Source organism: Balaenoptera ricei, chromosome X (assembly GCF_028023285.1).
Source record: "Balaenoptera ricei isolate mBalRic1 chromosome X, mBalRic1.hap2, whole genome shotgun sequence".
Classification (NCBI taxonomy): domain Eukaryota; kingdom Metazoa; phylum Chordata; class Mammalia; order Artiodactyla; family Balaenopteridae; genus Balaenoptera; species Balaenoptera ricei.
Genome location: NC_082660.1, coordinates 107,653,304 through 107,725,392, shown reverse-complemented (window position 1 = coordinate 107,725,392; position 72,089 = coordinate 107,653,304). Strand labels below are relative to the sequence as shown.

The following is a 72,089-nucleotide window of genomic DNA, read 5'->3' as shown; positions in this document are numbered from 1 at the left end:
GATCTGCTGCATGCACTGGTGTGTGGGGCCTGCTTCTGGGCCCTCTAGTGGGCAGGGCCTTGTCTAGAGGTGGTTGTGGGCTTAGGGGGTCTTAAGGCAACCTGTCTGCTAGTTGGTAGGGCTATGTCCCCTCCCAGTTAGTTGCTTGGCCTGAGGTGTCCCAGTACTGGGCCTACAGGCTGGTGGGCATGGGTAGGACTGGGTCCTGAGGCTAATAAGCTAGAGGGAGGATTCCAAAATGGTGCTTGCCAGCACCAGTGTCCACATGGTAGAAAGAGCTCTCAGAAATGGCTGCCACCATTGCCTATGTCCCCAGGGTTAGCTGTAGTTGCCTCTTGCCTCTCCAGGAGATTCTTCAGATCAGCAGGTAGGTCTGACCCAGGCTCCTTTCAAATTACTGCTTCTGTCCTGGGTCCTGGAGCATGTGAGATTTTGTGTGCACCCTTTAAGAGTGGAGTCTCTATTTCCCACAGCCCTCTGGCTCTCCTGAAAGTAAGCCCCACTGGGCTTCAAAGCCAAATGTTCTGGGGGCTCATCTTCCTGGTGCAGGACCCCTGGTCTGGGGAGCCCAATTTGGGGCTCAGACCTCTCGCTCCTTGGGGAGAACCTCTGCAGTTGTAATTATTCTCCCTTTTGTGTGTCGCCCACCCGGGGGTATGGGACTTGATTATATTGTGACTCCGCCCCTCCTACCCATCTTGTTGTGGTTTCTTATTTATATCTTTAGTTGTAGAAGATGTTTTCTTTTTATTTATTTATTTATTTATTTATTTATGTTTGGCTGTGTTGGGTCTTCGTTTCTATGCGAGGGCTTTCTCTAGTTGCGGCAAGTGGGGGCCACTCTTCATCACGGTGCGCGGGCCTCTCACTATCGCGGCCTCTCTTGTTGCAGAGCACAGGCTCCAGACGCGCAGGCTCAGTAGTTGTGGCTCACGGGCCCAGTTGCTCTGCGGCATGTGGGATCTTCCCAGACCAGGGCTCGAACCTGTGTCCCCTGAATTGGCAGGCAGATTCTCAACCACTGCGCCACCAGGGAAGCCCAGAAGATGTTTTCTTGTCGGTTGTGGTCTTTTTCACTGATAGGTGTTCTGTAAATCATTGTAATTTTGATGTGCCCGTTAGAGGAGGTGAGTTGGCCTGATCCCACTCCCGTAATTTTATTTTATTTTATTTTATTATTTTTGGCTGCGTTGGGTCTTCATTGCTGCACACGGGCTTTCTCTAGTTGCAGCGAGCGGGGGCTACTCCTCGTTGCAGTGTGCGGGCTTCTCATTGCGGTGGCTTCTTTTGTTGTGGACCACAGGCTCTAGGCGCACAGGCTTCCATGGTTGTGGCACGTGGGCTCAGTAGTTGTGGCTCGCGGGCTTAATTGCTCCATGGCATGTGGGATCTTCCCGGACCAGGGATCGAACCCATGTCCCCTGCATTGGCAGGGGGATTCTTAACCATTGTGCCACCAGGGAAGTCCCCCAATCCTGTAATTTTAAATACTACCTCTATCACAAGTCTAAGTATTTCCAACTTAGACATCTCTCTTAAACATCAGATACATATGTTTTTATTCCTTTCATATGTAGCTATTGAACACAGAGTAGAGCCACTTGACAAAAAGCAGTGAAAAAAAATATTTAAAAGTATCCCGTTGGTGAAATACTAAATGAAAAAAAGTAAATAAATAAGCAAGGTAATTATAAATTGTGATATGTGCGATCAAGTTAATATATAAGTTGATGTGGGAGGTAGGGACTACACAGGGGTTTAAGGTTGTCCCCTATAAATAAGGAATTTAGGGAATGTCTCTATGAGAAAGTGACATTTGAACTGAGACCCAGAACTCCAGAGGCAAAAGGTTTAGTGTAGAAAAGCTTCAAGTCTTCAAGGAATAGAAAAGATTCCAGTGTGGCGAGAGCATGATAAGTTAGGAAGGTAGTGAACGACATGACGTTGGAAACATAGACAAAAGCGTCATCTTGCATGACCTCAGAAGCAATTATTAAGAAGACTGAATTTTATTCTAGGTATGAGGGGGCAACACTGTAGTGTTTCTAGGGGCAGTGTCCTCGGCTCTGAAAAGTTTTACTCCAGATGTTGCATAGAATAGACTATAAGGCATCAAGTGTATAAAGAGGGGTAACAATTTGGAAGCTGTTGTAGTTGACCAAGCAAGAAATGACCATGGGGACTTCCCTGGTGGCGCAGTGGTTAAGACTCTGCCTGCCAATGCAGGGGACACGGGTTCGAGCCCTGGTCCAGGAAGACCCCACATGCTGCAGAGCAACTAAGCCCATGCGCCACAACTACTGAGCCTGCGCTCTAGAGCCCGAGAGCCACAACTAGTGAGCCCATGTGCCACAACTACTGAAGCCGTGTGCCTAGAGCCCAGGCTCACAAGAGAAGCCACCGCAATGAGAAGCCTGTGCACCGCAACGAAGAGTAGCCCCCGCTCGCCACAATTAGAGAAAGCCCGCGCGCAGCAATGAAGACCCAATGCAGCCAAAAATAAATAAATAAAATAAATTTATTTTAAAAAAAGGAATGAATTATGAAGTGATTGGATAAGCCTCACAGAATCCAACTGAAGGAAGTACATCTGGGACTCAAAGGAGTAGAGTTAAGTTATAAAGCTTCAACTGAGAATAAACAGGTAATAACTACCAAGAAAGTTTAGAAAAAAATAAATGAGTGATAACTTGTACTGCATTTATTAAGATGTGCTATAAAGCTAGGATCAAATGTTAGATGGAGGGCTTCCCTGGTGGCGCAGTGGTTGAGAATCTGCCTGCCAGTGCGGGGGACACGGGTTCGGGCCCTGGTCTGGGAGGATCCCGCATGCCGCGGAGCGGCTGGGCCCGTGGGCCACGGTTGCTGAGCCTGCGCGTCTGGAGACTGTGCTCCACAACAAGAGAGGCCGCAATAGTGGGAGGCCCGCGCACCGCGATGAGGAGTGGCCCCCACTTGCCGCAACTAGAGAAAGCCCTCGCACAGAAACGAAGATCCAACACAGCCATAAGTAAATAAATTAAAAAAAAAATGTTAGATGGATATAATAATAGACCAACAATTTAATGGACAACACACACACACACACACTGTGTGTATTTGGTATTTGATAAAGATGTTCTTTATCTCTATAGCCCCCGCTCGCCACAACTAGAGAAAGCCCGGGTGCAGCAACAAAGACCCAACACGGCCAGAAAGAAAGAAAGAAAGAATGAATGAATCATGATTTGGCTTAGCCTAAAGTGGTGTTAGTGGACATGGACACAGGGAGATAGACTGAGAATACATTTTGAAAGTAAAATTGACAGTATTATAGATTGTTTGGATGGGGGTTGTAAAGATTGAGAGAAAGAAAGGAGACAAGGATGACCCCTAGTTTTTAGGCTTGAGCAATTGGGCAGATGGTGGTATCATTTCTGAGACAAAGAAGACGGGGGGAAGAAAGGAAAAGCAAGAGTACTGTTTCAGAGATGTGGTTTGTGATATCTTTTAGTGACCAGAGTAGAGATATCAAGCAGGCCTTCTGGGATATACAGGTCTGGAGCACAGGGGAGAAATCGATGGTGTTTAACAACCATGGACTTGAATGAGATCCCCTAGGGAGAGGGGAGAGTAGAAAACAGAGGACTGAGTCTCAGTGCACTCTAATTTATAGACACATAGTTATAGTATAGTCAGTTATTAAAAGCACAAAAATGATTCTGTGCTAATTCCTATTTAACCTTTAAAACCAGATAATTATGATGTATGCCATTTCAGCCATAGAAAAATATGAAAAGCTCCCCAGATCATTTTTGTATAGCCTTTATAATATCCAATGAGAAAAATATATTACCAAAAAGAATGCTATTGACCCATCTCATTTATAAATATAGCTGCAAAGAGATTGTACCAACATTTATATGTTACTTTTGGTTAATATGTGAGAGCAATTCCTTGTTGTGAGATTCTTGTATTACATATGAAGGAGTATAATAACTCTTTTTTTAAAATTAATTAATTTATTTTTGGCTGCGTTGGTTGGGTCTTTGTTGCTGCGCGCGGGCTTTCTCTAGTTGCAGAGAGCGGGGGCTACTCTTCGTTGTGGTGCACGGGCTTCTCATTGTGGTGGCTTCTCTTGTTGCGGAGCATGGGCTCTAGGCGCGCGGGCTTCAGTAGTTGTGGCTCGCGGGCACTAGAGCGCAGGCTCAGTAGTTGTGGTGCACAGGCTTAGTTGCTCCACGGCATGTGGGATCTTCCTGGACCAGGGCTCGAACCCGTGTCCCCTGCATTGGCAGGCGGATTCTTAACCACTGCGCCACCAGTGAAGTCCTATAATAACTCTTAAAGGTATAAAGTTAAGGATGCATATTGTAAGTTAAAGAGGTATATTCCACACCATAAAAAAGATGGACAGCTCCCCAGTTCATTTTGTGAAGCTGACAAATTTAATAGCCAATCAGAAAAATAGTGTACTAATTAATATTGCATAAATACACTGATCCATCTGCAAAAATTCTGCATAAAATATCTGAAAAGGGACAGTATCACCATTCATATGACAGATGTTGCTGTTAATAACAGCAAATCCTACTTCCTTCCTTGCTAACAGAACCTCTACATTGCTTAGTCAGTGGTATGTGAAGCCCTGGGCAGAGTCTCATGATTGATTTAGGGGTGGGCATGTAACCCTGTGCTGGTCAGTGAGATGTGTCAGGAAATTTGCTGGGGATTTCAGGGAAAGATTTTCCTTTGTGATTAGAGAGAGGACCAATGAAGTGAAAACCTTTCACCACGAGCCCTCCTCCTTGGGCTGCCCATATAAGGATGTGTTGTTTAGAGCTGCAGCAGTTACCTTGAGACCATGAATGACAGACATATGTTGTGACCATCATGTAGGGTGAACCAAATTTGGTTCAGATGTCAAGACTGATGACATCACATACGCAGGAAGAGGGTATGAGAATTTTTATTACTTATATAAGGGAGTTTTCTGAGGAGAACAGCCAGGCCTCCCAAGTTGGTCCAAAGATGGCTTGAGAGAGCAAGGAAAGGAGACTGGCTGGGGATTTTAACTGTAGTTAGGGTTGGGGCTGGGGTGACAGTTCCAGTGTGTGGGTGGGGGCTTGTGGCTTGGAACTCTTGCCAGCACCGAAGGAGGAAGAACTGAGGCTTTCTTACTAGCTTTCCCAGATGAGGGGCACAGGGTGAGAGTGAGGGTTGAGGCCTAAGGGCTGTCAGCAGTAGTCAAACATCAAAAAGTGGAGTCAGACTCTTCATGATAATTCACCCCTGATGTTTGAGTGATGACAAAAGTGTACCATGCTTCATTTAAGTGAATTTGAGCTTGTTTAAATAAGCGATTATGGCACTCTGAAGCCTGAAGCCTGTAGCCTGTAAGGAAGGTGAAAGTTCCATTGAATGTCTTGTTCAAGGGCCCTGTATTGTGTATTCTGAGAAGCGAAATGAGTGTCTTAGTCACTGTCAGTAATGCCTGGATTCCACAGGGGAAAAAGAGTGTCTTGGTAAGGTCTTCTATTGTGGTTTCGGTATATGTACAAGAATGTGTGACCTTGATTTATATTTAGGGTATCTATGAAGCAAGAATTCTTTACCCTAAAAGGGGAAACCTTGGACAAGAAATTATTGTTGCTGCCATAAGCTGGATCAGAGAGCCAGACCATTGGCAGCAGTCTTAAGAGTCTGTAAAATGGTGCAGATGGGGCTGATTTTTAGCCAGGGAAAACAGTGCCTAGATACATGCCTGAAGTTTGGCCAATTGTGTTGACCCCTGGGTCTTATCCTTTATCAGGGGTGTCCTGGTTAAGGGATAAAAAGCAGTAGCTCTCCAATGAACTTCAGTTACATGTGGTGGTGGCAACAGCATGTGAAAAGCGTACAAGCTCCCACTGCTGTTTACTCAGTTGATTCCAGGGGCTCCCCAGGTAGCTAAGGGGTCTAGTAGAGGCGTTGCCTCCTCCAGTGCCATGACATCTGGCAAGGAAATGAGGACAGGGCCGCCAGTCCTCCTGCAGATGGGATATGGAAGAGGGCCGCAGTCTGGTTCTGTCCTGCAGCAAAGGAGGCCTTGGTGGCCTTGGAAATCTTGTCGGTGCTGTTCCCATGACCCAGTGCATAGTGGGCAGCTGGGTATGGAGGGTCATGGGCTCAGGGCCTGTGGGACCTCTGTTTCCAGGAAAGCCCAGGATGTAGTCAGCAATTGCAGCTCTAATGGCATACAGCACAGGGCTGAGGAGGGCAGTTTTTGCATCAGAAAGCCATAAGTGACTTGTGGCCAGTATGGGTGGTCCAGAGACTCCAGGAGGCATGAGAGAAGGTTGCTAAAGCTTCAATTGTGCAAGGAGTCTAGTTGAGGGGCACTAATGAGACTGGCTGTTGTACTGCAATTTTGACAGAATCTAGAGCCTTTGTTGGAAGGGGCTCCATTCAAGGTGGGCTGATTTGCAAATAATTACGTTAATGGGCTAAAGTAAAATTTGTAAATGAGGAATATGTAACCTCCAGAACCCAAAAGGCCTAAAAGGTATTGGGCTTGTTTTCACATTGTGGAGGTTGAGAGGGTTAATAACTGTTTCTTGACAGTGTTAGGTACGGAGGGGCCCTCCGTTTACCAAATAATTTTCAGGAATTTACAGAGGTGGTGGGGTCTTGTACTATGTGTGAGGCAATGGCCCATCCCCTTTTTTGAGCTCCCTTGTGAATATTTGTATGTCCTGAATAAATGTGCCTGGTGAATATCCTCAGAGGAGGATGTCGTGAATATAAAGCCATACCTGTGCCCCTGGAGAAAGCTGGATGCAGTTAAGATCATGTTTGCAAAGACTGTGTGTGATGGCAAGGCTGTTGAGGTGCTCCATAGATAGCCAGGTAAAGGTGTGTCATGTACCTTAGGAAATGAAGGCAAACTGTGGGTGAGAGGCTTTTGAAACAGGGACTGAACCGAACGTATTAGTCAAATCTATTACAGAAAAATATTTACCATTTGCTAATTGGATGGAGTCAGTAATTTCAATAATTTTGAATATGGAGGCCTTAATGAATGGGACCACAGCATTGAGGCTGCTACAATCTACTGTGAGGCACCATTAATTCTTTCCAACTTTAAGAACAGGCCACATTTCATTTAAAGAAAGATGAAATCTTGCCATTTGCAACAACAAGGATGGACCTTGAGGGTACTGTGCTGAGTGAAATAAGTCAGAAGGAGAAAGACAAATACCATATGATTTCACTCATATATGCAATATAACAAACAAGCAAACTAAATGAACAATCCAAAGAAAAACAAACATGTAGATACAGAGAACAGAGTAGTGGTTTCTAGAGGGGAAGGGGCGAAGGTAGAGTGGGGAGGGCGAAATGGGTAAAGGGAATCAACTGTATGGTAACAGATGGAAGCTAAATTTTTGGTGGTAAGCACACTGTAGGGTATATAGAAGTAGAAATATAATGTTGTACACATGAACCTTATACAGTGTTATAAACCAATGTTACCTCAATTTAAAAAAAAAACAGGCCAAATTGGATTTTTAAAGGGAGGAGCAGTGGTAACAATCACTCCTTCTTTAAATAGGTCCTGTATAATGGGTTTCAATTCTTGAAGCCCCTATTTAAATTTACATTGGACCTTATTAGCTGTTTTAACAGGGATGGGGAGGGGAGAAGGTCCATGTGGTCCCATTTTTAAAAGCCAATTTGTAAGTGCCACAGATTTAGGTTTTTTTTACTTGAAGTATAGTTGATTGACAATGCTGTGTTAATTTCTGCTGTACAGCAAAGTGATTCAGTTATACATATACATATATTATTTTTTATATTCTCTTCCATTATGGTTTATCACAGGATATTGAATATAGTTTCCTGAGCTATGTAGTAGGACCTTGTTGTTTATCCATTCTATATATACCAGTTTGCATCCGCTAATCCCAAACTCCCAATCCTTCCCTCCCCCCTCCCTTGGCAACCACAAGTATGTTCTCAATGTCTGCCACGGATTTAGTTTTAATTTATTACCCATTGGGTCAGTGCATCCATGCCCCCACTATGGGATATTTTAGGGCAATGCGTGCTACCATCATGGGGAATTTAGGAAAGGCTATTTTTCTGATAGTTAAGGTGAGGCATAACTCTTTGTCTTCTATTTTATATTACAGTAACTCCCCTAAGATTAGTGGGGTTGTGTTGTTCCAATTTAGAAGGATCCTCAGGTATTACTGTAATTTGAGCCCAACTGTTGATTAAGGCCATCAAGGTTTGCCAATTGGTGCATTTCAGCAGATGTTAAGATTAATTCAGAAACTATGTTGTAGAGGTGCAAAAGCGAATCAGCACACTTTTATCTTCTTTTATAAAAATATTCATTTATTTATGGCTGCGTTGGGTCTTCATTGCTGCACACGGGCTTTCTCTAGTTGCCTTGAGTGGGGCTACTCTTCCTTGCTGTGCGCAGGCTTCTCATTGCGATGGCTTCTCTTGTTGCAGAGCACGGGCTCTAGGCGTGTGGGCTTCACTAGTTGTGGCACGCGGGCTCAGTAGTTGTGGCTCGTGGGCTCTAGAGCGCAGGCTCAGTAGCTGTGGCACATGAGCTTAGTTGCTCCATGGCATGTGGGATCTTCCCAGACCAGGGCTCGAACCCGTGTACCCTGACTTGGCAGGCAGATTCTTAACCACTGCGCCACCAGGGAAGTCCCAATCTTTTTGTTTTATAAATACTTTTAGTAAATTTTGGACTTCCAATTGGCTCAAATTGTGGACCTCTGTTTCATTATTTTATTTCCTCCCCTGTATCCAGATTCCTCCCTCCCTTCCTTCTTTCCTTCCTTCCTTCCTTGCTTGCTTTCTGTCTTTTCTTTCCTTTTTTTCGTGATTACTGGATATACTTTGGCGAAGTTCTCTCTATCCTGCTTGTATTTATACATTTCTTCCTCCAGAGAGCCTCAGACAAGCATCATCAGTGCTAGGGTCTCTCCCATGGCAAGGGTTACTTTATACAGCTTAAAGACCTCAGGCTTAAGTTGAACTTTTTTTTTTTCAAACTGATGAGGATGATTATAATTTTTTTGGCCTGAAACATTACTGATTCTTTAAAATAATTTTTATTGAAGTATAATTGACTTACAATATTTGTTAGTTTCAGGTATACAACATAGTGATTTGATATTTTTATACAAAATGATCACCATTTTAAGTCTAGTTAACATCTGTCACCATACAAAGTTATTACAATATTATTGACTATATTCCCTATGTTGTACATTACATCCCCAAAGTTGACTTTGAATTTACCCCTTTGTTGTGCCATGAGGGTACGATGGGTGATTTTCCCTATAACCCTGAGGATCAGGATCTTTGTTGTGGCATAGGCAGCAGCAGCAACAGCAAGAGCAAAAAAAGCATTTTGCAGGGTCCTAGTGAGCCCTCTGCCTTTAGGTATGTAGATTCAATAATTAAAATATTCGAGTGGGACTTCCCTGGTGGCGCAGTGGTTAAGAATCCACCTGCCAATGCAGGGGACACGGATTCGAGCCTGGCCCGTGAGGATCCCACATGCCGTGGAGCAACTAAGCCCGTGCGCCACAGCTACTGAGCCTGCGCTCTAGAGCCTGCAAGCCACAACTACCGAGCCCGCGTGCCACAACTACTGAAGCCTGCGTGCCTAGAGCCCGTGCTCTGCAACAAGACAAGCCACCGCGATGAGAAGCCTGCGCACCGCAACGAAGAGTAGCCCCCGCTCGCCGCAACTAGAGAAAGCCCGCGCGCAGCAACGAAGACCCAACACAGCCAAACATAAATAGATAAATAAATTTTAAAAATCTTAAAAAAAAATTCAGGTAGTAACTCCTTTTCAAATAGTGAATGATCTTCCTCCACATGAGCAACCACCCAATGGGCCTGTATATTGCACAGGGTGTAGTCTTTCCCATGACTGCTCTATAGAACTGTAGGTACTGCTGTTGAGACACACAACCAAATGATCTCTTTCCCCTGAGCCTAGCATTAGTCAAAGCTTATGCTAGAATCAAGACAGATGATTCATTCTAAGACGCACAGATAGGTCTGGGCCAAGACACAACCCAGGGTCACTTTAAGGAGGGCCCTGATCCTATACTTCTATCCCTAAGTGCCAATTAATTACTGAAACTTCTGACTTAAGCCAGTTAAATCTATGACAGAGGCTCAGTAGGACTCAGCAAATGCAGCACAAAGCAGCACAGCTCAAAGGGCAAGCTAGCCAGCAAGCATCAGAGTCAGTTAGCAAGTCAAAGCAAGAGAAGACAGACCCCTGGTGGTGGTGGTCACTGTCTCAGCATTCTGCTCACAGTACCAATTGTGGACGCCCTACAGAAACAGGATGAACCCCCACCCCAAATTTGGTTTTGATGTCAAGACTGACATATATCTAGAGGATATGAAAGGTTTATTGCTTACATAATGAGGCTTTCTGGGGCAACAAGGGCAGGCATCCCAAACTGATCTGAAATGACTTGAGAGAGCAAGGAAAGAAGACTGGCTTGGGGTTTTTATGGTGGCCAGGGGGTGGGCTGGAGTGAAGGTTCCTGTGCATGGGATGGGGCCTGGGGGTTTGAATCTATGGCTGATGCCAAAGGAAGGAGAACCCAGGCTTTCTTATCAGCTTGCCAAGATATGAGGCACAAAGGGAAGAGGGAGGGTGAAGCTTAAAAGCTGTCAGCAGTCAAACATTGTAAAAGGGATTCGACTCTATTAGAGCATACTTCTGATGGCAGTATGGAAAAGTGAGATAGCTGGGTCCTTGATGAGTTTATTCAGCCTCTCAAAAGACCTTGTAACCACCTGCTCCAGACTTCTAGTGTTGCTGAATAATTCAATGTCTTTATGGTTGAGGCTATTTTTAATTAAGCTGTCTGTTACTTGCAGTCAAAATAATTCTGAACTGATATAATGTCAAAGATATAGTCCATTATTATCATTTTGGATATATTCAGGGAATACAAAGGTGGTTCAATATAAATAAACCTATACTTGTAATTCATAACAAAATGAATTAAAGAAGAACATCATAGGGCATATTAATAATATACTTTAAATGCTTTCATAAAATCCAGTAACTGTCTCTAATAAAAACGCAAAGTAAAAGAGGAATAGAAAGCACCTACCTAAAGGCTCCTTACTAAAAACTAACAACAAATATCATTCTAAAGAATGAAACACTAAAAGCATTTCCCAGATAACCAAGCATTACACAGGAATGCTATTATAATTATTATTCCACATATTCTTAGATATTCTAATAAATGCAATGAAGGAATAAAGTGATTTAGCATATTAAATATTGAAAAAAGAACCGTAACTTGTTCTGGTGTGAGTATATACCCAGAAAATCCAAGAGACACTAATAAATACTAATACAATTAATAACATCATTAAGGTTGCTGGATACAAAGTAAATATTTAAAAGTTAAATTTTCTTTATAGTAGGAATAAATGGGTATAAATAGAAATGGAGGAAGTACTTCATTCACCAAAATGACTTAGATTATAAAATACTTCACGGTAGGTTTATAATGAGTTAATTTCTTTAGGTTCAGCTACATTTCCCAGAATTCCTTTTCCTTTATGTTTCCAGCTAAGGTGGGACACAAGAGAGATTATTGTGGGAGACTCGGAGGACAGAAGTGAAGCAGTAGCCATTTTGTAGCTTGACCACATTGCTGTTTTTCTGCTGACTCACCTCATTGGCACAAGGCAGCAACTGGGTTTGGAACTGCCCCCACCTTCCCCTGGATTCTCCTTTGACTCCTCTGACTCTTGGGTCAGGTGTGTAAGTTTAGTTTTGAGACAGTGTCTTGGCTTCTACTGGATGCCCATTCTATCAGGGTCAGAGGAAACAAGAAACTGACACAGGTTTCAGTTCGTCCTTGGGAGCGCTAGCTCATGCTTGTGGGTTCCAGTTTGTTTCTGTTCTCTCCCACTTTACATCTATGTCCATCTTGCCTTCCTGACTATCTGCACTGTGGACTTCAAGTTCCAGCATCAGATGTGAAGATAACAGCCTTACAGAGATTTCTTAACTAGTTCCCACAATTCTGTAAGGTAAAATCTCCGTAACAAATCCCTTAAAAATTACACACATACACTCACATGCACACTCACATGTGTGCACGTGTGCGCACATACACACACACACACACACACATACACAGTGTAGTCCTGCTACTTTGAATGAAGCCTGATTGGCATGCTTTGAAATCAAATTTAACAAAAAAGGAGGTAGATTTCTGCTACTGGCCAAGGTGGTAATAGCAGGGACTGGATTTACTCTCCTATCAGAAAAAGAAAACTACATTTTTACAAATGGACAACAGACATGAAATAATAGTTTTCAAGTCACTGGACATCAAGTAATGAAAGACAGTGATCCCTAAGAAATGGGAAACAAATGAGGTGAGCCCCATGTTTGCTCAGCATGCTGTCTGGAGAGAGTTTCCAGGACATAGCGTAAGGAGAGGGAACCAGGTGGAACCTGAAAAACTCTATGAGTTGAGGAGATGGAGTGAAGAATCTGTGGAGACTAAGGCAGCTATGGTTTGAAAGACAGAGTAAGATATATATCTATATCTATATATAGATATAGATATAGATACCTATCAATATATATACATATATATAACTCCAGAAACCTGCAGAGGGTTCCCTCAAGTACTGATGTGCTCACACATGTGAAGAAACTGCCCAAAGCTAAGGAATTAATCACACAAAAGGATTGGAACACAAATAGACGTGGAAATAGTGCCTGTTCCCTTTAGCCAGACTGGTAAAACATGGAACATTGGATAGAATACTGAAGTTCTTGCCTAGGTAGTGGAGGGTATTTAGACTCAGACTGAACACTGCTCTCAATCCACCTAAAATATCATAAAAGCAAGATCCTAAAGGATTCAACTGTTTCCATGTAACTTGTGTTTCTGAGGAAAAAAGTTCAATAATATTTGTAGGATTACAGAAACAACTAGCACTCAACAAGTTAAAATTCTCAGTGTTGTGTATCCAATCAAAACTTTCTAGGCATGCAAAGAAGCAGGAAAACATAACTCATAATGAGATGAAAAAAAATTAACCAATCAAAAGCAGCCCCCAAATAACACAGATGTTGGAATTAGCAGACAAAGGCATTAAAACAGTTATTATAACTATTAAAACAGTTATAACACCATATCTTCAAAAGTTAAGACATGTATAATATAAAAAGACAGAAATCAAATATCTGGAGTTGAGAACTATGCAATTTGAAATAAAAATATGCTGGATGGGACTAACAGTAAATTAGACATTGCACAAGAAAAAAATTAGTAAACTTGAAAATATAGCAATGGAAAGTATCCAAAATGACACACTCAGAAGAAAAAACATCCAAAGAAATGAACAAAGCATCACTGAGCTGAGAGAAAACTGTATTTGTGTAATTGGAGTTCCCAAATGAAGGGAGTACAGAAAGTAGTTGAAAATTTCCCCAAATTTCATGAAAACTATAAACCCACAGATCTAAGAAGCTCAAAGAACCTCAAGCACACACAAAAAATTGAAGAACACAACACCAAGGCATGTATGATTTTTTTGTTTTGTTTTTATTTTAATTAATTAATTTATTTATTTTGGCTGCGCTGGGTCTTAGTTGCGGTACATGGGATCTTCGTTGCGGCATGTTTTTTTAGTTGCAGCATGCATGTGGGGTCTAGTTCCCCGACCAGGGATCGAACCAGGCCCCCTGCATTGGGAGCACAGAGTCTTACCCACTGGACCACCAGGAAAGTCCCTGTTTTGTTTTTAGTTCTTTAATATTTTATTGGACAAATATTGTGACTCTTTTGAAATGTATGTTATCAACACGTCCTTTTAAATAAAGTTTTTAGATTTTGCTAACTAGAGACTCCAAGGTCTACCCTCCCTTCCTCTGCTGAGCATCATGAGGTCTCCTCTCCCTACCTGAATGTCAAAAGACTTCCACCTGCTCTACCTCACATATATGATTAAAGGTATATATGATTAAGTTGCTCACAATGAGTGAGGAGAAAAAAAATATATATATATTTTTGGCTGCGCTGCGTGGCTTGTGGGAAGTGAGATCTTAGTTCCCCAACCAGGGTTTGAACCCAGGCCATGGCAGTGAAAGCGCCAAGTCCTAACCACTGGACCACCAGGGAATTCCCCAAGAAAATCTTAAAAGCAACCAGAACAAGACATAGGTTACATAAAAGGATGATAGTAGATCTCATATCAGAAATAATGTAAGATGACAGAGGAGCAAAACCTTTAAAGTCTTGAAATTAAAAAATGATTATCAACCTAGAATTTTATACCGAGTGAAAATATTGTTAAGAAACAAAATTCAACTGAGTAAAATTTAAAGATCTTATTGGCTTTATTCAATGATTCACGAATCGGGCAGCATCCCATCTAGTAGATAGAAAGGAGCTCTGAGGAGCTGTACAAAATGAAAGACTTTTATAGGCAGAAGGGAGCAGGAACAAGGAAATTGGTTGTGGCAAGGTCACTTTCCTTTAGGGGAAGGCAGGGATCTATCAGGAAGATGACCTCACTAGTGCTGATCAGGTAATTCCTGACTGACTGGTTTAAGATTCCATTTCTGGGAAAGCTGAAACTAATTAAGTCTCGGTTTGGTGATGTGGGGCTTAGCATAAGTGACTCCATTTGTGACCTGTTGTCTTGTTTTTAACAATATCAAGAAAGAAGGTGAAATACTTATTCAGCTATACAAAAGCTGAAATAATGCATCATTAGCTGACCCATACTATAAGAAGTGTTAAAGGAATTTCTTCAGGCAGAAGGAAAATGATAGATGGAAATGTAGATTTATACAAAGGAAGGAGCACCGGAAATGGTTACAACAAGGAGATATACATATATATGAGTTTTTCTTATTATTTAAATCTCTAAAATTTAATTGACTGTTAAAATAATATTAACAATCTAGTGTAGGGTTTATAATATATGTAAAATAAAATGCATGACAAAAATAAAGGCTAGGAGAGACGAAATGGAAATGTACTATTGTACTATTGTAAGGTTCTCATATAATATGTGAAATGGTATAATATCACATTAAGGTAGACTGTGATAACATAAAAATGTATACTGTAAACTCTAAAGCAACCTTAAAATAACAAAAGAAAGCTAATGCTAATAAAAGCAACAAAGGTAAAAAAGTGAAATCATAAACAACATGGAATTAATAAAAAAATAAGGCAAAAAAGAAGAAAAAAATAAACGGGGGCAAATACACCATTGAGGTTGCACCCCAATTAAGTCAGAGATTCTCAGAGAATGGATTTAAAGCCAAGGCCCAGCTCTAAGTTGCCTACAAGAAACACACTTTAAATATAAAAACACAAATAGTTTAAAAGTAAAAGAATGGATTTAGCAATGATTTCTAGGATCTGACACCAAAAATGCCAGCAACAAAATTTTTAAAAAATATAAATTGCACTGTATCAAAATTTAAAACTTCTGTGCATGAAAGGACACAAAACAGATTGAAAAGGAATCCCCATGGAAAGGGAGAAATATTTGTAAATCATGTATCTGATAAGGGATTAATATGTAGAGGATATAATGAACTCCTACAACTGAATGATTAAAAAAACCTGATGAAAAAATGGGCAAAAGGAGGGAGCTTCAAGATGGCGGAAGAGTAAGACGTGGAGATCACCTTCCTCCCCACAAATACATCAGAAATACATCTACACGTGGAACAGCTCCTACAGAACACCTACTGAACGCTGGCAGAAGACCTCAGACCTCCCAAAAGGCAAGAAACTCCCCATGTACCTGGGTAGGGCAAAAGAAAAAAGAAAAAACAGAGACAAAAGAATAGGGATGGGACCTGCACCAGTGGGAGGGAGCTGTGAAGGAGGAAAGGTTTCCACACACTAGGAAACCCCTTCGCGGGCGGAGACTGCAGGTTGCAGAGGGGGGAAGCTTCGGAGCCACGGAGGAGAGCACAGCCACAGGGGTGCGGAGGGCAAAGCGGAGAGATTCCCGCACAGAGGAGCAGTGCCGACCAGCACTCACCAGCCCGAGAGGCTTGTCTGCTCACCCGCCGGGGCGGGCGAGGGCTGGGAGCTGAGGCTCAGGCTTCGGAGGTCAGATCCCAGGGAGAGGACTGGGGTTGGCTGTGTGAACACAGCCTGAAAGGGGCTAGTGCGCCACGGCTAGCCGGGAGAGAGTCCGGGAAAAAGTCTGGAGCTGCCGAATGGGCAAGAGACTTTTTCTTGCCTCTTTGTTTCCTGGTGCGTGAGGAGAGGGGATTCAGAGCGCCACTTAAAGGAGCTCCAGAGACGGGCGCGAGCCGGGGTTATCAGTGCGAACCCAGAGACGGGCATGAGACGCTAAGGCTGCTGCAGCCACCAAGAAGCCTGTGTGCAAGCACAGGTCACACTCCACACCTGCCCTCCCGGGAGTCTGTGCAGCCCGCCACTGCCAGGGTCCCGTGATTCAGGGACAACTTTCCCGGGAGAATGCATGGCGCGCCTCAGGCTGGTGCAACGTCACGCCGGCCTCTGCTGAAGCAGGCTCGCCCCGCATCCGTACCCCTCCCTCCCCCCGGCTTGAGTGAGCCAGAGCACCGGAAGCAGCTGCTCCTTTAACCCCATCCTGTGTGAGCAAAGAACAGACACCCTCAGGTGACCTACATGCAGAGGCAGGTCCAAATCCAAAGCTGAACCCCAGGAGATGTGCGAACAACGAAGAGAAAGGGAAATTTCTCCCAGCAGCCTCAGGAGCAGTGGATTAAATCTCCACAGTCAACTTGATGTACCCTGCATCTGTGGAATACCTGAATAGACAACGAATCATCCCAAATTGAGGAGGTGGACTTTGGGAGCAAAGATATATATATATTTTTCCCCTTTTTCTCTTTTTGTGATTGTGTATGTGTATGCTTCTGTGTGTGATTTTCTCTGTATAGCTTTGCTTTTACCATTTGTCCTAGGGTTCTGTCTGTCCGGTTTTTTTTGTTGTTGTTGTTTTTCTTAGTATAGTTTTTAGCATTTGCTGTCATTGGTGGATTTGTTTTTTGGTTTGGTTGCTCTCTTCTTTCTTTCATTTTTTTTATTTTTAAAAAAATTTTTGATTACTTAAAAAAATTTTTTTAATAATTATTTTTTATTTTAATAACTTCATTTTATTTTATTTTACTTTATTTTATTTTATTTTAACTTCTCCTTTCTTTCTTTCTTTCTTTCTTTCTTTTTTTCTCCCTTTTATTCTGAGCCAAGTGGATGACAGGCTCTTGGTGCTCCAACCAGCTGTCAGGGCTGTGCCTCTGAGGTGGGAGAGCCAAGTTCAGGACACTGGTCCACAAGAGACCTCCCAGCTCCACGTAATATCAAACGGCGAAAATCTCCCAGAGATCTCCATCTCAATGCTAAGACCCAGCTCCACTCAACGACCAGCAAGCTACAGTGCTGGACACCCTATGCCAAACAACTAGCAAGACAGGAGCACAACCCCATCCATTAGCAGAGAGGCTTCCTAAAATCATAATAAGGCCACAGACAGCCCAAAACACACCACCAGACGTAGACCTGCCCACCAGAAAGACAAGATCCAGCCTCATCCACCAGAACACAGGCACTAGTCCCCTCCACCAGGAAGCCTACACAACCCACTGAACCAACCTTAGCCACTGGGGACAGACACCAAAAACAATGGGAACTAAGAACCTGCAGCCTGCGAAAAGGAGACCCCAAACACAGTAAGATAAGCAAAATGAGAAGACAGAAAAACACACAGCAGATGAAGGAGCAAGGCAAAAACTCACCAGACCTAACAAAGAAGAGGAAAGAGGCAGTCTACCTGAAAAAGAATTCAGAATAATGATAGTAAAGGTGATCCAAAATCTTGGAAATAGAATGGAGAAAATACAAGAAACATTTAACAAGGACTTAGAAGACCTAAAGAGCAAACAAACAGTGATGAACAACACAATAAATGAAATTAAAAATTCTCTAGAAGGGATCAATAGCAGAATAACTGAGGCAGAAGAATGGATAAGTGACCTGGAAGATAAAAGAGTGGAAATAACTACTGCAGAGCAGAATAAAGAAAAAAAGAATGAAAAGAATTGAAGACAGTCTCAGAGACCTCTGGGACAACATTAAATGCACCAACATTCGAATTATAGAGGTCCCAGAAGAAGAAGAGAAAAAGAAAGGGACTGAAAATATTTGAAAAGATTATAGTTGAAAACTTCCCTAATTTGGGAAAGGAAATAGTTAATCAAGTCCAGGAAGCACAGAGAGTCCCATACAGGATAAATCCAAGGAGAAACACACCAAGACACATATTAATCAAACTATCAAAAATTAAATACAAAGAAAAAATATTAAAAGCAACAAGGGAAAAACAACAAATAACACACAAGGGAATCCCCCTAAGGTTAACAGCTGAGCTTTCAGCAGAAACTCTGCAAGCCAGAAGGGAGTGGCAGGACATATTTAAAATGATGAAGGAGAAAAACCTACAACCAAGATTACTCTACCCAGCAAGGATCTCATTCAGATTTGATGGAGAAATTAAAACCTTTACAGACAAGCAAAAGCTAAGAGAATTCAGCACCACCAGACCAGCTTTACAGCAAATGCTAAAGGAACTTCTCTAGGCAGGAAACACAAGAGAAGGAAAAGACCTACAATAACAAACCCAAAATAATTAAGAAAATGGTAATAGGAAGGTACATATCGACAATTACCTTAAATGTAAATGGATTAAATGCTCCAAACAAAAGACATAGACTGGCTGAATGGATACAAAAACAAGACCCGTATATATGCTGTCTACAAGAGACTCACTTCAGACCTAGGGACACATACAGACTGAAAGTGAGGGGATGGAAAAAGATATTCCATGCAAATGGAAATCAAAAGAAAGCTGGAGTAGCAATTCTCATATCAGACAAAATAGACTTTAAAATAAAGACTATTACAAGAGACACAGAAGGACACCACATAATGATCAAGGGATCAATCCAAGAAGAAGGTATAACAACTGTAAATATTTATGCACCTAACATAGGAGCACCTCAATACATAAGGCAAATACTAACAGCCATAAAAGGGGAAATCGACAGTAACACAATCATAGTAGGTGACTTTAACACCTCACTTTCACCAATGGACGGATCATCCAAAATGAAAATAAATAAGGAAAGACAAGCTTTAAATGATACATTAAACAAGATGGACTTAATTGATATTTATAGGACATTCCATCCAAAAACAACAGAATACACATTATTCTCAAGTGCTCATGGAACATTCTCCAGGATAGATCATATCTTGGGTCACAAATCAAGCCTTGGTAAATTTAAGAAAATTGAAATCATATCAAGTATCTTTTCCGACCACAACACTCTAAGACTAGATATCAATTACAGGAAAAAATCTGTAAAAAATACAAACACATGGAGGCAAAATGATATACTACTTAATAACCAAGAGATCACTGAAGAAATCAAAGAGGAAATCAAAAAATACCTAGAAACAAATGACAGTGAAAACATGACGACCCAAAACCTATGGGATGCAGCAAAAGCAGTTCTAAGAGGGAAGTTTATAGCAATAGAATCCTACCTTAAGAAACAAGAAACATCTCAAATAAACAACCTAACCTTACACCTAAAGCACTTAGAGAAAGAAGAACAAAAAACCCCCGAAGTTAGCAGAAGGAAAGAAATTATAAAGATCAGGTCAGTAGTAAATGAAAAAGAAATGATGGAAACGATAGCAAAGATCAATAAAACTAAAAGCTGGTGCTCTGAGAAGATAAAAAAAATTGATAAACCATTAGCCAGACTCATCAAGAAAAAAAGGGAGAAGACCCAAATCAATAGAATTAGAAATGAAAAAGGAGAAGTAACAACTGACACTGCAGAAATACAAACGATCATGAGAGATTACTACAAGCAACTCTATGCCAATAAAATGGACAACCTGGAAGAAATGGGCACATTCTTAGAAAAGCACAACCTTCTGAGAGTGAACCAGGAAGAAATAGAAAATATGAACAGACCAATCACAAGCACTGAAATTGAAACTGTGATTAAAAATTTTCCAACAAACAAAAGCCCAGGACCAGATGGCTTCACAGGCGAATTCTATCAAACATTTAGGGAAGAGGTAACACCTATCCTTCTCAAACTTCCAAAATATAGCAGAGGGAGGAACACTCCCAAACCCATTCTACAAGTCCACCATCACCCTGATACCAAAACCAGACAAAGATGTCACAAAGAAAGAAAAGTACAGGGCAATATCACTGATGAACATAGATGCAAAAATCCTCAACAAAATACTAGCAAACGGAATCCAACAGCACATTAAAAGGATCATACATCATGATCAAGTGGGATTTATCCCAGGGATGCAAGAATTCTTCAATATACGCAAATCAATCAATGTGATCCACCATATTAACAAATTGAAGGAGAAAAACCATATGATCATTTCAATCGATGCAGAGAAAGCTTTTGACAAAATTGAACACCCATTTATGATAAAAACCCTGCAGAAAGTAGGCATAGAGGGAACTTTCCTCAACATAATAAAGGCCATATATGACAAACCCACAGCCAACATTGTCCTCAATGGTGAAAAACTGAAACCATTTCCACTAAGATCAGGAACAAGACAAGGTTGCCCACTCTCACAACTATTATTCAACATAGTTTTGGAAGTTTTAGCCACAGCAGTCAGAGAAGAAAAAGAAATAAAAGGAATCGAAATCAGAAAAGAAGAAGTAACGCTGTCACTGTTTGCAGGTAACATGATTCTATACATAGAGAATCCTAAAGATGCTACCAGAAAACTACTAGAGCTAATCAATGAATCTGGTAAAGTAGCAGGATACAAAATTAATGCACAGAAATCTCTTGCATTCCTATACACTAATGATGAAAAATCTGAAAGTGAAATTAAGGAAACACTCCCATTTACCATTGCAACAAAAAGAATAAAATATCTAGGAATAAACCTACCTAAGGAGACAAAAGACCTGTATGCAGAAAATTATAAGACACTGATGAAAGAAAGTAAAGATGATACAAATAGATGGAGAGATATACCATGTTCTTGGATTGGGAGAATCAACATTGTGAAAATGACTCTACTACCCAAAGCAATCTATAGATTGAATGCAATCCCTATCAAAGTACCACTGGTATTTTTCACAGAACTAGAACAAAAAAATTCACAATTTGTATGGAAACACAAAGGACCCCGAATAGCCAAAGCAATCTTGAGAAAGAAAAACGGAGCTGGAGGAATCAGGCTCCCTGACTTCAGACTATACTACAAAGCTACAGTAATCAAGACGATATGGTACTGGCACAAAAACAGAAATATAGATCAATGGAACAGGATAGAAAGCCCAGAGATAAACCCCCACACATATGGTCACCTTATCTTTGATAAAGGAGGCAAGAATATACAGTGGAGAAAAGACAGCCTCTTCAATAAGTTGTGCTGGGAAAACCAGACAGCTACATGTAAAAGAATGAAATTAGAGCACTCCCTAACACCATACACAAAAATAAACTCAAAATGGATTAAAGACCAAAATGTAAGGCCAGACACTATCAAACTCTTAGAAGAAAACATAGGCAGAACACTCTATGACATAAATCACAGCAAGATCCTTTTTGACCCACCTCCTAGAGAAATGAAAATAAAAACAAAAATAAACAAATGGGACCTAATGAAACTTAAAAGCTTTTGCACAGCAAAGGAAACCGTAAACAAGACGAAAAGACAACCCTCAGAATGGGAGAAAATATTTGCAAATGAAGCAACTGACAAAGGATTAATCTCCAAGATTTACAAGCAGCTCATGCAGCTCAATATCAAAAAAACAAACAACCCAATCCAAAAATGGGCAGAAGACCTAAGTAGACATTTCTCCAAAGAAGATATACAGATTGCCAACAAACACATGAAAGAATGCTCAACATCATTAATCATTAGAGAAATGCAAGTCAAAAGTACAATGAGATATCATCTCACACCGGTCAGAATGGCCATCATCAAAAAATCTACAAACAATAATTGCTGGAGAGGGTGTGGAGAAAAGGGAACCCTCTTGCACTGTTGGTGGGAATGTTAATTGATACAGCCACTATGGAGAACAGTATGGAGCTCCCTTATAAAACTAGAAATGGAACTACCATACGACCCAGCAATCCCACTACTGGGCATATACCCTGAGAAAACCATAATTCAAAAAGAGTCATGTACCACAATGTTCATTGCAACTCTATTTACAATAACCAGGACATGGAAGCAACCTAAGTGTCCATCAACAGATGAATGGATAAAGAAGATGTGGCCCATATATACAATGGAGTATTACTCGGCCATAAAAAGAAACGAAATTGAGTTATTTGTAGCGAGGTGGATGGACCTAGAGTCTGTCATATAGAGTGAAGTAAGTCAGAAAGAGAAAAACAAATACCATATGCTAACACATATATATGGAATGTAAAAAAAGAAAAAAAGAGGTCATGAAGAACATAGGGGCAAGACAGGAATAAAGATGCATACCTACTAGAGAATGGACTTGAGGATACGGGGAGGGGGAAGGGTAAGCTGTGACAAAGTGAGAGAGTGGCATGGACATATATACACTACCAAACGTAAAATAGATAGCTAGTGGGAAGCAGCCGCATAGCACAGGGAGATCAGCTCCGTGCTTTGTGACCACCTAGAGGGGTGGGATAGGGAGGGTAGGAGGGAGGGAGACGCAAGAGGGAAGAGATATGGGGACATATGTATATGTATAACTGATTCACTTTGTTATAAAGCAGAAACTAACACACCATTGTAAAGCAATTATACTCCAATAAAGATGTTTAAAAAAAAAATGGGCAAAGGGAACAAGGGGACTTCCCTCGTGGTCCAGTGGCTAAGAATCCACGATCCCAGTGCAGGGGGCCCAGGTTTGATCCCTGGTCAGGGAACTAGATCCCACATGCTGCAACTAAGTGTTCACATGCCACAACTAAAGATCTCACATGTCACAACTAAAGATCCTATGTGCCATAACTAAGACCCGGTGCAGCCAAATAAATAAATAAATAAATATTTTTAAAAATCCCACCACAGTGATTGTCTCTGCAAAGGGGAACTGAAGGTCTGAGGCAGAAGGGGGACTCACACTTAAAAAAAAGAAAAATTGGCAAAGGGAAGAGGATGGTGGACTAGGAAGCTACAGACCCTCCTTTCCCCACAGAGACACTGAGTTAACAATAACACACAGGCTAGAATACCTCTGTGAGAACTCTAGATACCAGTTGAGAAGCTACAGCAACTAGGCCCTTGTAAAACCAAGAGAGATTCCAGTGAAAGTGTAGGAAAATTCGTGGCATTTTTGTTTACTCATTCACGTCACTCCCCCTGTTCTGCATAATACAGAGTAAGCAGGAGGAAACCCTCCATACTGGAGCTCCTCCCTCCAGAAGGAATAAAAATGGACCATATGTCCAACATTCTGACTTGTCTGGGACTGCCAGAGGGACTAGTTTCTGTCTTGCCTGACTTAGAACACTGATGGGACCAGCACCAGAGTTTGGAAGCTTCTGAGAATAGAGAACAGCATATTAGGGCTGTAGTTCTGCAGGCAGACACGGTGGGGAGCAAGAGATCAGAAAAGGTTTGAGAGGTCCTAGAACCTCCAGCAGGGATGCTTGATGAAGGTCTTCCCTTGCAAGAAGCTAGCACTTAAAGATAGGGAGAAGTGGTTGTTTTTCAAATGCCCAAAGCCCAGCAAAAAATTACAAGGTATGCAGAGAAACAGGGAAACATGGCCCAATCAAAGGAACAAAATAAAACTCTAGACATCAACCCTAATGAAGCACAGATCTATGAGCTTCCTCACACTCATTAGCATGGCTACTATCACAAAACAGAAATAACAAGTGATGACAAGGATGTGGAGAAATTGGAACCCTTGTGCACTGTTGGTGGGATTGTAAAATGGTGCAACTGCTATGAAAAGCAATATGGAGGTTCCTTAAAAATAGAACTACCATGTTATCCAACAATCTCACTTCTGGGTATGTACCCTGAAAAATTGAAAGCAAGGTCTCAAAAAGATATTTGTTCATCCATGTTCATAGCAGCATTATTCATAATGGCTAAAAGGTGGAAACAACCCAAATTTTCATCAACATATGAATGGGTAAACAAAATGTGGAATATACATACAATGGAATATTATTCAGCCTTAAAAAGGAAGGAAATTCTGTCACATGCTACAACGCAGATGAACCTTGAGGGCATTATGCTAAGTGAAATAAGCCAGCCACATGAAGACAAATACTGTTATGATTTCACTTATATGAGATATCTAAATTCATAGAAACAGAAAGTAGAATGGTTGTTACCAGAGGCTGGGGGAAATGGGAAAAGAAGAGTTGTTTCATGGGCACAAAGTTTCAGATTTGTAACATGAAAAAGTTTTGGAGATCTGTTTCACAAGAATGTGAATTTACTGAATGGTACTGAACTATACACTTAAAAATGGTTAAGATGGTAAATTTTATGTTGTGTGTATTTTTTTGCCACAAAAAAATGTCCTAAAGAAATAATCAGAAGTGTGCAAAGAGATTTCAGCACACGAATGTTCATTGCTATATAATTTTTAATATCAAGGAAAAAACAGATAACAACCTTAATGCACAATTTGGAATTGATTAAATAAATTTTGATGCATCCATACTCTGGATAGTACATAATACTATTTAGCTATTAAAAGTCATGTTAAGAACAGAAAAATGATAAGGGTTAAAGAAAACATAATAACAGTGAAGTGTGGTGTTTATAATATACATAGAAGAAAAATGTATGATAACACAAAGATGAAATGGAAGTGAATTGTTGTAAAGTTCCTATAATATACATGAAGTGGTGTAATATGACTTGAAGGTAGACAGTGATAAGTTAAAGATATCTACTATGAAACCCTAAAGCAATGTCTAAAAAAACACACACACAAGAAATAAATGAAGCAATATAGCTAATAAGTCAATAAAGTAGAATCATTTTAAAAACTCAGTTAATTCCAATAGAAGACAGAATAAGGTAGAATCATTTTAAAAACTCAATTAATTCCAATAGAAGACAGAAAAAGAAGAAAGGGGGAACAATGAACAGATGGGACAAACAGAAAACAAATAGCAAGATGGTAGATTTAAATACAACCAAATCAATAATCACATTGTATATAAATGGTCTAAACAATCAATTAAATGGTAGAGATTGTCAGGATGAAAAATATGAAAGACCCAACTATGTGTGGTCTACAGTAAACCCCCTGAAATATAAAGACACAAATAGGCTAAAGTATAAGAATAGGAAAAAATTACACCATGCTAATACTAATCAAATAAAGCTGAAATGGCTGCATTAATTTCAAGCAGAGTAGATAGCAGAGTAAAGAATATTTGTTTGAAAAACAAAGTCATTTCATAATGATAAAGGGATCAATTCATCAAAAAGACATAACAATCCTCTCTACCCCTGAAACTAACACGATATTATAAAGCAACTACATTTCAATAAAAAATAAAGTAAAATAAAAGGAAAAAAAAAGACATAGCAATCCTAGATCTTTATGTAACTAATATCAGAGGTTCAAAATACATGAAGAAAAACTTAGAACTGAAAGGAAAAATAGACAAATCCAAACAAATTATTGTCAGAGATTTCAACACCACTCTCGTAATAATTGAACAATTATTAAACAATTAGAAAATCAGTAAACATATAGATGTGAAAAATATGATTAATCAATTTGACTTAATTGATATTCATAGAACACTACACCCACAAACATCTGAATACATATTTCAAGTGATCATTTGCCAAGATAGACAATATTCTGAGTTATAAAACAAGTCTTAATATATTTTAAATTATTTATTTATTTGCAGTTTTTTTTGTCAGGTACATTTAATTGAAATTAATTTATTCAACAGGCTTTTATTAATACCTATAATGTAAATTATTTAAATAATATAAAGTATGTTGTCTCACAACAATGGAATTAAATTAGAAATCACAGTAAGATATCTGGAAATACCCGAGTATCTGGAAACTAAATAATACACTTCTAAATAATTCATGAGTCAAGGAAGATATCAAAAGGGAAATTAGAAAGTGTTTTGAAGGGAATGAAAATAAAAGCACAATATATTAGAATTTTTGAGGTGTGGCTAAAGCATAACTTACTTAGAGGGAAATGTAAACATGACATGTTTAAATCTAAATATCCTTGGACGTTCATAGCACTAAGCACTTACATGAGAAAAGAATAAAGTTCCCAATTCAGTGATCTAAGCTTCCACTTTAAGAAACCAAAAACATAAGAGCAAATTAAACCCAAAATAATAAGAAAAAAAAACCCAATACAAATCAGAACAGAAATCAATGAAGTAGAAAACAGTAAAACAATAGAAGAAAATCAATGAAATTAAATCTGGTATTTAAGGAAATCAATGAAATTGATAAACCTCCAGCCAGATTCTAGGAAAAAAAAGCAATAAGACACAAATTACTAATATCAGGAATGAGAGAAAAGGCATCACTATGGATTCATGCAGACATTAAAAGGATTATAAAGAAATATTATGAACATAATATTGAACATAAAAAGAGAGACATGGAAGATATAAAAAGAACCGAAATCAGACTTGTAGAAATGAAAACTATAATATCTGAGATGAAATAAGCACTGTATTAGCTTAACTATAGGTTACCAGTTGTAAAGGAAAATATTAATGAAGATATGAAAATAGAAAATATTCAAAATTAAACATGGATAGAAAAAGACTGAAAAAAAGATCAGAGTATCAGTGAGTTGTGGGAAATTTTTTTTCAGTCCATCTTTTTTTTAATAAATTTATTTATTTTTGGCTGCATTGGGTCTTCGTTGCTGCACGAGGGCTTGCTCTAGTTACAGCGAGTGGGAGCTGCTCTTTGTTTTGGTGCGCATGCTTCTCACTGCGTTGGCTTCTCTTGTTGTGGAGCACGGGCTCTAGGTGCACAGGCTTCAGTAGTTATGGCATGTGGGCTCAGTAGTTGTGGCTCGTGAGCTCTAGAATGCAGACTCAGTAGTTGTGGCTCGTGGGCTTAGTTGCTCTGCGGCATGTGGGATCTTCCCGGACCAGGGATCGAACCCGTGTCCCCTGCGTTGACAGGTGGATTCTTAACCACTGCGCCGAGTTGTGGGAAAATTTTAAGTGACCCAATATATGTGTGTATTTGGAGTACCTGAAGGAGAGGATGGGGTGGGAGTGGTAGCTGAAAAAATATTTGAAGGAATAATGGCTGAGTTACTTCAAAATTTAATGAAAACTATAAGCTTACAGATCCAAGAAGATCAATGAACTCCCAGCACAAGGAACATGGAAACTATGCCAAGCACATAATATCAAGTTGCTTAAAAATAGTGATACAGAGGAAATCTCACAAACAGCAGGGGAAAAAATACGTTATGTACAAAGGTTGACATCAGATTTCTTGAAGAAACAAGCCAGGGACTTCCCTGGTGGTGCAGTGGTTAAGAATCCGCCTGCCAATGCAGGGGACACGAGTTCGAGCCCTGGTCCGGGAAGATCCCACATGCCGTGGAGAAACTAAACCCATGCACCACAACTATTGAGCCTGTGCTCTACAGCCCACGAGCCACAACTACTGAGCCCGTGTGCCACAACTACTGAAGCCCGTGCTCCTAGAGCCCGTGCTCCACAAGAGAAGCCACCACAATGAGAAGCCCGCGCACTGCAACAAAGAGTAGCTCCCACTCGCTGCAACGAGAGAAAGCCCGCGCGCAGCAAAGAAGACCCAACGCAGCCAAAAATAAATAAATAAATAAATTTATAAAAGAAACAAGCCAGAAGACAGTGAAGCAACATCTTTAAAGTGAAAGCGAGCACTCTTAATCAAGAATTCTATATTCATCAAAATATTTTTCAAAAACAAAAGCAAAAATAAAGACTTTGGGGCATACAAAAGCTGAAACAAACCATCAGCAGCAGTTCTGCACTATAAAACACATTAAAGAACATCCTTCAAGAAGCATGAAAATGGAAATCTGGATCTACTCAAAGGAATAAAGAGAATTGGAAATGGTAACTACATAATTAAATATTAAGAATTTTTTCTTATTATTTAAATCTTTAAAAATAGTTTACCATTTAAATGAAAATAATAACAATGTGTTGTGGGGCTTATGATATATGAATAAGTAAAATGTATGATAACAATAGCAGAAAGGCCCACAGGAGAGAAATGGAAGTATACTACGGTAAGGTTCACATACAGTATGTGAAGTAGTATAATATAACTTGAAGGTGGATTGTGACGTTAAAGATATATACCCTAAACCAGTGGTTCTCAATCAGGGGTGACTTTGACCCCCGGAAGACATTTAGGAATGTCTGGAGACATTTTTGGTTTCCAATACTGAAGGGGATACTACTGATATCTATTAGATAGAGGCCAAGGATGCTGCCAAACATTCCAAAATGCACAGGACAGTCCCCAAAACAAAGAATTACCTGGCCCAAAAAGTTAACAATGCTGAGATTAAGAAAACCTGGTATAAACTCTAAAGCAACCATTGAAATATAAACTTTCTTGCAGAAATTGACAGGCAGATCAAAAAATTTATATGGAAATTAAAGGGATGCAGAAAAGCCAAAAAAAATCTTTAAAAAGAAGAACAAAGTTGGAAGACTTACACTTCCCGAGTTCACAACTTGCTACAAAGCTATAGTAATTAAGAGTGTGGTAACTCAAAATGGTCATAGATCTAAATGTAAAAGCTAGAGCTATAAAACGCTTAGAAAATATAGAAGTAAATTTTCATGACCTTCAGTTAGGAAAGAGTTTCTTAGATATGACACCAAAAACACAGGCAACAAAAGAAAAAATAGATAAATTAGACTTTATCAAAATTTAAAACTTTTGTACTTTGAAGGATTCTATCAAGAAATTGAAAAGACAGCCCATAAAATGGGAGAAAATTTTTGCAAATCTTATATTTGATGAAGGTCTAGTATCCAGAATATATAAATAACTCTAACAAATCGAGAGTAAAAAGACAACCAAACTAAAAATGAGCATAGGATCTAAATGGACATCTCTCCAAAGAAAATATACAAATGGCCAATGAGCACAAGAAAAAAAAATGCTCTACATCATTAGTCATCAGGGAAATGCAAATCAAAACCACAATGAGATGCCACTGCACTCCCAGTGGGATGGCTCTAATAAAAAAAAATAGACAGTAAAAGTGTTGCCAAGGGTGTAAAGAAATTGGAACCCTCATACATTGCTGGTGGGACTGTAAAATGGTGCAGCTGCTTTGGAAAACAGTCTGGCAGTTCCTCAGAGTTAAACATAAAATTACCATATGACCCAGAAATTTCTCTCCCTCTCTCTCTATATAGATGGATAGATGGACAGATAGATAGATAGATAGTCTCATCCCCATTAACAGTCACTCTCCATTCCCCCTCCTTCCAGCCCCTGACAACCACGGATCTATTTTATGTCTTTACAGATTTGCCTATTCTGGACATGCCATACAAATGGAATCATACATGTGGCCTTTTGTGTTTGGCTCCTTTCACTTAGCATAAAGTTTTGAGATTCATCCATGCTGTAGCATGGATCAGTATTTCATTCCTTTTATGGCTAAACAATATTCCATTGTATGGATATGTCACACTTTGTTTATCCATTCATCAGTTGGTGGACATTTGGGTTCTTCCCATTTTTTGGTTATTATGAATAATACTGCTATGAACATTTGTGTACATGTTTTTGAGTGGACATATGTTTTTAATTATATCTCATGTATATTTAGGAGTGGAATTGCTGGGTCATTTGGTAAACTCTATGTTTAACCTTTTGAAGAATTGCCAAACTGTTTTTCCAAAGTGGCTTCACCATTTTATATTCTCTCCAACAGTGTATGAAGGTTCTAACTTCTCCATATCCTCAACACTTCTTACTGTTCTTTTTTAAAGAAAAATTATGATAACCATTGTAGTGGATGTGAAATGGTATCTCATAGTGGTTTTGATTTGCATTTCCCTAATGACTAATGATATTTAACATCTTTTCATATGCTTATTAGCCATTTGTATATCTCCTTTGGAGATATATCTATTTAGATTCTTTGCACATTTTAAATTGGGTTGTCTTTTTACTGTTGTGTTGTAAGAGTTTTTCATATATTCTGGATTCTAGTCCCTTATCACAGCGGTCCCCAACCTTTTTGGCACGAGGGACTGGTTTCTTGGAAGACAGTTTTTCCACGGACCAGGGGCGGAAGGGAGGGTGGGGATCTTTCAGGTAGTAATGCAAGTGGTGGGGAGCAGCAGATGAAGCTTTGCTTGCTCGCCCACTGCTCACCTCCTGCTGTGCAGCCCGGTTCCTAACAGGCCAAGGACTGGTACCGGTCCACAGCCTGGAGGTTGGGGACCCCTACCTTATCAGATATATAATTTACAAATATTTTCTCCTATTCTGTGGGTTGTATTTTCACTTTCTTGATAGTGTCCTTTGAAGCACGAAAGTTTTTAATTTTGATGAAGTCAAATTTATCTATTTTTCTTTTGTCACTTGTGCTTTTGGCATTATATTTAAGAAACCATTGTTTCATCCAAGGTCACAAAGATTTAAGTCTAGGTTTTCTTCTAAGAGTTTTATAGTTTTAGCTCTTACATTTATATCTTTGATCCATTTAGGGCCAATTTCTGTATATGGTGTGAGGTAAAGATCCAAATTCATTCTTTTGCATGTATATTGTCCCAGCACCATTTGTTGAAGAGACTATTCTTTGACTATTGAATGGATGTAGCACCATTTTGAAAAATCGATTGGCCATAGATGTGTGGGTTTATTTCTGGACTCTCAATTCTATCCCAGTGATCTATATGCCTATCCTTATGACAATACCACACTATTTTAATTACTCTAGCTTTGTAGTAAGTTTTGAAATTGGGATGTATGAGTCTTCCAGATTTTTCTTTTTCAAGATTACTTTGGTTTTTCTGGGTTCCTTACATTTCCGTATGAATTTTAGGATCACCTTGTTAATTTCTGAAGAAAAAAGGAAGTTGGAATTTTGAAAGGTTTGTATTGAATATGTAGATCAATTTGGAGTGTATGACCATTTCAGCACTATTAATCTTCTAATTCATGAACACCAGTGTTTTTCCATTTATTTAGTTCTTTAATTTATTTCAACAGTATTATGTAGTTTTCAGTGTACAAGTCTTACACTTCTTTTGTTAATCTTTTTCTAATTATTTTGTTCTTCTTTTATTCTATTGTAAATGGAATTATTTTGTTAATTTCATTTTTGAATTGTTCACTGCTAGTGTAGAGAAAGACAACTGACTTTTTATTTTTAAATTTTTTAAAATTTTATTATTATTTTTTAAATAAATTTATTCATTTATTTTTGGCTGCATTGTGTCTTTGTTGCTGTAAACAGGCATTCTCTAGTTGCGGCTAGCGGGGGCTACTCTTCGTTGTGGTGCACGGGCTTCTCGTTGCGGTGGCTTGTCTTGTTGCAGAGCACGGGCTCTAGGCATGCGGGCTTCAGTAGTTGTGGCACGAGGGCTCAGTAGTTGTGGCTCACAGGCTCTAAAGCACAGGCTCAGTAGTTGTGGCACACGGGCTTAGTTGCTCTGCGGCATGTGGGATTTTCCCGGACCAGGGATCAAACCCGTTTCCCCTGCATTGGCAGGCAGATTCTTAACCACTGCGCCACCAGGGAAGTCCCACAACTGATTTTTTTATACTGATGTTTTATCTTGAGACCTTAGTGAACTTGTTCTTTAGCTGTAATAGTCTTTTTTTTAAAAACATCTTTATTGGAGTATAATTGCTTTACAATGTTGTGTTAGTTTCTGCTGTATAACAAAGTGAATCAGCTATACGTATACATATATCCCCATATCCCCTCCCTCTTGCATCTCCCTCCCACCCTCCCTATCCCACCCCTCTAGGTGATCACACAGCACCGAGCTGATCTCCCTGTGCAATGCAGCAGCTTCCCACTAGCTATCTATTTTACATTTGGTAGTGTATATATGTCAGTGCTACTCTCTCACTTCGTCCCAGCTTACCCTTCCCCCTCCCCATATCCTCAAGTCCATTCTCTATGTCTGTGTCTTTATTCCTGTCCTGCCCCTAGGTTCATCAGAACCTTTTTTTTTTTTAGATTCCATATATATGTGTTAGCATATGGTATTTGTTTTTCTCTTTCTGACTTACTTCACTCTGTATGACAGACTCTAGGTCCATCCACCTCACTACAAATAACTCAATTTCGTTTCTTTTTATGGCCGAGTAATATTCCATTGTATATATGTGCCACATCTTCTTTATCCATTTATCTGTTGATGGACACTTAGGTTGCTTCCATGTCCTGGCTATTGTAAATAGAGCTGCAATGAACATTGTGGTACATGACTCTTTTTGAATTATGGTTTTCTCAGGGTATATGCCCAGTAGTGGGATTGCTGGGTCATATGGTAGTTCCATTTTTAGTTTTTTAAGGAACCTCCATACTGTTCTCCATAGTGGCTGTATCAATTAACATTCCCACCAACAGTGCAAGAGGGTTCCCTTTTCTCCACACCCTCTCCAGCAATTATTGTTTGTAGATTTTTTGATGATGGCCATTCTGACCGGTGTGAGATGATATCTCATTGTACTTTTGACTTGCATTTCTCTAATGATTAATGATGTTGAGCATTCTTTCATGTGTTTGTTGGCAATCTGTATATCTTCTTTGGAGAAATGTCTACTTAGGTCTTCTGCCCATTTTTGGATTGGGTTGTTTGTTCTTTTGATATTGAGCTGCATGAGCTGCTTGTAAATTTTGGAGATTAATCCTTTGTCAGTTGCTTCATTTGCAAATATTTTCTCCCATTCTGAGGGTTGTCTCTTTGTCTTGTTTACGGTTTCCTTTGCTGTGCAAAAGCTTTTAAGTTTCATTAGGTCCCATTTGTTTATTTTTGTTTTTATTTCCATTTCTCTAGGAGGTTAGGATTTTCTATATACAAGATGATATCATCAGCCAGAGGACTGGAGAGGAGGGAAAGGATGTGACCCTCCTCCTGCATCTCATTTGTGAACATGTTTGTTCTGATGGAAGTCAAATACTTTTATGATTCAAGTTAACTGTTTTATGAAGGTTATATCATTCTATTCTGGGAAGAAAATGTTTTATGGAAGCCAGACTCTGAATGCAGATTTAAATTTTGGAATTCTCTTTGGTAAAGACAAAGTAAAATAAATCAAGATGGTTTCTTTCTCTCTCTTTCCACCTTCCTTTTCTTCCAAGCAAAAGGTGTTTACAAAATGCCAGAGTAGAGTGAAAGGACTGTTCTTTGGAGATCTTAATGTTAAAGTTTTGAAAAGACTTTAGTCTAAAAGTTCAGATACAACCATAAGTAGGTGTAGGATTTGACAGGACACTGACAAAATATAGTGGACATCTATTCTATCTTCCACTTCCCATCCGTACACCCTTCTTTGGTAACAACACTTCAGTTTTCCTCAGGAGGATCACCTCTCCCTGACTTTCATTCCAGGCAGGTTGAGTGGTATTGATATCACCCCACGATCCAGGGCTGGGCATGTGACTCAAGCCTGGCCAACTAGAGAAGTTTCCCCCTGTGGCCACAGAGGTTGGTTCAGGGATGGACACAGAGTCCAATTCAAGCAAATGAGAGACTCAGAATTTTTATTTGAACTATCAGGGAAGAGAAGCTATCTTTTCAAAGGGGAATTAGCCTTTAAGGATGTCGGCCTGGCAATGCTGGCAGCCATCATGCATATCTTGATTTGTGGAGCCTGAGAATGAAGCCAATGTGATGGAAAGCAGAATAGAGAGATGGAGAGAGACTGGTTCCTAATGACATCTTAGGGTTCCTGGACTTTTCAGTTATGTGATTCAGTAAATTCCTTTTTATCCTTAAGTCAATTTGAGATTTTAAAAAATTCATTTGTTTATTTTGTCACTTACAAGCAAAAGAGTTCTAAATGATATACCAGATTAGGAAAGTATGAAGGAGGAAATTTGAAAAGGGAATGAATATTAAAGAATAGAGAAAAGAGTTTCTGTAATGGGAAAGTCTACTACCTCTGACCCCATAGCCATGGAGCAGAGTATGCATGAAGATAAAATTGCCCCAATCACTGGAGTCGGTTCAGTAGATGGTTCCAGCACTGTATCAGGCTCTGAGGAGTCTGTCCTCAGAATCTCAGAATCTTGGTGGCTGTGCTAGGTATTTCGTGTTCACCCCTCCAAATGCACTTTCTACCCTTTTCCACCCTGCTTTCTTCCTTGGGAGGCTGACCTGTATGGACCACATCGGTGGGCTTCCTTGCCCTCTGACTTTTGGTTGAGTTTGGGCAATGGGAATTACCAGCAGGACATCATAGGGAGGGAGGAAAATTAAGTCAAAGTATTTATTCTCCTATTTCCCCACCTACAAGGTCACCTAGAGCTAACTTAGTCCTCCAACAAGGTTGCCACTCCTCTCAAAGCAGTCAACTGGGCACAACTCAGTCCTTCCGGGTTCTGGGAACCACTTCCTACCGTTGTCCCTTAGGGTCTGGGGAAGGCTAGAGTTTAGCTTATACTAGCCTGGGTTATTATGCTATTCTTTGTGGTTCCATACATCTACACATTTATAAGTAATCTCTTTGTAAATAAATCCTCTTCCAATTATTCCATTTTGTCAAGTGTGCTATCTGTTTCTTGTTGGAACCCTAACTGAAGCTATGGCCATACAGGAGCCTGCAAAGAAGTATATCCTGGATACTGTGCTGTCAGATTGAGAGCCTATCACATCCTTCTTAAACCTTTTGGATCCCTCTATCAGCTTTTCTTCCCTCCTAGCCTGCAACTGCAGAACTTTGTGAAGTAGGCAGGGCTATTCAGCCTCTCAACTCCATTTTCCTTGCCCTTTGCCTCCATCCATCCTAGGCCCCCACACACACCTCAACACACACACGAACCCCCAAAACTCTATTTTCTGCCTGGATAAAATCACAGTGTAAATCACACTTCAGTATGATTTGGTTAAATTGCTTTATCATGTTTGAAGTCAGTAAGGAAAAATGACTCTAACAAAGAACCTAGATGGGGGAAATACATTGGGATCACAGACCTCGCCCCAAGTCAAACTATATCAACCTAGTAGAGCTTAGCCCAGGGCAGCTTCCAAAGAAAGGGATTCCTACTGCAGCCTAGCCTCTGAGTCAAACAAGGGAGTGGAAATATTTCTGTCTTTAGTTGCAGTTACAACTAGAGATTTGCTCTGGGAGACAGTTCGGGGTCAAATGTGCCCTGAAGTCACTTAGCTAGACTTTCATCAAGCACTTGCAGCTTCTCTTTGAATTTTGCTTCCTTCTCCCCACCTCAAAGTTTCTCATAGTGTTCTTCTCCTACACAAAGAGAACAGTTTATACTGGAACTCAACCTTGATGAAGAAAGGAAGTTTACTTTGACAAAGTAGTCTTCCGAGAAACTGGAGCTTGAAGACTGCAAAAGGAAAAATGCTCAGAAATGGAACAACTTTTAGTTTCATCCTCCTGTGGCCAAATCCCAAGAGTCAGAAAAAAAAAAAAAAAGGTGGGAGGGAGAAGAAGAAAAAATGTCTTAAACTAATAGGCTGTCAGTTGTCGAGTTTTCCACCCACATGTCTGCCCAGTATTCCTATGGGAAAATCAGTGGTACAGTTTAGAAAGAGGAAATCATACACTCCTTTTTTATTTTAATTTATTGCTGTCAACAACTCCCCAAGACAATATTAATGTCTTCTATATGAAGATTCCCAGCAAACAGATGCCTAAGAAAGGTAACTTCAGGATAATAATTTCAGAGGGATAAGAAGTAAAAAATCCTAAGTCTAGCATGGACAAAATCATGAAGGCATTTGGAAGTAGTATTTCTCATTGACAATCAAGTAAAACCAAGTGCACTGCAACAGATGGTATACAAATCAAATCCTGGTACAGCACAGTTTGGGGGACTATTTAAATTAATCCATTAGAAGTTTATTGAATTGTTAGAATCCAATTTTAGTGAATATATTATAATATCCAGTTCTGTATAATAAAGCTATTTTTAAATGTCCCAGCTGACATCCCCAACTGCCCTAGTACTATTCATTACTGCTTTGAAACTGTGGACACGATGGATTCCACTGAATGAGAAATACTGTATGACAAAAGATTCATAATTCCTTGTCTGTTTAATAGTCAACGTATTTAACAGGATAATGTATTATGTATAATATATAGCACCAGTTGAATTCCTGTGAAATGTTAACTATTCTAACTCAAATTTGACATATGTTTTTAAATGTTTGGGGTATCATTCATTGATTTTTAAAAAGATGGTACTTCCTGGTAAGCAGCAGCTCAGAGTAGAAAGAGCACTGGACCTGGAGTCAGATGCAATGCAGGTTGTTTTCACTAAACACTCTAATATCCTTTCCAGATCTAATGTTCTATTACCTTTTACTACTAAATCTCGAGAGTTTGGTTATTTGAGGTAATTTTTAGGTGGCTTTAAAGTTGTTATCTTCAAGTTTGTTTCTTTTTAAAGGTTAGCTTTGAAAATGGAATTGGTAAGGAAAGGCGTTGGGAGGAGACAGTTTCATTGTTTTTTGTATCTTCCACAAATCTGCTGTCGCATGTCTTTTAATCACTTGTTAATAGCAGTCAACCCCCCTTTACTCTGTCATTAAAGTTGGAAAGGTGTCTGGGAAGGAGATTCCAAAGAGCAGCAGCAGTCCTTTCTGCCATAAGCCAAGAGAGAAGCACTACCTGAGAGACTAGATTGCTGTGGTGTCTTTACATAAGTGGCTCAAATTCCCATGATTAAATAGCTTAGACTTTATTAAGAGAGTTCATTTAAGCGAATGCTGCTTTTGTTCTCAGATTTCCTTCTTCCCAACCCCACTTATATTTACATCTCCACATCAATGTCTGACCAATAGAAATCAAAAGCCTAAAATGTCCAAAAGTGATCTCAACATCTTCCTCTCCAATCCTGCTTCACTTCGTGTATTTCCAGTCTTAATCAACAATATCACTATCCCACTGGTTGTAGCCAAGCTCAAAACCTTGGCGTCATTCTTGACTCCTTCTTCTCCCTCGTTGCCCATTCCCCAGTCTCGCCCCTCTCCAATCCACCCTTCACATTGTGGCTGCCAAAGTGCTCTTTCTAAAAAGTAAATATGATCACAGAGCTTCCCTGCATAAAATGCTTTAATGACTCCTTTTCACCTACTCGATAAAACTCAAAGTCTTCTTTCAGTACCTGTATACATTTCTAGCCCAATCCACTGCTGCTCCCTGCCGTTGCTCTGAGCCCTGTACGCTCCAGCTACATGAACTGCTCACAGTTACCCAAACACACCATGGTCTTTCGTGATTGTGACTTTGCATGTGAAATTTCCTCTGCTACTTTCTCAGCTTACTTTTCCTCATGTTCCCATAGCATTTCCACATACTAGTATTATAACTCTTGTCACACTATATTGTAGTTACTTCTTTACTTGTTTGTCTTCACTACCAGACTGTCAGTTCCCTGTTTTGGGAGAAGGTAAACATTGTAGAGGAGATTCAGACTCTGGATACTTCTAGGTGGCATTTAACCCTGCTTTGGACCCTGAGACACTATGCTCTTCTCTGATGCTTTCTTTTTCTCCTTGTCCCAGCCCTCCCCCTGGTGGAGGCGTTAAGGAGCAGTGGAATGGTCACATGGCCAAAGATAAGACAAAGCAGCCTGGCTGATCCACAACCTGGAGAAACATCTGCCTCATATCATTTTTTAAGCAAATGAAAAGCTGGCTAATGGGCCTTGAATTTAGGGTGGCCTGGCAGGAGCTTTCTGTCTTACCACGTATCAGTTGGGAGACCCTGATTTCAATCCCCAGCGCTGTAGCGAGGTGTGGGTGGGGACGGTCAACACACCTATCCCTGATGGTCTCAAAGAACATCACACTACTGTCAAACAAAGAGCTCAAGAAGAATTAGTTGGTGGAGATCTTCCTTGTTTTCTTCCTGTGTCTGAAGCTGAGACAAACCTTTCTGCAGGAACATTTGCCTTTGGATGATTACACCATAAAGCAAGGAATCTAATACCAGTCACATCCACATGGTAGGCGTTCTCCCCAGTTGCAGTGGGCCTCACCTCCCAAAAAAAGTGATAGGAAAGGTCTATGTTCTGGTCTATCCCAGGACAATATCCAGTTATCACTGACTTCTGTCCCAGTTGAAGATAACCTAGTCTGTGAATCAGTATTTAGTTGCCCATGTGAGGCAGCCAGTTTCACAAGCACCCCTGGATATAGAGTTCCCTAGGTATGGTGCCCCTAGGTGTATTCTGGATTGGTCTGGTTGGTGATTCTCAGGGAAGGACCTTGCCAGGCAGGTTAACAAAAATGGTTAGTTATCAGCCTGGTTGGGAGGAATCTCACCTCTAAAAACAACAAATTTTTAGAAAACATGATGAATTTATAATCATTATGGAAATTCTCCTTCATGGCTATTGTGAATTTTATCAGATACTATGTTACACTACAATGAGACTTCTAGCAGCAAGAATGGGTTTTAGTTTTAAGTGGGAGAAAATGAAATTAATATAAGCTATTTGTCATCAGGAGAGACTACCTTTAAACATCAAATAGCTCCCACAATGCCATTTCGAACATATGTCAAAGGCAAGGAAAGATGATCTGCTGTCTCAGGTGTCCACTTGGCTGTGTCTCAACTGAAGAAAAAGAATTCAGGTGCTACCAGGGTAACATGAAATAAAACAGAAACAGAACTGGTGGGAGTGGCCCCCTGAAGTTCTTAGGTTTCTATGTTCAGAGTAAAGATTACCCTACCCACAAAACGATCATTGATGACATCATTTATGATGCCTTTGCCCTTCAGTTGGCACTGCACAGGCACCGCTTGGTTCTTCACTACATCTGTAAAGTGCATTGCCACCAGCGGGGAGGTGTAGTTAACCTGTAGGTGGAAGAACAATGAATTCTAAGTGTGAGGAGGGGAGGGCATGTAGGGGAGGGCAATAGGATGGAAGTGATCGGATAATCAGTGCAGGAGGATGGAACAACCTCCACAAAAGGAACTGAGTAAATCCCATGATGCCAGGTCACAAATGGCTAAAGCAACTGACATGCTCTCTCTGCCCTGGGACAGTGGAGAAATGACACATTTCTCTCATAAGTCAGTGTCAGTTGTCTGATTGTCCTCTGGGGAAAACCAATTCTAGCTCAGCGTGATATGATTTTCTGGATATCAGACCATGAATCAAACCAGAACTAGTACTTATCAAGTCTCCATGCTGGAGATGAAGTTTTCACTGCCCCAAGGCTCTAAGTGGGAGAAACAGGAAAGTGATTATTTGGGCATAATTTAGTGCAATGGCAAGTGATTTGTCTGCTCCTGGCTCTGCCACTAATTAGCTATGTGACCTTGGGCAAGTCACTTCCTCTCTCTGAACCCTAATTTCTCCATCTGTAAACTGAAGGAGTTAGGCCAGACCATGTCTGAGATTCCTTCAGATTTGGAAAGGAGCGGTTGGGATAGGAATTGGTAGAGGGAACTCCTAGTGTGGGCCAGCAGCTATTCACCCCTTTGCTACTACCTGCTGCTCCCTAATTCTCATAGATCCCAGCCAGCCCTTCCTTCGTCTCTGAGCCCTTTCTGACAGCAAAGACTGAAGGGAATACAGACTTACGTGAGTCAGTTTGCCATAGTAAGGGTAGTAACGGAGGTCAAAAGAAGCCGACTCTGGGTAGTAATTGATGGATCGGATGTCGTTTTCATCACCTCTCTGTAAGTAAAAGCAAGTACATGTCAGGTGCCGGGTCACTCAGTGAGATGGAGCCTGAGCTAAAGGGGCCTGTGTCCCAGGTGAAATCACTGTGTGACCCACAACTGTCTCAGGAAGACCATGAAAGCAGAATGGGGCATAGCTCAGCCCAGACTTATCCCCAGAGGAGTGTTTTGAGGGAGAGACTGTGCTTTGGCTTTTCAGTGCAAAGAACACTGAATAGAAGGCCCAGACCACAGAGGCTGAAGGTTCTCAGTCTGGCTCTATGCTGGCTCCTAGGGGACCCAGGAAGAAGGGCTCCAAAGGGCTTGCAGTACCCAGCGTTGCTCTGGCAAGAGGGCCTACCATGCCAGCCCCTCTCCAAAGAATCACACTGGTCCTGGTACCCAGTCTTGGACTTTGGAGCTGAGGCAGGTGTAAGTTGGAACATGCCTAGTGAATCCCACTCCACAACAACGTGCACACGGTACGCTCATTTCTGGTTGAGGTCAGACCCACTGCACAGGGACCTGATGCATAGGGACACAGCCTGTAGTTGGCTCACCTAAGTGCATGTCTCTGACCACATTCTCTGAGGTGCTTAGTTATAGGAGGTGGGGTCAGGAGGATAAGCAAGGGGGGAAATGATTAAATAAACAAGTCTACCCTCATCATATCATGTCAGGTAGGGGACTGCCCATTCTGCCCATGCGTTAGGCTTGCCCTAAATAGCAGAGGTCTAGAAGTTACTAGGGGACAAATAGTGCATCACTACTAGCAAATCATTCACTCGGGTCATGTGATTACTTGTATCGATATAGTATAATGGCTCTTAGTATAAGCTGAGCTCTCCTTAATTTATTCTAATAATTACCTCATCATGCTTGATTTCCACAAGTGGGTGTGGATTTGACCAGTGTTGATTATCATACAATGTATAATGACTCAGTGTTTCTTTTTTTTTTTTAAAGGACAGTTCTCAGCAAGGTTCGATGTAAGCTGAAAAATGCATGGCTTCCACTAGGGAACTATAAGCAGGACTCAATCCAATTAATTAATATGCTGGTTTAAGACTGAGTTCGTCTTTATGGTTTATTTATATATTCTTGTAAAAAGTAATGAAATTCATTTTTTTGTGAATGGTGTGTGGAATCAATTCCACCGGTTTGCAGTCACACCTCACACGTGTGTATGTTTATACATGCTCACGTATATGTGACCAGAATGAATGTCCTTCCTACCTTGTTCACCTAGCAAGCACTGCCTGACCTTTCAAAGCTCAACTTCAGTGTCACCACCTCTCATGTGGAACTAACCTTTCCCTCTTTAATGTCCCCACTGCACCTTTCGTAGCACCTGTATTACTTGATGGCCCTGATTTCAGAGACAGAATCTTATTTATCTTGGCACCCCCCAACACCTAGCAAAGTACCTGGTACTTAATAAGTGATCCATAAATCCTTGCTGAATGTGAACTATTGACTGAATCAGTGCTGCCTTTTGCTGCTTTCTGATCTGTCACAATCAAGACTGGAGTTTTGAGCGGCATTTCTGGTACTGAGAATGGGGTTACCAGCCTTCACACATTTGCAAGACAACTGTCCAGGACTGGGGGTGTAGTAGATGTTACCAAACAGGAGGGAGCTACTGCCAGCTTTAAGAAACAAACCCCAGCAAACCCAAGATCTTTGTAGGCTTTTTCCTACAAAGGAGCTAATTGGCACAGATGAGATAGGAGTTAATGGTCCCTTGAAGGACAGTTAATTAGCATATTAATGGAGTTCTGTTTATACTTCCCTTGTAGTCATTTGTTATTGCAACACCCAGTGCCACTGGTCATTGCTGCAAAAAGTGAAATCAGTTTTATTTATTTATTTATTTATTTTTATATTGCTATATATGTTATATTGTAAAATATGTCAAAGAGTATGGAGGCTACACACACACACACACACACACACACACACACACACACACACACGATTTAAAGAAGAAGAAGAAAATTGACCCCTGAAGACCTCCACCCAAGTTAAGAAACAGATCAGAGCCTGTCTTTCCACAAACACTACCTAACTTTTGTGATATCATTCCCTTGCTTTTCTTTTGGGAAATCAGTTTTAAAAGCAGGAACTAATGACTCTAATGAAAGCTGCTTGTTTAGTTCAAAGAAACAAGTAATTAGAGCTAAAAGCAAACGTGTAAACAGAATTCCCGTTAATGACTTGGCACATTGTTGTTTCCTGCTGTGGCCGTTAGCTGAGGTTCAGTCTTTGGCTTTCACAGGTATAAATCAGCACACACACACACACACAAACACTACACACACGAATACACATGAATGGAATGCTTTCTGGAAACAGGGAGGCCCGAAGGTATAAATGGAGGTGTAGTTATGAAAAGATTAACCCTTTCCCTAACCCTTAGGCAACCATCCATGGTAAAGCCCTTGGAAGGGATGACCCACCCTTTTGCATGAAACAGATGTGCTAACAGTACTTACTCAAAAAGGCACTTTACCTGAACTTTGCAGGAAACCTTCACAGGGTCTCCAGGCTCAGGACGAAAGCCAACAATCTAGCAAAAGAAAACCAACGTTTTTTTTAAAAAACAAAAGCCAAAACAGATTTGACAGTAAAAATACATCTTTTCTAAATCCCCCTTGAGCTGTCCTTTCTTTAGGCATAAACTTGATCTATTTTGCCCTCTCAGAAATGTTACAGAAAGCAGAAAATGCAAAGTATCTTCAGAGCTGCTCAGCTCAGCTTACTTCTTATTTTATTTGTGCCTGATATTCATACAATGGTAACTGCAGCAGGATTACCCTGAAAATGTAAAGAACGTACTGGGTCAAGAGGAGTGTGCCTGGTAAGGCTCAGCCACACCTGAGGCATGGCAGGAGAGAAGGAAAATGCATTTCTTGTGATATAAGAATTGTCCCCCATGCCACCCCCATGTCAGTCCCCTGTTCCAAACAGCTCAAGATCTCATTCCTGACAAAGCATCAAAGGTTTAGGGGTGCTGGAGAAGAATCAAAATAGAACGTGTTCAGGGAGAAAAGGAATTATTGCTTGGTAGGTTTGTCTGGTTGTTTGTATTAGTGATGCTCTTGGTAAAAAATGGCCAAACTTACAGCGTATGAAGACAGAGCCCAAGAGAAATGGAGTGGCCAGAGCCCTCCTACCCAACTCATCCGCTTATCATAGCCAGAGTGACAAGGGCCAATATACCCGGTTCATCTTTAGAAGGATGCAGGGCTGTCCAGTAGAGTAGCCAAAAGTAGGGTCCTCCAGGCCAGAGCAGTTCTTCAGGAAGGAGCGCTTAAATTGGCAGGCCTTCTTGTCCTCATCCTCATTACCATCTTGGATGAAGTATTGGCCCGGGGGGCAATCTACATTCATTTCCTCTTGAAGACTGTCATTATAACCTAAAGTGTGGGTGGCAAAGGGTCATGTTAGATAGGTACTACAGAGGAAGGCCATGTTTTCAGTAGTTCTCTTCCCTAGTTTCCTTTCTCCAGCTTGCTTGTGTTCCTCTGAAAGCCCACTCAGTTTGTCCTAGGGCCTGTGACCTGGCATCAGGTGCCCAAGGCCCTTCATCAGCAACATCTCTCCAAGAAGCCTTCTGGGCTGGTCCCCTCAGCCCACTTTGATTACCTGTCCCCTTGCTTTTCATTCCCTTGAACTTCTTCGATATCTGTCTCTGGATTGTATGTTGATCGCTTTATAACTTTTCTCTATTTTTCATTATTTCCTTTCCGATACGGTAAATTGTAAACTTGGAGGGCTGCCTTTTCTACCTCTGGGAGAGGAATAGGCAACGTAGTAGATGGATTTTGGAAGAAGGATTGAATCATATCAAGGCATGGCATATATAAGGAGGCAAAGCCCCTGAGTTAAATCTCTTTAAGTTCGGCCTAGGAAACATCTCTCTTTGAGGTCAATGAGAGGCACTGGATGCAAGACAGTGAAAAGTGTGTGCTGTGGGACAGAGGAAGGGGGAGGACGAAGAGGAGGAGATAACCAGCTCCTCATTCTTTACAGAGGGAAGCTAGCACTGCAAAATAGAAGCTTAGGTTGAAAGACAGAACACAATGACAACCAAAGCGGTCTCCACTGAGAGGGTGAGGGGGTGAGGTCTTGTCTACTGAGACCTGAGGCACTCAGAGTTAGTGTCCCTTTACACTGGATGGAATTTAACATGTGCCCAAGGTACATATATCAGGGAGAGAGCTGAAAAGGGCTATCTGTGAGCTGACTCTTTGGGCTACTAGATGCCAGAGAACTGGACTTTAGAAATTACTGCATTATTTCCAGTTTGGTTCTAAATGATGGAATCCAGTTAGTCCTGTTAGATCCAGCCCCCATGCATTCATGTTCCAAGTAGCTCAGTTTTTTAGAGGAGATTGTGCACCTACGATCCACCAGCGTTAAAACTCCAAACGTATTGCTGGATCCTCATCTAAACAGATTGTGACTTGAGTTTGATATTAGAAGCAACTGGGAATTTTAAATCTATTCTAATTATGGCTAAGCCTTTATTTTTCCTTTGACAAAGCTACATTCAATTCAAGGTTTTGTTTTAATCTCTCTCTCTCTCTCTTTTTTAGAGTAAAGGATGTTCAAATAACAACTTTCTAAATAGAAGCTCTAATCATGTGCTCCTTGTTTCTCTTGAGGTAGTTCCATTAAAAATACTGTGACATGGACATGACCCTTATTGCAAAATCCCTGTCCTCATGGGAATGAAATTGATACTCTGGGATGTCTATTTCAGAGATGTGTTCCTTTTTAACAGGGCATATTATCTACACTTAGGAACTAAAAAACCCAACGCTTTTCCTAATGTTCCCCACCTGTGTCATCAGGTCAGCATTGATATTTCTGAATCTACTACCTTCTCAGAGGAATTTCCTCAGCAGAGATTCTGGCAGTACATTTGCAATAGCTCACAAACATTTTGAAAGAAAAGAAGATATTGTGCTGGCTATGATGCCCAAAACGTTTTTGGGAGCCGAAAGTGGAACTTCATGGATTCAAAAAGAACCCAGCCCCTCTAATTTTACAGGTGAGGAATCTGAACCTCAGACTTAATCAAGATGACACTGAGCATTACCAATACAAAGCTGAGTTTCTAGCTCCTGGTCATATGGCAGCAGCAAAGAATTATGAAAAGCAGAACTTCTCGAGCTTTAATGGACATACAGATCTTGCGGATCCCCATTCAGCAGGTCTGGGTGGAGCCTGAGATTCTGCCTTTCCAACCAACTCCCAAGTGATGCTGATGCTGCTGGTCCCTGGGTCACACTTTGAGTAGCAAGGGTGTCGAGAACACAAACAAGGGTTTAAATTAAACACTACTGCTACTGGGAGACTTTGATCACATTTCTTCTCCTTCTGAGCCTCAGTTCCCCCAATGGGGACGATAGACTCTACTATGCAGGGTTAAAGTTCAGTGACAACATTTACACATTTAAATAACACGTCCTATCACATAAGAGAATCCTCTTAATTCAGTGCACATTCTGTTGGGCACCCCCATCACCCCACTTCAGCCAGGCCAGGAAAACCAAACCTGGCTTTTTTCCACAAATAATAGCTGCAGTAAACCCATGGGGGCTACTCTTTGATAGCTGGATAAATACAGAGACTGTGTGCTCTGTGTTTAACCTTAACCAAGCTGCTACCTCAGTTTTCGCCCTGTGTAAGGGCTTCTCAGAAAGCCATTCATTCGCCCCTGAAAATGTATCTGATGACGCTATAGAAAACACTTGCTGTCAAAATGTTGGAGTGAGTGCCACCCAGAGATTCTTCCTCTAACTCCCTTTTGGACTGCTATTTAAATGAAGACCCTTGTTCTCCTCCTTTACGATGGATCATCTCCAAGAAATGAATTCTCTTACCTTGAGAAAACATAGGAGGCAAGAATCTTCCTGTTCTGGAGAACACTCTTCTTTTCTCACCACTACCTCCCCCTCGAATTATCTTTTATAATTGATCATTATTGAGCCATCTGGATGTGCCCGGGACATAACTAGGTGCTATAGGGTGTTCAGGAAGAGAAAACAAGTTCTCTGCCCCAATGAACTTATCATCTTACTGGCTTATATGCTCTCAAGGCAACATACAATCACAAACCACAGCAGTTTTGATTGTGTCTGCAGGTGCTGAGGGGGATGCGTGGTAAGGAAAAACCAGAATGGGCAGTGCTAGTAAGACTGGGGTTTCTGAGCCAAGTGGATTTTGAATTTTGAGTTCCCACCCATCACCTTTCCAAAGAGATTCTCACCATTCAGAGGAACTTACCCTGGAGAAAGCCATTTAGACTAATCACATAATGCTGCCAAGTGTCAGGTTCAGAAACGTTGAAGTTGAAGTTAAGGCTATGGGCGAAGGGTCTGATCATAACTCCTGGCAATGAAAACAGGTCTTGGATATATTAACCCATTCTTGGGATAATTTTTTTGTATCGATTCCCATGAAACCATTTCCCCCCAGGCAATCAAAATGAAAAGGACCATAATTTGCCAAGTACCATTTTACTTTTACTCTTAATAATTGAATCCCTAAGTCATTACCGGGAAGAGCCAAAGTTAATTGAAGCTGAACATGCTGTGCAAGCAGATTTCTGTCCAGCAAGTTCTGACAGCACAGGGTATTTGGGCACTCACCAGGAGGCTTCACCCTCTCAGTGAAGGTCGGCATGTAAGGACTGATGGTCAGAAATAGCGTGTACATGCAGAGGGTGATCACAGCGGCCAGGGAAGCATAGAAGAAGAAGTAAATGACTAAGATCAGGCCTGCAGAACAATCACAGATGAGGGTGGTCAGTGCTGGCCAACAAGCCCTGCCTCTGCATTTGAACTCATGAACCAGAACCAACCCAAACACGTGACATGGCTTTTTTAAAATTCCCCAGATTCAGTATGTCCTTGCTTATTCAGATTTCACCAATTTGAAATTGGTGAGAATTGCGTCAGAGGTCTGATTGCAGTTTACCTTTACAGCATCTCCGATGGAAGGGCTTGCTGAGCAAATGATGACCGTGAACAAGATTACAGGGGAGTGGAGTTTAAAGTACTGCAGAGGGCAAATTGCTTGGGAGTCCTCTGGGCAATGGTTGATGTCCTAAGTACAAATCATTCTTCGCTATTCATTAAAGTAGGTGCCCTAAAGAGTCCTAGCAGCTTGGTTCCAGTGATTATATGTATTTGCAAGTGATGAAAACAGCATTTCTTTTCACATAGCCTATAATTCAAACCTTTGATTCGTTTCCACTGGATGTGCCTCTAATGAAGGCAAAGTGAGGTTTCACTTTACGTATTTCAAATCTTCTTCATCTTTGGCAAAACTCTAAGTGACTCTGCTTTCCAAAAAGAACACTAACGCAGGATGGGGAAGGGAAGAGGGGCAAACTGTACTTAATTACTGACACCTGCTACCTGTGAGCTCAACCTGTGAGCTATAAGTTATAGAACCTCCTGGCACCCCCGATTCCTCGCACGTAAAATGGGGATAAGTTCAGCACTTACCTCATATTCTGATCAATATCCCTAACAATATTTGAAATTCAGCCTTTCCTTACATCCTGTCCTGACTCTACCACTTCCTAACTGTTTAATCTTAGACATGCTATTTACCTCTCTGGGCCTCAATTTCCTCATCTGTAAAATGAGGATAATAATAGTACTTACTTCTTAACATTGAATAATGCATATAAATAGCATAGCAGAGAGCCTGGCATATACTAAGTGCTCTGTAAGTGGCAGTTTTCTTCATTGTTATTATTAATATTATTCTTGCCATAGGACCAGAAGCACAGTTGTGTGAATTCTTCCTCTGTGGGCTGGATTAGCACTAGGTTTGCCCCAGGATTAGGCAGCACAGAATGAGTGAATGAGCATGAGATTGCTGCTGAGAAGCTCTTTCAAGTCCTCTTTGGGGCTCTCTCAGAAAATAATATCTAGCTCCGCTCACAGCAGTGACATGATGTCGGAGCTACAGATTTGAACTGAATCATGAACCAGAAACCGGAACAAACCACAAAACTTTGCTGTACCCCAAACCAAATCCAAATATTAATTTTTAAGTTGAACCATGAACCAAATAAAATGAACCAAAAAAAGAAAAAGAAAAAAAGGAGTAGGGAAAAGGAGAAAAAAATTCTTAGTAATCTAACTAGAAGTGAACCTTTATGTTTTATAAGATGAACTAAAGCAGAGCTGGAATATGAACACATTGATTCAGTTGGAGTCCCTGGAGAAGAAACAGCAGCACCTCGTGTGCCTGTGATACTTGGCTGCTGCCCGCCTGCTGTCCTGATGGGATGTGCCCTGTGACTCCTCCTCCATCCCTCTACCCCCATCCCCATCCTGGGAACCAATCAACAGCTGGAGCCATCCTGGGGGACCAGAAGGCTCAGTTTCATGGATGAGAGGAAAGCAATAGAATACAGGTACATTCCCCTGGAGATATCTTCCTTCTTGCCCAGGATGTGTGGCCAGGAAGCTGTAGATGGGAGAACGGCACTAGCAAGGAGTCCCCTCAGCTTTGCCCAGGAGTCTGTGCCCTGGAGTCTGTGATAGGCTAACTGTCTCAGCTACACCACCCCCTGCCCCCGGCAAAACCAAGCACCGTACCCACCTGAACCCATTGATCCCTCCAACCCTTTCTGCTCCAAATGTCCAAGTTTTACTTGGGCTGCTCCTCTAGGTAATCCAGAGTTTTCTCCTGAATGCCCCACCCAAGCTTGGATAGACCATTATATCTTGAATAGACTAGGTACCCACGATCCCAACTCTTCAGTCCTTCCACTGAAACACCCCATCAGGTCCTGAGGCCCTATCCATCAGGGCCTTGCTCATTGCTAGAGTTCATGAAGACAGCATGATGTTCTGGCAAGAGAATGAACTCCAGTGTTCATCCAGCCTGGGTTTGAATCCCAGTACTGCCACTTTATTAACTGTGTGACTTTAGATAAGTTACTTACCCTCTCTAAGCCTCAGTTTCTGCATCTGTAAAATGGGGATAATAATATTACTACCTCATACAGTTCTTGTCAGTACCCAATAAAATAACATAAAGCTCCTAAGAATAGAAGTTGCCCAGCTATCAGAGGAAAAGCCCAGAATATAATAATAGGCTGGGTGAATATGTTGGTCATTTTGATGTCCAGGCTGGGACAGTGTTAGTAAGTGCTTAAGTGGCACCTACTTCTCAAGCAGGAGGGCAGCAAGGCATGTGGCAGCCTAGGCATTAACATCACTATTTGCCCTTTGCCCAGGGGTAGCCCGGGCTTTCCTTAGACCCGCTACCCCAAGGCCTGGATATGGCCTACCGTGCAGTGTCCCCACTGCCATATCTTCCCTGGGCACTTGAACCTTCCTCCCTCATCCCCACTTGTTGGCCTATGGATTGTTCTCCACAGGCGCAGTTGGGATCAGCTCATCTGGTTAAGTTCCAATGGCTGGCTGTTTAAGGGTTAACGTAGGGCTCCCTCTCCCAGAATCACACTTGCATTTCACAAGGCCTGTTTTTCCAGTCCTCTTTAGGCAAGGGAGAAACAGCTGTGCCCCCTTTTGGAGCCCCAGTGAGTGTCCAGCATTTGTCTGCAGCTTCCAGAACGTCGGAATGTTCCTTGAATGGTACATTTGTTCCAGTTGAGAGTTCGAGGGATGGGCAGGGGTGGGGCTGGGAACTGAAGAGGGGTGAAGGGAGGTGGGTGTTGTTCAGAGCCCCACACCTGCTTTTGCTAATTCCAGGCAGCAGGGCTGGCTGTTTCACCCTGACTGAGCTGAATTAGAAACATAAACTACAAAGGAGAGAATTCTCAGCCAAAGGGGCCTTTAGAAGGCATGACCATCGACTTTAGCAACCTAGACCCTTGGCACTGGGAGACTCTTATTTTATCCATAGAGTTATCTATTTTTTTTCTTCTGTGGGTTAACTGAATTCAAACCAGCAGCTGCTCTTTTCCTGGGATGTTCAGAGACTATGGCGAGTGTGAATTTTACCACAAGCTAAATCTCCTGAGAAGGATCAACATTAATAGTTCAAGAGGTGAGTAGGACCCTGGGAGAGGAGTGCTGGGGAAGCTGTGAAGTAAAGGTGGTGGCAGCATGTGGTACAAAGAGGAAATGCTGGGGACCGCAATTCTGCCATTGATCAAGCAATATGGGGACTCAGCCTTAAATTGCTAGAAATGATCCCTTTAACCCATTTCTCTCTATACACCATGGGATCGATCACAAAGCACCTGCAAGCTGGGGCCAGGGGCAGCCATGGCTCTCCTTCACTGATATTACGAGGTGAAATGACGAGGCTGTACAAACCCTTGGTCAGGTTAGCAGGGACCTGGGTCTCGTATCCTAGGAATAGTCTTCTGCATAGTACTTTGTACTTTACAATTTTAACATCTTATTGGAGCCTCAGGCTGATCCTGTGAGAGAGGTAAGGCAGATACTGTTTCCTTCATTTAGCAGGTGAGGAAACTGAGGCTCAGAGAAGATAAACGATGAGCCCAAAGTTACAGATAGAAAGTGACAGGGCTGGGGCTTCAAAGAAATCTGCACTTTTTCAACTCATTCTTACTGTCTCTCTGCACTGCAAATGCTATTGAGCCCAGTGTATTTCAGCTATACAATCAAGTTCGTTCACCCACTTGGGAGTTTGTTCTGATGAGATCTGCCCATTATTTCCCTAGGCAGTGATCCTGTTACATGAAGTGCTAGAGAACTTTGCAGACAAGCCCATCCAACGTATGGTAAAGGAGTCCTGGACACCAAGCCAAAAGCAAAGGACACCCGACTGGGGCATTGGGACAACTGGGACTTACTCCAACTCTGACCTGTTCGGGCCAGAGACATCCTTTTCTCCGGATCCCACAGGTATTCGTTCACGATCTGCCATTTCCGCCACCAGGCACTGCCTGTTTCCTGAGTCTGACTCTCTTCCTCCTCCTTTTCCTCTTCTTCTTTCTCCTCCTCTTCTTCCTCCTCCTCCTCCTCCTCCAAATCAGGTACCACCATCACCCGAGCCTCTTCTTCTGCTTCTTCCTCTTCATCTGCTAAGTAGTTCTGGTTCACTTCATCCTGATCATCCTGAAACAGTGACAAAACACAATCCCCTTTTTGGAGAAGAAAATTTCCAATGGCACATCCCACCAGCCAAAATGAATGGAAAACGACTCAATATTTGGAGATGCTTCAGATGTCCACTTACCCATACACATACCTGTTGTTACAAGAGGCAGATTTCTTTCTCTCTGTTCTTTTGCAGGAAATATCCTTTCTATGACCCATTTTGACCCAATATTCTTTCCATAGAGGTGCAAGTTTTATTCTCGGCTTCAGGCATTTGGGCTCTTCCCCTAGGACTGCTCATGTCATTACTCTGTCCTGGGGCCTTGGCTTCCCGCTTAACTTTGTCTGGCCTGTCAGGGCAGAGCTGAGCTCAACACTGGAGGATGGAGTAGTTTTAGACACTTGTGTCCGTGATGGCAAATTCTCAGTCTAAGCCAGCTTTGTCCTAACACCCTGTACACTTTCAGCTGCTCAACCTCACCATCCTAAGTTGTGTCTAAAAATAGCCTGGGACAGACATCAGGAGGAGAGGCCAGCTGCTGGACCCCTCCTCAAAACTTAGACTGCCTTCCCAACAGAAACAAGGTATGGGGGCGTTACTTGCTGCTTCTCTGACTGTTGCCCACAATGGAACCTCCTCCTGCCTTAAGCAGGTTGGACAGACCACCTGAGGGCTGGCACGGCAACTGATACTTCCTTCATCTTCCCCCCACCAACCCCATTCCCTAGGCAGAAATCTGGGCACGTAGTAAATGCTCAGCACATATTTGTTGATTGACTGATTGCAGCCATTACTTGAGATCTGAAACTGTAATCTTCTCCGAGTGGCTCTAAGAAAATTAAACAAACAAACAAACAAAAAACAACAACAACAAAAAAGAAAAACCCAGACTTCACCAAATGGTATTTCCAATGCCTCCCAGCCACGGGCTGGAGGGTTGGATCTTTGCTCTTTGTGGGTCTGAGGCCACTGTCCCTTCTCTCCGCTGTCCAAATCTGAAGAGTGGCGGGGCCTGTGCACCTGTTGGGGTTGGATGTGTCAAATGATAGAGGCCAGGGGCTCTGTGCTGCCCCCTCCCTGCCTGATTCCTCAAAGGCCATTTAGAGGACACTCAGCTAAAAGGGCTGCCATGGCCGGGGGGGAGGGTCAGAAAACTGGATTGTTCAGAATCAGTAAAAGTGATACAGCGTGACAAGGCTATACTCTCAGCATTCAGTCTGCCCGGCGCTATCTAGCTCTTGATTATAAGCACTCTTGAATTGCTCTCTAGTTTGTTCAAATGTACAGCTTTATGTCACGCGCCATATCAGCGCTGACAGGGACCTTGAAGATTCACTTCTCCATGTGAGGCCCAGAGAGGGGACAGGATCTAGCCGAAATCACTCAGCAAGGTCATGATAGAGCTGACAGTCTCAGAACCACGCTTCCTGGTACCCTGGACAATGATGCTTCTCACACTAGGCGGTTTAGCAGAGGTGGTTTATGGAGCACGACGATGTGGTAGAGTCTGTGTTCCCAAGACACTGAAGGTGCTTATAATCAGAGATTTCTGACAAGGACTCACAGAGTAAGGCTTAGGAAAATAAACCTGAATGGATTAATAAATGTTCTTAAATCTCTTTCCCTTGTGTGTGAACATATGTACCCATTTGACCTCCAGAATGACATTCTGAGCACCCGGGGGCAGGGTCCATATTTTCTAACTCCTTGATGGCTCTCCACAGTGTGGAGCCCGCAGCTAGGTAACCAGCGGGTACTGAACAAACGTCAGTGATGACTGCCCGACTGAAAACTCCTGAACCAGAGCTCTGGGGGAATGCTCTCACAGAGCTTGCTGCTCTAGCCTCAGCACTCATTTGGACTGTAGTGGGTCGTCATCATGGCCCCCAGAGAATCTAATGCAACTGAGAATCTCAGAGAATTTGAAGTGTAACATTTCAACGTGGAGACATTTATATTCCCTTTATATTTTCTGGAAAACTTCCTTTTCTCTCCTTGTTGCCTCTTTGCCTGCCCTCCGCCGAGGAGGCAGCTGGCTTTGGCCTCAGCCTGATCTTATTTGTAGATATGAGCTCTCACGATAATCCCATTAAAGATGGCTTGTCATTAAAGCTTTACCCTCCCGGGAAGAATTAACCTTCTCAGAGCTAATTCCCCCACGGCTCTCACACTGCCTGAGCTTCAGGAACCGCAAATACCTTTTCCCCTCTCCCCTGCTTCCAGGTATAGGAGAACCTCACGTTGTACAAGAGAGGCACTTTTGTGCAACTATTTAACGGAATCCAGTAGGGAATCCTTTGGTAATGAGAGGGTCTGTTTTTGTCAGTTTCCTAAAGTGGCACTGCCCTCATGTGATAGTGTGTGTGAGTGTGCTGGGGCCATCGTGTTGCCCTAAAAGGAAAGAGTCTGAAGGGCAGAAGGTGGCTCCATTTTGAGCACTCTAAATATATAAACATATAAACAAATGTATAAACAAACAGTATGACCCGAAAGATAAATTCGTGCCCTGCATTAACACCCTGTAAACATTCGAACAGTTGGTTAATTGTCAAAGAGACATTAGCACCCGATTATTCACTGCATCAAATAATTTCTTTTTAACTTTGATCAAGTAGCCCCTATAAAGAGCAAGATCCCCTGATGCATTTAAAATCCAAACCAGTTGACAGATAATTGAAATTATACACAACGCTTTAGCAGCATTATAGCGAGAAGATGCCAAGTAAGGAATAGTTATGTATGCCCTACAGACCGTGACTGCTCTGAGACCTGGAAGGGACTTTGGGGATGTCAAAAGAGAGATTCTACAAACTGTGGCTGGAAAGTTACGAGAAGCCCTCCGCAGGTTGATACGGGGTTGGAAGAATTCGTGTCTTCCTCTGCTGGCTGTCGACAGTCTCCACTTAGCTCTCTGGTAATATAAGTGGACATTCCCCAAGAAAAATGGATTAAGCTTTGTTTCTTCCTGGGGCCCAGATCACAACCCTCTCTGGGGGAGATTTCAGAATATACGTCCCCGCAAAAAAAACTACTGCATGCGGCATATATTCATGATTTCTAGCAAAGTAAACGCAAAGAAACTTTGGGTTCAAAAAAATTTCTAATGCACCCTGGAGATAAATGGTGACATTGAAGGTGGGGTGCGTGAGTGTTGGGCAGGGCCGGGTGGCAGGCAGGGAGGCAGTGGGCTAGGGAGTGGCATGCTGCAAATATGATGGAAAGAGCACAACATCAGAAGTCAGGAAACTTACATTCTCACTTTGGCTCTTCCAGTAACTTGCAAGTCACTCCTGTGCTCTGAGCCCCAGCAGCCTCCTTTACATAATGAGGGGTTCTGGAGAGGTGATGTCTAGGACTGCTCCCAACTTCTATCTAGGATTCCATGCTTTTAGCCATCGTTTGGAATTTCTGCTTTAGAAAAGAGCAGCTGGGTTCCTAAGAAGCTACCACCCAAAGCGACTGAGACAGCTGGGTAGGCAGCGCCTTTCATTTCCTCTTCCCCTTCCCTTCTTTCTTGGCTAAATTTCTTGCTATCGGAATGAAACCTCTATGCCCAGACTCCAAAAGGTCTGTTCAAATTCTAGACTCCCACGAAAAAATTTTAGAAGCCCCCTTATTCTCTGGCATCTTCCCCTTCCCTTATGTTTGTTGCACAGGAAGAGGGGCTTCCTCTTTCAATCCAGCAATTTAGGGTGCAGTGGGGTACTGGGAGTCACTGCTCGAGTTTGAAACAATGGGCTTCCTTAAACTTCACTGTTCCTGCCCATCTTAAGGAGAAGCAGCCCTAAGCCATGACCTATACAACCCCCAACCCACCCCACTAAGAAGGGACAGCAAAATATTCTGCTCCCTGGGACTCACAAGTCTGTAGCGATAACCGTAAGGAAAGGCCGGAGCCCTTCTGGACCGGAGCTGCCTTCTCATGGCTGTTCAGTGGGCAAAGACGCGGCAGAGGCAGGCAAGTGGCTGAGAGCTCTGGAGCTTCTGCTGGTACAGGAGACACTGGTTGCTGGGGATACTTGGCGCCTAGTAAAAGTGAACCCTCCTGGCATGAGCCCTTCCCCAAAATAATCTAACATGCCCCGCTCTCATTGGTTGGCCCCTTCCCTGAATCAAAGGAAAGCCCTTATGGAAAAGCAAGCTCATCATTACAGGGAGGGGGAGATATTCTGGGTCACGAGGATGAGCGACTCACCCCCCCCACCCCGAACTTCGTGTCTCTTCCCACTCCCTGCTCTTCTCTAGCGCCTGAGCTACTATGGGCCCAATGGAAATCTTAAGTTGTGTTCTTCTCAACTGAGAGTTGGATATCAGTGTGTGCAGGGGGTGGGGCGTGGGTGGGAGTTGGGGGTGAGGGGAGTTGGCCAAGAATAACTTTCTTTTTTCATAAGGCTGATCTCATGCAAAAGGATCTAGGGTGTCAGGAAAGATTCCCTTTGCTCTCCCCACCTCCCCACACACACGCACCAAGCCACCTACGATATTCCTTATTTGTGTCAATCCACCAGCCCCTTAAAGGTGGATTATGCGTTCTGATTTTAGAGGCCAGGCTCCTGCTTTGCCCCTCCCTGCCCAAAGAGGATCTTGGACATAAGAAGCCTTTTTCTAGCGTACATGTCAGCATGACCCCATCAGCACTACCCCTCACACACACACCCCTTGGAATCCTGGCCAAATTTCTGTAGTGGTTGAGATCTATATTTATCCCTTAGCATCAGGGCAGGGAACAAGCCAGAACTTTGCAGTGTCAGTTTCCCAGACATATATAACTCCTGAAGCCAATGTGGGATCCAACAAAAGAAAAATTAGTAAAAACAGCCAAGAACATTGTATAGCATTTTTGGTTTGTTTGGTTCACCCCACTGGAGCCTGGGTGGCTAAAAGGCCTAGGAGGAATATGAGATCCTTCACAAATCCCCTCCCCCCCATTACACCCAGGTGACTGAGAATGTTGCAGGTACTGAGATTCTGGGCACATTCATAACCAAGAAAGCCAGCCCAACCTCTTAGATAGACAGATTTATTCCTAATGCCAAGCCTAGGCTCTTCTGATGAAGACAGCTTCAATAGTGGTTAATTTAAAATATAGACTTCATTTGTTAGAACGTTATTACTCAGGATTCTTTCTTCCAGAGTCTCCCCCGATACCCTCATTTGAAGAGAAAGAGAACACTGACAAAGAAAAGAGAAACTCATTCCTCTTTTTGGATTTTAATAAAAGCAAAATATATTCCAGGGGATAACCTGGTCTCAGTAGACATTGAGCTTTATCTTTACACTTTCTCCACTCGAGATTTTTGTGTGATTCCTGATGTTAAGTATATGAGAAACCTGAAGCCCTTGGGAGCCTCAAAAACCAAACAGAGGATAGGTAAATTGGTCTTGTCTTACTAAGGCAGAAAAGACAGTACAGTCATGTTAGCAAGATTTAAAAAACTAGGAGTAGGGGGTAGCATTATTCACAATAGCCAAGATACGGATACGTGTCCTGTCAACAGATGAATGGACGAGGAAGGTGTGGTATATATGCATACAACGGAATATTACTCAGCCATGAGAAAGAAGGAAATCCTGCCATTAATGACAACATAGATGGACCTTGAGGGCATTGTGCTAAGTGAAATAAGTCAGACGGAGAAAGACAAATACTGTATGATCTCATTTATATGCGGAATGTAAAAAAGCCAAATTCATAGAAATAGAGAGTAGAATGGTGGTTACCAGAGGCTGGGGGGTGGTGGGGGAATTGGGGAGATGTTGGTCAAAGAGTACAAACTTCTAAACTTCTAGTTATGAAATGAATAAGCTCTAGGGAACTAATGTATGGCATGGTAATTGTGGTTAATAATACTGTACTACATACTTGAAAGTGGCTTTTTTTTTCCTTTCTTCTCTTCCTAGTCTTCCTTCTCTTCCTCTTTTCTTTTTATTCTTCTTTCTTTTAACAGTGTTTTTTTTTTTAACATCTTTATCGGAGTATAATTGCTTTACAATTGTGTGTTAGTTGCTAAGAGAGTAGATCTTAAGTGTTTTCACCATAAAAAATAAATGGTAATTATGTGACATGCTAGAGGTGTTAGCTAGCACTATGGTGGTAATCATTTTGTAATAGATATGTGTATCATATATATAGCACATATATACACATATATATGTGTATAAAATCACATTGTACACCTTAAACTTACATAATGTTGTATGTCAATTATATCTCCATAAAGCTGGGAGAAAAAACTAAGAGTGGGAGATAAAAGAGGATTTGGAGCAATGTGAACTCAGGTAACGAAATGTTCCATTCTCCAGAATCTCTCGTTCCCTAGCATTCTGGGTAATTTGGGGTTTGCCATATCCTTAATATATTTGCAGTGTATTTTGACTATAGCCCAGGCTGCCTTCTGGAATGCCAGCTGTTGGGTGGGGTAAAATAACAAAATCCCATAGGATCTCAAAGACAGAAATCTGTATGAGCTCACACTCAAAAGACTAAAGGAGAAACCATTCCTGCCAACTTTGGAAAAAAGCAATCTGCTTAACAGTGTAGCAGACTGGAGCCAGAAGTGGCCAATGGGGCTGCAAATGAAGCAGTGGCTACAGAGGCAAGAGAGGAGGGAGACAGGAGAGGCTTTGAACTTGATAGCAAGTTCAAAGGCAAATGATTCAAGTCCCTAAAACTATATGGCCAGTCCTTGTGCACAGATGTTAGCAGCTGCTTCTATAAGCCCCTTTTCCTGGTTGCCTGCCTCAGGAAAACCACCTGGTGGCTGATGGGGAACAGAAAGAGTCTTATGGACTGGGTTCTCCTGTTCCCAAAGGAAGGAAGAGAAGGTAGCACTTTTGAGAGATTCTTTGCTTCTGAGAGGGGCTAGTTTAAGGCATCTATTCCTGTGGGCTATTTACACAATCGTGTGTGTGTGTGTGAGGGGGAGTGTCCCAGAGCCATCAAAGAGCGGTTATGTACTTTCCCTGCCTAGGGATTGGCTAAGTCTTCAGGGAGTCTCTAGGAGGTCATGTGCAGTGGAGCTGAAGAGTTGTTTGCTGTTGGAGTCACCCAAGCATTGCTGAGTGCTCTCTAGAACCCCAGTCCCTTCCAGCAGTAGTGACCTTGAGGACTCTGAAGTCACAGGTGAGGAAACTCCAGGCTGGCCTAGGACCTGAGGCTGCCCATGAAGGCTGCCCAGCATAGGGTGTCATCTTCAAAATGTGTGGAGGAGGGGAAACTCACTTGGGACCGCAAAGATCAGGGAAGGCTTCCCAGAATAGGCGGGGTTTGGGCTGGACCTTGAAGGGCAATCCTTCAAGCTGGAACAGCTACTGCTCGACTTTGATGATGCCAGTATGGTCCCCAGTGCCCAAAGTTCCCCTCCTGAACAGCTAGCCTCTGAGTAGTGGCCAGCAAGCGTGGCCAGCAGGCTCACTGGCTAAGGCCAGAGGGTTTCTTTGACCTGAATGGTCCAGATAATGGCCCCAGATCCTTATTTCACTGAGTTCCAGGAAGAACCCTTAGCACATCACATTCCTGAGCAGAGTTTCCGTCTGTCGAGTACAGTTGTACAGTGAGCGATGCTTTCATTTCGAGGGACTGAGGGCTCTAAGTTGGTGACTATATAAGCTTAGACCCCCTAGGGAAACAATGAAGGCTTGGGAAATAGTGAGGTCCTTGTGGAGTTTCAAGCCTATTTCCAGTGGCTAAAAGGCACTAATGAGTATAATGCAGGCAAGAGACGTTGGTTCAAACAAACAACTAATTGGAATTAAGAGAAGAAGTGTGCAGAGGCCCCTAATGAATGGATATGCTAATTGGTCTTCTTTGCTAGCCCCTTGGGCTTTGGCTGTGACATAGACTAGCCTATTAGATGCCTGCTCTGTATTAGCTGCTGAATGCTGGGGCCCTTTATTGCCATGGTAACATTGATGTCGAGAGTCTAGCTGAGCCCCGGATCTCTTAATTTACTACTCAGGCGGCCACAATTCTTTGGGTTTTATTATTCTTCATGCCCCGGGTGCCAGAGTGGCAGTGAATCATGCTTATTCATCCTCTGCACCACCCACGGTGTCTTTGAATAAGTCAGGGTGTCTCTTACTGTGTGTGATGAGCAGATTATTAAGTTCGAGCCTGTTTCTGCCTTAGCTAGACTAGTGCCTCTCAGAAACCCAATGTACCTCTCTAACCACTTGCTTACCTGACGCATCAGATGGCTTTTGGCAAGCGGAGTGATGGCACTGCAGTGGGCTGGCAGAGGCCCAGCCTCCCAGGAGTTTTGCGCTTGCTTGGTGGGCAGGGAGAAGCAGAGCAATATAGGTGGGACAGCACCCACCAGGAGAATGAACCTTGGAGACACATGCCATCCAAAGGGAGCAGTCAGAAGGGGAGAAGAGTCACTGCAGAGAAGGTCCTGGCTGGGAACTGTGGTGCTGGAAGTTTCAGTCTCTCTAGGGTCAGGGGGAAGGGTCTGGGTAGAAAAGGCGATCCCTCGTTCTTCGTGACTCCAGAGGAAGGGAGCAGCCCCCAAAAGCTAGAAGTTACTAGGAGGATGGATTTCACTTTATTTTCTCAAAGACCCTTGTTTAAAAAAAAAAAAAAAAAGCTGGTCACAGAGACCAGCTGCCTCTGAAACTTAGTAAGTAACCTGTCACATGAGCTGCCCATACTTTGGTCTCTCAGTATAGAGATGTTCTAAGATGTTCTAAGCGTGCACAGCCAGGGGGTGAAGAGTAGGATGGAGGGTTTGCTAGATGACCTCTTAGGACTCTTCCAATTTTGAAATCTTTTGTGTCTATATATGATGTTGTTTAATTTATCAGGACATATGCTAAACTTGGGTGATACTTTATATGCACATGTGCTTGCTTTAACAGCGCAAATGCTAAAATTGGGATGATACTCTATATGTGTTTGTCTGTGTCTATCTCCAGCCATAGATGAAACCTTGCAACAGGTGCAGAGGTATTTTCCTGACACCCCTGTTGCTAAGAAATGGGCAACCTGAAACTAAAGATAAATCGGTCAATAACCCCCCAAATTACAAATGACTGTTGCTAGCAGGAGAGAGTCTTGGTTTTTGTGGGGTTTTTTTGTTTTCCATTTCACTGCAGCATTTGACTGGGCATCCTCATGGGAGAACTGGCAGACTAGAGAAAACTGTGGGCTACACAAATTCAGAGCACCTTTACAAGGTTTTTCTTTCTGTTTATTGGGAATGGAGGGTGTAGGGTGAGAGGAAGAGGTTTTCTTGAGCTAACTAGAATCTAAGAGGTAGCATTTTCCCCTGTGACAGGCTGGACAGAGAGCTGTAAACATAAAGACAGTCAATCAAGTGTGCAAAGCACAGAAAGGGGCTGTTAGGCAACACCGGTCTTTTCCACCAAAGCCTGCAAGCCTGTTTATTATCAAACAGCAGCATTTCCCCACACAAAGGACAATGATATTAATCCAACCTGAACCCACTCTGGATTCAGCAAGCACCAGTCAGAAATCACAGTGGCTCTCAGCTGCCTCTTAAATCAAAATCAAATTCATAAGCAAGAGCTTAAGGTCTCTCCATCAACATCCCTGCTTGGTTACTCACTTGCTGTAAGACCACAGGAATGCCAATTGATTTCTCTATTAAACCATCTCTCCACCTTTAAAGATAATAAGTCCAGTGTCCCTGCTTCCTCACTCTCAGGAATGCTGTGGGCCTAGAACTCTTCAGAAGAAAATGGCAAGAGAATTCTGAAGTTGGGTGGAACTATTGCTCATTAGGGAGTATATAGCTTAGTGTTTAAAAGCATGGGCTTTATAAGTGGTACTGGATTTGAATCCAGTTCCCACTCTTAATAGCTGTGTAACCTTAGAGAAGTTACTTCACTTCTCTGAGCCTCAGTTTTCCCATCTGTAAAATCATCAGATTGGCATAGGATCAAATGATGTAATTTATGTACAGTGCTTGACTTAGTTCTCTCAATTATTATTATCATTATTATTATTGATAATAATACAAACCAAACAAACAAAAATACCTTGTCCGTTTCAAGGGCGCTTCCTCACAAGGCCAATGACCAGAGTAGGGGAGAAAGCTCCCTCGGGTTGTAGGCAATGCCCCCATCTGGCCTACTAATGTCTCTCATGCTAGGGATTTGGGGCCAGGCAAGAGGGAGAGGGTATTTGGAGGTGGAGTGAGAGGTGAAATGTGAAGGCAGACATGCTAAGCCTGAGGTATTTTGGAGGCAGATAAGGCCTTGGAGGACCCTCATTCACATCACACCATGTAAAACAGCAGTTCAAACTTCAGTGCACTCAAGAATCACCATAAGAGCTTGTTAAATGTGCTCATTCCCGATTACTCCGCAGATTACTTATTAATTTCAAAGGGAAAATGTACCTTTGCAATGAAGAGTTCTAGAAGACACCACCTTACATAAGTGATCAAATTTAGCATCACCAGTAACAGGGCAATTGCATGTGAACCTCCTGATGTGACACAATGGGAAGTAAACAACATTACTTCTGTAGTATTCTTGCCAAAGATGTTTAATATGAATCTAATCATAAGGAAACAATCAGACGAATCCAGACTGTAAACAAGACAAAGGACGTGGACTCTTCAAAAATATCAGTATCATTAAGAAAAAAAGCCAAAGGTACTGTTCTAGAATCTAGATTAAAAGAGACTAAAAAGAAAAGACAATCAAATGAAATCCATGATTCTTGACTGAATCCTGTATCAACACAAACAGCTAGGATGTTTTGGAGATAATTTGAGAAATTTTGATATGGACTCAATATTGAATAATATTATTCTATCAATGTTACATGTCTTGGATGTGAGATGGTGTTATTATTATGCAAGAGAATGAGAGAATGCTTTTGTTTGTAGGAAATACATGCTGAAGTATTTAGGTGCAAAGTGGCATGATACCTGCAAGTTAATTTCAAATGTTGTAGCCAAACACATACATGTTTTTATTACATGTGTGTATGTGTGTATGGAGAGAGAGCATATGTGCAAATCTAAAATGTTAATTTCCAGGTGAAGGATATGCTGTTATTTATCATAGTTTACTTTCAGATTTTTCCAAACAAAAAGTTGGGAGCAAAACATAAATTCTTTCCTACAGCTCCATCCCACATGTGCCTTCTCATAGCCTCAACACTCCCTTGCACCCCGGTTCTTAGATGCCTAATATCCCCTACTGCATAGCATCAGGAGATAGTTGGAGTTAAGGAGACATGAAATCAGGGAAAGCTCCATGAAGGCAGCTACACCTGAGCTTGGCCTCCAGGGTTGGGGCAGGATTTTGCTAAACAGAGATAGCAGGAGAAGAACTAGAAGAAAGAGGCAACAACTCAAATGAAGCTTGAAGAATATAGAACAGAGATCCTCAACTTTAGTGGACACAGAGTCATGTGGGGAGCTTGTTACCTATGCAGATTCTCTGATCCCGACTCCAGAATTCTGATTCTGTAAGCCTGAAGTTGGGCCCAGAAATCTGAAGGTTTAAAGCACGAAGATGACTCTCCTGCAGGGGTTTGAGGACCATGATTTGGGAAACACTGGCATGGGCAGCTGCCTATTCCACATACACACAGAACTGGCCCTGTCTCTCTCGTGTTCACCTATGAATCTCTCACAGGTGAATTGTCACCAAGGCTGATGTAAACCTTCAGGGGAAGTCCTCTGTACTAGACCTGTTAGTCACGGTGTCTGCCGTGTCCAATACTCTGCTCACTGCCTCCTGGTCAGGAAAGCAAATCCAGCTAGTTGTGGCATAGGGGTGACCTTGACTGTACCAGGAATGGGCCGCAAGATTTGGTGACAGATAAGGTAGCCAGGCACAAAGAGTTCTGTCCAACAGGATTGATGGTATCAAGCTAAGGCAATCAGACCAGCAACCTGTGGAACTGTTCATATAGACTACGGAGAGAATTTTCTAGTCCCTGGCAAGAGGAGAATAGAGCAGACTTACAGAGGGAAGCAGGGCCATTATACAAGAGGAAGGGAACGTGATGCTGAGGACTAGGGCTGCTTTGGAATCTAGGAGTCTTCCAGGCTATGTGTATCATCATCATAATCTTTCTTTTCTTGAGGTATCCTAAATAGACCTCTGTTATCTATGATAAAAGGATTAAATTAATGTGCCTTCTATGAGGTTCCCAGTTCTTAGAGAACTGCTAATGCCCACACTGAAAAAGAAAGTGTCTCTGGGGCATGTTGCTGCTCACCTGAGGAGCTGGCAGGACAGAAATAAGCTAGTTGTTTCCTTGTCTCTTGCCTCTTCAAACAGACATACAGCTCAAGAAAAGAAACCCCGAGCCTACTTTCTCGAGACCCTCCTTATTTCATACATGCCTGCATCCCAAATGCCTCCCTTTCCTATCCCCAGTCCTCCTTGCTTGGTTCACCATGGTGGAAACTCCAAGTTATGTAGCCCTTTTCTGAACTGTTTGCTTCCCATCAACTCTGGCTCCAACCCAAGCGGCGCCCTGCTTGGTAAATCCATGCCTAGAAGTCAAGAAGTGAAACAATCATCCTCTGTTCAGACAAGAGCAACAGCTGCTAGAGGGGGTCAGGAAGGGGAGAGCCGAAGGCTGTGGGGAGGTTAATTCTACTGCTCGAAACTGCCAGTGGGCCATTCGACCAGGAGAACTGGTTATCTGGCTGGACTCTCAGACCCAAAGGCACCAGCACATTGTAGATTTTGGATGCAGGGTGGTGAAAGAAAAATTCATGGTCCAGTCATACTTTAGGACTCCCAGTCCTCAGCTCTTCGCAGTACATCAGTCCTTACACCACCCTTCCCCCCTGCCTTTGTGGAAGGAAGCATGATGTGGCTAGGCATTGACGTTGTCCTGCCCTTTGCCTCCGGAGATTCTGTCTTATGGCAGGATGACCAGAAGCTGTCAAAAGGAAGATTCCTCACCCTACTCCTCTACCGCCTGAAAACTAGGACACTAGCCTCTGAACTCACTAAATAGACAAGGTATAGAGAGGAATTCTAGCCCCAGATCTGCTATGAACGTACAGTATAATGTTGGACTAGTTAGTCACTTAAACTCTTTGGACCTGTTTCCTCAAAGGGCTGTTGTGAGGATAGCATGCAATCACTCTGGTGCAAATGCTAGACAAATCATCAGGCCTTCTGGTAGAGCAGTCCTCTGGGGACATGATAAGGGGGAATGGCCTCACTCCTCCACAGCCTCCTGTTTCCCCTCTCCCCAACGCTATAGCGGCAGCTGTAGCTCCAGCTTTAGTGAACAGAGAGAATGATTGCCTGACATCCCAACATTGTTGAAGCTAAAAAGAGTTTGTAGATAATAAGAGCAAAAGACCTATATGAACAAAAGGGGTATTTGGGACTCCTGAGATTAGAAATATCTACTGAAACCACTTTATACAATTAATTTGGGGGTTAGAAATATGTGGAAAATGTGATCTTGGGATCCCACCATTGTATACCCCCTGAACTACTACCTAGGTGGCCCAACAAGGATATAGAAGGCCTAGTGCTTTTTGATGTAGAGCTTGGCAAATAACCCCCAAAGAGCTAAAACTAGCCGGTTATTTATGAAGTATCTAAGGTGCTCCAGTTGTTGTGTCCTCTGGGAACTTTTGTTCATCAGGATGAATATGCCTGACAAAAGCCTGACTATTACAAGAACCATAACCCTGGGCAAATAGCGCGATTAAGCAGATAGGATGATAGATTAAAGACTTCCATTAACCTAGGAGACAGAGGGAAAGACAATTATAATCAGACACTTTAAACCTCTTCTCTGCTTAATGGAACACCCAAATCATCCAACCTGAAAAGTAAAGTCAGGTCTAGTGACACATAGGTATCGGAGAAGGGCAGGGAGGAATGACATCATATGATGCAGCAACTACTCCTGTGTACGGCTCAGGAAGCAACAGCATCCTGGGAAGAGAGTGTGGGTTCTGGAGCCAAACAGATATGGGTACAGTTCCCATTTCTGACACTTCACCTGTGTAACCATCAAGACTTGTGATGGTTCTGAGATTTTATCTTACTTGCAAGCTAACAAGTTAGCCTGCCACATTTTTTTCATGGATGCTGGCAGAAGACATGAGACTCCTGGGTCAGCAATAGTAGTAGCCAGAGTATAAGCTTTTTCTTGTGTCAGTTCCCCTTGCCCCCAAGTCTCATAGGAGCTACTCAGAAAGGGCCAGGTGACACCTGCACATGCAGTGGGTTGTGTTACAGGAGAGCAACACTGAGCTTAATGAGTCTGAATCTTTCATGATGGGCAGTAAGTTTGCCTTTCCATTGCTCCACAGGGAGACACTGTGTCTTCCAAAGCTGTTCACTATACAGATATCCTTGAAAACATAGTCCAGAACCATGTCAGTCAGTGTCTCTGTCCACAAGATGTGCAAAAACATGAGAGATCCATGGGAAATTGTCTCACAATAATGATCATTAGCAAGTGATTGAACCTCTTTGAACCTCTTCTTTTTCACCTGTAAAACATGTATTATAATATGGCCTATCTCATGGAGCTGTGAAGATTAAATGAATTCATACATGTTAAAGCACTAGACACCTAGAAGATGCTCAACAAGTGTTAATTTCATTCCTCTCACCCTCATTTTTCTCACCACTGTTACTAGAAGGCCCTACTGTTCCACACTTCCTGTTTTGTTCCTGCAGTCACTTCATGGCTTCCCAACGAAGACTTCAGTTTATTTCTCACCACCTTTTCTCACTCATTTGCTAGTTTCCATCTACATCCCGTCAGGATTTAAGTCCCGCTTAACTAATTAATTAATTATTTATTTAAAAGATATTGATAGGACACTGACTATGTGTCAGGTACTGTGCTGGGTGCTGGTGATACAACAAAGAATGAAAAAGACATGGTCAACAGCCTCATGGAGCATGCCCTTTCATTGGGGAGATTGACATTAAACAGATAAGTCAGAAATTATTGGTCACCAAGAAAGCATGACATATGGAAGAGAGCATTATCCCCATTTCCCTCATTTGATCCGCACTGCCTCACTGAGAAACACTGTCCACGTAGGAGCATATCTCTTACCACTTTTCCTTGATGGAGTCAGCTTCACTCCTGGGCCCTAACTAGGTGAAAGGTCAATCTAAACTTGTGGACCAGCTAGGATGTAGAACACTGTCCAAGGAGTGGAGTCCTATTACTTTCCAAGACAGGCAGCAGCACTGGTGATAGAAAGTAGGGTCAGAGAAATAAGGCTTCTGTAATCTGCTGAGGACTTGAAAGAACAGATCCCAGCTGACATTAACAGACATTCTTTAAGAGAAAATACAGCTGCCAAAGGTGGTTTTTGTTTCTTTGTTTGTTTGTTTTGGCCGCACTGCGCGGTGTGTGGGATCTTAGTTCCCTGACCAGGGATCCAACCTGGGCCCGGGTTGAAAGCTCTGAGTCCTAACCACTGGACCACCAGGGAATTCCCCAAAGGTGTTTTTGAAAGCAAATCTGTTGGCCTTCACTTTTAAGGAACCTACACAGTGCCCTCATTTTTCACAATTAATTAGCTACACAAACCTTCCTCCCCTTCTTCAAAGGTCAGCCTCACCTCTGGCATATAAAGAAATGATCATGCACTCCAAACCAGCGAGATATTTTCTCTTCCTTCTCCTAGCTGAATATTTTTTTTCTCCAATAGGATTGTAAGAACCTTGAAGGCAAGACCTGTACCTTACACTTCCCTTGTAACCCACTTCTACTCTTTCCCTTCCCAGCAAAGGCTGCATCTGTTCAGTGACAAAAATCTGTTCTCAAAAAAAACAAAAACAAAAACAAAAACCTAACTAAAAAAAGGAATGATGATGTGGAACGGCATGGTGTTTACAAGCATATTTGTGGTCATTTTATTTATAAAAATTCCCAGACTTCTCTGGTCAGTCACTCTTATGGTATCAACAAAAACATTTTTTTCACAAGTATATTTTGTTAGCCCAAACAGATCCGTCTCCCTAGTTTCACAGATAGAAAGTCAGGTGCTAACTTGAACCAATCCCGTGCTAGTACAGTACTGCTAGGAATAGAAGCAAGGAAACATTATCCCTAACTCTCTTTAATCATTAGCTCAGTCTCTTTCTTAGTCTAATCCCCTTGATCATGAGTCAGGGACCTTTCCAAGCGGTATGCCAAGACTTATGTCACTGTTCCTCCCCAGGGCAGGGGGCAAGGCGTGATTAACTTCAGGGGAGGGCACGAGAGAGAAGATTGTTACCTCACAGCTATTGTAATTTGGAGGTCAAGGGGAGAAGCCAACTCTTTGGAGAGAATGAGATTGGAGGGAACTTTGAAATGCTTGTAAGGAGACCCTCACAAGACGGGAAGAAGCTATGACAACTGCAAAAATTAGCCCAGGCACTAAATCTGGCTGTTCACTTATCATGATTGAACCTAGGAGACTTTGGAAAGTCAATAATTCCTTACTTGGTTCTAGAGAGGAAGACGGTGTAATGGGGAAAGCATAGAATTTTGACTTTGATAGCCCACTATACTTAATTAAGTCTAAAGTTAATATATTGACATACCTCTTAAAAAATGTGAGCAACTTAGAGCACTATAACTGTAATCACTTCTCTCCAGACATTTCCTCCTTTAAAAAAAACTGTGGAATATAATATACATACAGATTTTAAAATAGACTTTGTTTTTTTTTTATTTTATTTATTTATTTTTTGGCTGCGTTGGGTCTTCGTTTCTGTGCGAGGGCTTCCTCTAGTTGCGGCAAGTGGGGGCCACTCTTCATCGCAGTGCGTGGGCCTCTCACTACCGCGGCCTCTCTTGTTGCGGAGCACAGGCTCCAGACGCGCAGGCTCAGTAGTTGTGGCTCACGGGCCTAGTCGCTCCGCGGCACGTGGGATCTTCCCAGACCAGGGCTCGAACCCGTGTCCCCTGCATTAGCAGGCAGATTCTCAACCACTGTGCCACCAGGGAAGCCCCTAGACTTTGTTTTTTAGAGCAGTTTTAGGTTGATAGCAAAATTGAACAAAGTACAGAGAGTTCCCATATACCCCCTACCCTCCCCCACACACAACCTCCCCCACTATCAGCATCCGCCACCAGAGGGGTACATTTGTTACAATCGATGAACCTACACTGACACATCAGAATCACCCAAAGTCCTTAGTTTACAATGTTGTACATACTATGCATTTTGACAAGTGTATAATGGCATGTATCCACCATTACAGTATCATACAGAATGGTTTTACTGCCTTAAAAATCCTCTGTCTTCCATCTATTCATCCCTCCCTCTCCACTAACCCTTAGCAACCACTGACCTTTTCACTGTCTCCTTAGTTTTACCTTTTCCAGAATGCTGTATAATTGGAATCATGCAGTAGGTAGCCTTTTCAGATTGGCTTCGCTCACTAAAGTATATACGTTTAAGTTCCTCCATGTCTTTTCATGGCTTGATAGCTCATTTCTTTTTAGTACTGATTACATACAAATGTGATGCATAAAATATTATCGTGTAGCCTAATGAAAAAATTTTAAAAGCTAATGCCATAGGGAAACCACTACCCAGGTCAAGAAATAGAAGATTGACAGCACTCAAGAAGTAACCATCCTCCCGTGTGGACTTCTAAAAGACAACTAGTCTGGACTCTTCAAAATATAAATAAGATGAAAAGAAAAAGTGGAAGGTTTGTTTTAAGTTAAAGAAATCTAGAGAGACAAAGCAACAAAATGCAATATGTGAACCTTGTTTGGTTATTGGTTCCCCACCACACACCACCCAAAAGAAGGCCCATAAAAGACATTCTTGGAGAAATTTGAATATGGACTGTTTATTAGATGATGTATAAAATTATGTTAATTTACTCAAGAATGATAATAGTATTATGGTTATATAGGAAAATGTCCTTATTTGGGGGAGATGCATGCTGAAGTATTTAGGGATGTTTCCTGATGTCTGCAACTTATTTTGATATGGCTCAGCAAAAAATATATATGGATATATATGGAAGTTCCACTTCTGGCAGGACAATGTGAGGAACTCTGTGGACCAGCTCTCCAGTGAAACTGGTGAAAATTATGAAAAAATACGTACAACCATTAAAAAATCTCTGGAAATTATCCTAAGGACATACAGAAAATGAAGAAACATCTACTCAAGAAAAAGTCTACTAAAATTTGATTAGAACATGGGGAGTATGTGGTATTGGAACCAAGACCCATTCCCTTCCTCCCCCTTTTCTAGCTCTGCAAGAAGGAAACTCCTCTCCGGATTGGTGCAAGCAAGAGCACAGGGCTCCACCTTTCCCTAGCTCCCAGTTGGAAGGCTATCTTCTTAGAAGGCGCAGGATGTGAGCTTTTCTCATCTTGCCCTTAGCTACCTGTCACTGAGGCTAAGATCCAGTGACTATGGCCAAGAGGTGCAGGCTTCCTTCTTTTACCCAGCCACCACTTGTGGGATGGAGGCTCTACCCTGGGCACGGCACCGCTGACAATACTGGGGCCCCATTACGCTTGTTCTGGCTTGTAAGGTGGTGGTTCTGTGCTGGGAGAAGCAAGCCTAGAAAACTTGAGGCTACTGCCCTCCATTCCACCGAATACTAACCTCCTAGAAGCCGAAGAGAGGAAGGAGCAGAAAAATTATTTGAAGAAATAATGGCTAAAAACTTCACAGATTTTTTGAAAAACATTTGTCTACACATCCAGGAAGCTCCATAAACTGTAAGTAAATACAAAACAAGACAAAAACAGGAAATGCAAGGAAATACGAAACAAGGAATTCATAAAGAACTCTTACAACTTGATAATACCAAGAGAAATAACCCAATTAAAAATTGGGCAAAGGATTTGAATAAACATTTCTGCAAAGAAGAAATGCAAATAGCCCATAAGCACATTAAAAGGATGCTTGACATCATGATTGATCAGAGAAATGCAAATTAAAAGCACAACGAGATGCCATTCACACCCACTAAGATGGCTATAATAAAAGGTCAGATAATAACAAGTGTTGTCAAAGACTTGATAAAATTATAACCCTCATATACTGCTGGTGGGAATGTAAAATGATGCAGCCACTTCAGAAAACAGTCTGGCAGTTATTCTAATGGTTAAACATAGAGTTACCACATGACCCAGCAATTCAACTCCTAGGTACATACCCAAGAGAAATGAACACACATGTCCACACAAAAACTTATACACAACTGTTTATAATATAGCAGCATTATTCATAATAGGTAAAAGGTAGAAACGACCCAAATGCCCATCAGCTGGTGAATGGATAAAAAAGATGTGACATATCTATACAATGGAATATTATTTGGTCATAAATAAGAGAGAAGTGCTATTATAGACTGAATTATGCCCCACCCCACCCCCGCAAAATTATATGTTGAAGCCCTAACCCCCAATGTGACTGAATTTGGACGTAGAACCTTTAAGGAGATAATTAAGGTTAAATGAGGTGCTAAGGGTGGGGCCTTAATCCCATAGGAATGGCATCCTTGTAAGAAGAGGAAGAGATACCAGAGATCTCTCTCTTTGCAGGCACACAGAAGAAAGGCCATGTGAGGACACAGTGAGAATGTGGCCATCTGTAACCCAAGGAGAGGTCTCACCAGAAACCAACCCTGGTGGCACCTTGATCTTGGACTTCCAGTCTCCAGAACTATGAGAAAATAAGTTTGTTGTTTAAACCTCCCAGGTTGTAGTATTCTGTTATAGCAGACCAAGCAGACTACTACAATTACTGACACATGCTACAACATGTATGAACCTTTAAGATACTAAATGAAAGAAGCCAATCACAAGAAACCACATATGATTCCATTTATATGAAATGTCCATAATAGGCAAATCTATAGAGACAGAAAGTATATTAGTGCTTGTTGGGAGGATGGGAGGATAGGGAATTGATAGCTAAAAGTATGAAGTTTACATCTGAGGTGATGAAAATGTTCTAAAATTGAATATGCTGATGGTTGCATATATTCATGATTATACTAGAAACCATTGAGTTGTACATTTAAAATGGGTGAATTGTATGAGATATGAATTACATTTCAATACAGCTGCTAAAAAATATATGTAAGAAAAAAATATATATATGTAAGTATACATGGAGAAATATAAAGCAAAATGCCAAAATGTTAGCAACTGTTATATCTAACTGGAGGGTACATGAATGTTACTTGTATTATTCTTTCAACTTTTTCTGTATCTGTGAAATTTTCCATAATAAAAAATTGGAAAAAAAATAGAAGTCCTCCAGTGTGTCCCTTCCTGATCACTCCCATTTTTCCTCTTCCAAGAAATAACCAATATCCTGACTTTTGTTAATCATGTCCTTGGTATTCTTTATAGTTCTACCACCTCTATGTATGAGTTCCTAAACAATGTAGATTAGTTTTTCCTGTTTTTCTGCTTTATATACATGGAGTCATACAGTAAGTAATATTTGTTCTTGGCTTGTTTCCATCAATGTCATGTTTGTAAGGTACATTCATGTTGTTGCATGTAGCTGTAGCTCATTAATTCTCACTGCTGAATAGTTTTCCATTGTTTGGAAATATCACAGTGTTTTACCCTTTCAACTGCTGGTCAAAATTCAACTGCTTGAATTTTGGCTTATTCAAGTGTAAGGGCTATTAAGACAGTGCTGCTAAGAACATTCTTGCACATGTCTTTTGATGAACATATACACAAATTTCTGTTGGGTGTATACATAGGAGTGGAATTGCTGGGTCACAGAAAATGCATTAGTTTCAAATCTGCTAGATAATGCCAAACTTTTTCAAAATGGTTAAATCAAATTACATTGCCACTAGCAGTGTGTCAGAGTTTCTGTTGTTCCATATCCTTGCCAACAGTTGGTATTGTAAGGATTAAAAAAAAAAACAAAAAAACCAGCCACCATTCTGGTAGATGTGTGGTGGTATCTCATAATGGTTTTAATTTGCATTTCTCTGATAAAGTTAAGGACATTTTCATATGTTTATTGGCCATTTGGATTTCTACTTTTGTGAAGTAAGTGTTTATGACTTTTTGCCCATTTAAAAAATTTTCTTATCATTTTCCAGCAGTTCTGTATATGTCCCAAGTCCTAGAACTTTATTTGCTACATATATGTTACAAAT

The 72,089-nt window shown here is 41.7% G+C and overlaps 1 protein-coding gene across 4 annotated transcripts; it reads right to left on the bottom strand.

The window, feature by feature from the left end:
- Window positions 1–36,971: 36,971 nt before the first annotated feature.
- ATP1B4 (ATPase Na+/K+ transporting family member beta 4) lies at window positions 36,972–55,018 on the bottom strand. Of its 4 annotated transcripts, XM_059910292.1 has the most exons (9): window positions 54,861–54,947; window positions 51,150–51,828; window positions 50,752–51,016; window positions 46,589–46,717; window positions 46,224–46,328; window positions 43,149–43,345; window positions 42,439–42,495; window positions 39,847–39,942; window positions 36,972–39,113 (listed from the first exon to the last, which is right to left on the bottom strand). In XM_059910292.1, the coding sequence occupies exons 3-9, from the start codon at window positions 50,942–50,944 to the stop codon at window positions 38,952–38,954; spliced, it is 939 nt and encodes a 312-aa protein (XP_059766275.1). In that variant the 5' UTR covers window positions 50,945–51,016; window positions 51,150–51,828; window positions 54,861–54,947; the 3' UTR covers window positions 36,972–38,951. The 4 variants fall into 4 exon arrangements, with proteins under 4 accessions (XP_059766275.1, XP_059766272.1, XP_059766273.1 ...); XM_059910289.1 differs by lacking the exon at window positions 51,150–51,828 and having other exon boundaries at window positions 54,861–55,018; XM_059910290.1 differs by lacking the exon at window positions 51,150–51,828 and having other exon boundaries at window positions 50,764–51,016; window positions 54,861–55,018.
- Between the last annotated feature and the right edge of the window lie 17,071 nt (window positions 55,019–72,089).

Bases quoted from the DNA above. Each gene is read 5' to 3' on its own strand.
- ATP1B4 (XM_059910289.1), bottom strand. From the start codon at position 54,923: ATGAGAAGGCAGCTCCGGTCCAGAAGGGCTCCGGCCTTTCCTTACGGT. The intron at 51,017-54,860 runs GTGAGTCCCAGG...TCACTGTTTCAG, and splicing joins ACGGTTATCGCTACAGACTT to GATGATCAGGATGAAGTGAA. The intron at 43,346-46,223 runs GTAAGTTCCTCT...CCCACACTTTAG, and splicing joins TCTAAATGGCTTTCTCCAGG to GTTATAATGACAGTCTTCAA.